Source organism: Bidens hawaiensis, unplaced genomic scaffold (genome assembly GCF_021521415.1).
Source record: "Bidens hawaiensis isolate Kalapana, Puna unplaced genomic scaffold, B.hawaiensis_p1.1 tig00014352_1, whole genome shotgun sequence".
NCBI classification, from domain to species: domain Eukaryota; kingdom Viridiplantae; phylum Streptophyta; class Magnoliopsida; order Asterales; family Asteraceae; genus Bidens; species Bidens hawaiensis.
In genome coordinates this window covers 520,903-592,991 of record NW_027492240.1, presented here as the reverse complement: position 1 = coordinate 592,991, position 72,089 = coordinate 520,903, and the positions used below count along the sequence as shown (strand labels likewise).

General features: G+C 37.7%; 3 protein-coding genes and 1 pseudogene across 5 annotated transcripts; 2 read left to right on the top strand and 2 right to left on the bottom strand.

Moving 5' to 3' along the window:
- Positions 1-16,314: 16,314 nt before the first annotated feature.
- On the bottom strand, positions 16,315-20,972 carry LOC143546459 (zinc finger transcription factor YY1-like). Of its 2 annotated transcripts, none has more exons than XM_077038127.1 (6): positions 20,731-20,972; positions 19,132-19,190; positions 18,120-18,325; positions 17,928-18,017; positions 17,626-17,769; positions 16,315-16,883 (listed from the first exon to the last, which is right to left on the bottom strand). In XM_077038127.1, exons 1-6 carry the CDS (start codon positions 20,814-20,816, stop codon positions 16,317-16,319), a joined length of 1,152 nt encoding a protein of 383 aa, XP_076894242.1. In that variant the 5' UTR covers positions 20,817-20,972; the 3' UTR covers positions 16,315-16,316. The 2 variants fall into 2 exon arrangements, with proteins under 2 accessions (XP_076894242.1, XP_076894243.1); XM_077038128.1 differs by having other exon boundaries at positions 16,315-16,880.
- A 4,125-nt stretch (positions 20,973-25,097) lies between these two features.
- LOC143546476 (DNA-directed RNA polymerases II and IV subunit 5A pseudogene) lies at positions 25,098-27,681 on the top strand (annotated as a pseudogene). The gene is made up of 3 exons (XR_013137593.1): positions 25,098-25,297; positions 26,411-26,590; positions 27,466-27,681. The product of XR_013137593.1 is annotated as a DNA-directed RNA polymerases II and IV subunit 5A pseudogene (transcript).
- Positions 27,682-27,874: 193 nt separating this feature from the next.
- Positions 27,875-33,291, top strand: LOC143546458 (uncharacterized). The gene is made up of 3 exons (XM_077038126.1): positions 27,875-28,734; positions 32,568-32,735; positions 32,837-33,291. Exons 1-3 carry the CDS (start codon positions 27,894-27,896, stop codon positions 33,058-33,060), a joined length of 1,233 nt encoding a protein of 410 aa, XP_076894241.1. The 5' UTR covers positions 27,875-27,893; the 3' UTR covers positions 33,061-33,291.
- Positions 33,292-34,552: 1,261 nt separating this feature from the next.
- LOC143546487 (chaperone protein dnaJ 16-like) lies at positions 34,553-42,131 on the bottom strand. The gene is made up of 11 exons (XM_077038150.1): positions 41,848-42,131; positions 39,959-40,082; positions 39,761-39,843; positions 39,227-39,338; positions 38,226-38,330; positions 37,427-37,477; positions 36,845-36,934; positions 36,635-36,743; positions 36,308-36,456; positions 36,162-36,215; positions 34,553-35,109 (listed from the first exon to the last, which is right to left on the bottom strand). The coding sequence occupies exons 1-11, from the start codon at positions 41,997-41,999 to the stop codon at positions 34,861-34,863; spliced, it is 1,278 nt and encodes a 425-aa protein (XP_076894265.1). The 5' UTR covers positions 42,000-42,131; the 3' UTR covers positions 34,553-34,860.
- Between the last annotated feature and the right edge of the window lie 29,958 nt (positions 42,132-72,089).

Genomic DNA, 72,089 nt, shown 5'->3' with positions numbered 1-72,089 from the left:
ACAAAGTAAAAAAGTGAAAAAGTAACTAAATAACTAGAACTATAAAAACCTATCTTATTATTAGAAAAGGAAACACTTTATTAATCAATTACACGGTTCAGAATATTTATAATTATCGAAACAAATCAAAATAATATATGTATCAGAACACACTACAACAACAAAAAGTCACATTGCTTAACTTTATTATAAACATTTGATTTTTCATTTAATTTGCTAGTTATTCTCTATCTTTTATGTCTGTATAATTTTTGCGTAATTGAAAAACTATGAAACTCTTAAACTGGTTCCTAAGTCTCATTTAACAAGGCAAATGAGAAGAAAAAGAGAGGAAAATATGAAAAAATCATGTTCCAGAGATATGGTCGCCCAAGATTCAACAAACTTCTTTTTATCATCAAACCATTTATAATAACTGCAAAAGATCATTCAAACTCAGTTACAATTGGCGGCATTAGAACAACCTTAGTAAGTCGTATGCGTCTAGTGTGCATAATAGAACCCTACAAAAATGCAAAGACACCTATTCATGACAATCAACCATCATAAGATGACTTGGTGATAAGTCACCTGAATGATATTCAAAAGGTTTCAATCAAACTTCATTAAGTGAATATATCTTGGATGACCATCACCGTAAAAAACAAACTATTGACTCTAATAAGCTGCTCTTAGATGAATACTCTTACAGTTTTATTAGCGGAGTCTAAAATTTTATGAAATCTTGTCAGTCCTAAAAGAAATATGTTGTAGTTTCGACCCAGCCCATATTGTACTCTTTTCATAAACTTCTAGATCCGTAATTATTTTCGTAAATAATATTACTAATGCATATAACATGTGTTATTTGGCTTGAACAAGAACAGCAAGTCAGCAAGTGAGGGTCACCATGGTATTAGGTATATATGAGTGGGGATCGAGCAGGCCTTAAAGGAATAATAGAGGAGGATATAGATTTATATAAAGTATTGAATTAAAAATACGAAAGAATAAAAATATTAAAATATGTCAAACTAATATACCGTCTTCTTTATTTTCCTTGTGTAATGACGGAACATATTCTACTCTGTATGCATTTTGTGATCGTGGTTCACTTAATAAGAGCACACGAAGTGCATTCGAGAAAAGGGATATGGGGGATAATGGGAGTTGAGGTAGAGGTGGAAGGTGACGATTGACGCGAGGGGGGGGGGGTAGATGGTGTAAGGTGTAAGTGAAGAAAACCAGGGAGTATTCATCGAAATTCACCGAAATGCAAGAACAAAATATTGGATATGGGGGAAAGCTGAGTTGGACACGGGGAATGGAGAATTTTTGTGACTAGTCCGTGTGCTCTAAGATTTGGGATTTGTTAAAAGGTGGCTCGATACAAAATTACATGTTTTAAGATTTGCTTTTGATTTAAGAAATCAACTTGATAATTCTTCGTAAAGTGTGGCTAAGAAAGGATTGTTGGTGTGGTTATTTATGCTATTTGGTGGGCTATATGGAGGCTTCAGAATGATACGACTATTTTTTTAAAGAGTCGGTCAACCGCACACTATCCTCAAAACATAGATAAGGCATTGAATATTGGCTTCTAAAACCATGAATCGAGCTAAATTTTAACAAACTTAAGCCTAAATTGAAGAAGCCCTTCGCACCTCCAAAGCACCCTCTTGAAATGGCGTTCGACGCTTAATCATGCTAATAATTCGTGGTGTGCGACCATACCTATCCTCAAAACATAGGTAAGCTACTTGATATTGGCTTCTAAAAGCATTAATCAAGCTGAATTTTAACGAACTTAAGCCTAAACTGAATTAGCCCTTCACACCTCCAAAACGCCCTATTGAATGGCGTTTAACGCTTAGGATGCTTTAGAAGAATATTAAAGGGTTTATTGGATTTTAATAATCCAAACTTTGGTCTATTGGCCGATATTAATCCCAACTTAAGAAATTCCTTAGAATAATCCCAACTTTCACTCTATTGGCCTCCACTGAGTCTTTTCTTAACAGGAACTAACCCAGTTAGTTTTAGGGCAAAATATGTCATTTCTACAAATTGAGGGGGACAAACGAAAAATGTAAATTAACTTAATAACTCAATGACACAGGCGCCACCACCACCGCGGTCGCCGCCACCGACACCACGACCCTCGACACCGCCACCACCACCACCACCACCACCACGACCGCCGCCGTCGACACCAACATTACCACCGCGACCTCCGCCATTGCCTCCACCGCCACCACCGGTGGCGGAGGCCGCAATGGTGGTGGTGACGATGTCGACGACGGCGGTCGTGGTGGTGGTGGCAGTGTCGAGGGTCGCGGTGTTGGTGGCGGCGACCGCGGTGGTGGTTGTGCCCATTTCGTTGAGTTTTTAAGTTAATTTATATTTTTCGTTTGTCCCCCTAAATTTGTAGAAATGACATATTTTGCCTTAAAACTAGCTGGGTTAGTTCCTGTTAAGAAAAGGCTCAGTGGAGGCCAACAGAGTGAAAGCTGAGATTATTCTAGGGAATTTCTTAAATTGAGATTAATATCGGCCAATAGGCCAAAGTTTGGATTATTAAAATCCAATAAACCATATTAAAGTGGATATTATTGGGTATTATAATTCTTTGAAAAAAACATATAAGTGGCAACCAAAACAATGATTTTTTTTAACGGCTAACAAACATATTAGGTACTCGGTCGTTGAGAGCCTTTAAGCGCATTAAAGTTATCTCTAGTTCCGATAAAAAACCATCTATCCGAAGACCCACTAGTGATAAAATTCGAATCTCCTCAAGATCAAACCGAAGATAACAAAGCTCCCGATCTGCCTTCAAAAAGTCATTCATGTTTTTCCTATCACTACATCACATTAGAAACGAACAAACTGAAACAATGATAAGTATATATATGGATAGATTTTTTTTATTAGAAAATTGGTAAAAAAAATATAACTGAAGATAAAAAATGATGTTTAATATGGAGTCCGTCAGTCGGCCCGTGTTGGTTTAATCTATGTGGTCTTTCACATTTATCGATTTCGTTGCTGGATCCACACCACAATGTCAGTTTTGACCGGTCAGTTTGTCAGTTAAATAACAATCAATTTCCCATTATATATATACATAAAAAATAAAGTAACAATGAATACATAAGTTTTATTTTCTTATTGTTTATGTATTATTTGTTTATTATTATGTAACATTTGTTAAAAGACTTCAATCGTATAACTAAAACCCCTTAACATAGCTTTAAAAATTTAAAAATCATTAGAGTTGAATGTGAAGTGAAATGAGTAAAAAGATAAGTTGGTATGGTACCGATTAATCTCAGATTAACAATATTTGGTTTCGTTAATTTTATGGTATCGTACAAAACCGACAAAATCAATACGATATTCAGTTTTAATATTTTTAGCTCCTATCTCATCCCTACGAGTAAGGATCTTTTGTATGTAAGTGTTAATGTCGTATAAGGGTTTTCTAATATCTTTTTTGGTCATAACGTACAAAATTTTATATTATTTGATTTACGCATCATCAAAGTTTCCATTAAATGTAAGAGGTGACAAACTTTATATTTCTGTTTATACGCAAGCTTCATGTCGAGTGTCTGTTATTCTTTGCATCCACTTTATAAAAAAGTAATATGTAAATGTTGTTAAAATTATGAAATTTTTAAAAATACCAAACTATGGAAGTGTAATTTAATACTTTTAAATTTTCAATGAGGTAACATTTAAACACATAAGATCGTAAACAAGTATACCTGTGAACTTGATAACTAATTTGTGACAGGTACTGAAATGTACAGAGGTAGATATAAAATATATCACTCAAATTTTATACAATAAGATATTAATAATAATTTATTCACATGTGAGTATTATATACACGTAAGGCAGCTCCCAAAATAAACCTTTGTTATATATTACCAAAACGAAATTGAATCTTGAGAAAGCCTTTAATTTGTCTATACAAACTGTTGAGAACGATTTTAAATCTGGTCCAAGACGGTTCTAAAATGACCTTTGCCTCGTGGTAATCGACTTTTAAGACATGTAAGGTAGTGTGACAAATAAAATATTCAAGATATGTTTACAAATGTTTTTTAAAAAATATATATAAAGAGAAATAATGAAAACATTTAAACTTATGGCATGGTAGGATCAACCTCATGTGGTGCCCTTCCTACCAACAAATAAATGGACCATACAAAATGACCAATCCTTGGGAACGACACCTAGATCATTGTCCCACTTTCTTATTTCACCATTAATTAATAAATATAACTTAAATTTTTCATTGTTGTTGTTCAAAATATCATGAACTTTAAATGTAAAAGTTGAGGGTACACATTTTTTTCATGTAAAGAAACTTATGAATAAGTTAGTATGTGTTATCTAATATCTCTACTAAGTTAGGGTGAGACAACCATTAACTTGATTTAGTGACAAATATATATACCCTATAATTAAAAATTTATAGGTTCTATCAATGTTGCAAAAGTCGCTAGGCGGTCCCTAGGCGGCCGACCCTCTTGGAGGGAGTACTCGGAGTACTTGGGGAGTACTCGGACATGGTAAATATAAAGAAAATTAATATTTGGTTATTATATATATGTCAAATATCATAAGTTTACTAATATTTATAGCAAAATAGGTGAATATCAATATAAATAAAAGAAATACATTTTTAAATATAAAATATTCTCAAAATTACTAATAATTAATTAAAAAAATGATATTTGTTCTTTAATATTATTGAAATAACAATTATGTTTTATTTTTTTAGTCAAAATCGGTCCAAGTTCCCCAATAAGATGTGATTCTGGCTGAGGTTGACCACATTTGACCGCTTTTTAGTAACTAGGCGGATTTACAGAAACTCGCTTCGGTGACATACCTTGTAGCGAGTACTCGGAGTGTACTCGGCCTTGTAATCCTACTTTTACAACATTGGGTTCTATTCTCACTTCAACATTAGGTGAAATAGGTGAAAAAAACTATAAGTTAGGGTGAGTGGGGGGAATCCTTCAAGTTCCTCTCGGGTTTTATCGGCTTCCACCCCCAACAAATTAGGTTTATGCTTTAGGTATGGAATTCGGTTTCATAAAACCAATTTGGTTTGAATGTTGTGTTTGTTGTGATTGATTGTTTTTTTTTTAAATATCCATAAGCTCACAAATGTACAGTTCCTAAGAAATCTTCATATACCCTTAAGACTATGTTTAGTGGAGGAGCTACAAAATATGACGTTTTGTGCCATGTGGTGTCTAGTCATCAAATTATGGGTTTTTGTTTTAGGTGTGTAGTGTTCTTGTAGCCCAATATATATATACCACACACAACAATATAATAACAATAATATTCTTCAAAAGATCTAACGACAAAAAAACTCGCCCCCTCCCTATCGCCCCATTTATCGCCCGGGGGGGCGGTGCTCAAACACAAAATCATCAATTTGTGGGCATTTGTCGCCCCACTACGGATTCCCTAACAACGCTCTATGAATCTCCATATAATTTTAGATATGATGTGGCAGTCCCTCATTGGTTGGTTCATTTTTTATAATCTCATGTATTATACAGATACAAATGTAATATTATATACGTAGTATAAAACAGTAGCTAACGACATGGATGAAGTCGGAACACTTGGAGAATGTCAAATAGCACATGACTAACAATGCTAATGAATATATTTCCGTACAAGGAGAAACTTTTATATGTATTTTACGTTCATGTCAGACCGTGTTGGTTGAGCTACACAACGATCAATCATCTCACGACACACAATTAAATTACATCGTACAACTTAGGTAGATTTTGAAGTCATCATGTACTTGTTGTCATTGCATTAGGTATCTCAAGTGAGAGTTTATACATTCACGTTTTTGTAGACCATGATAATAACTTATATTTCTAAACACATTAAATAAATTGACGCTTATAACTTCCTTAATTCGCGTTATTAGATCTTAGAAGTGAGAGTTTATATACTGACGCTTGACTATGTTATTCGACTAAGAGAGAGCGGCTACATCTAGATGTAGCGCATAATATAAGATGTTACAAACGTGACATAAAATACAAGGATAGTCATAGTTAATTTGTTATACACGGCCCCTCCTCCACGCAAAATAATTAAAAGAATGCCCTCGTATACAAGGAACACACAAAATTTGATGGACGAACATTAACAACATTGATGTGGACACCAAATTTCCAATCGAACTTAAAACTGAGATACTCATAAATTAGTTACGTAATAATATTGATACTGTTAGGGGTGTTCATCGGATCGGATAACGAATATTCGGTTTATTCTGATTTGAAAATATTTGGACCCTATCCGAAATCCGATCTGATCCGAATTAGGAATATTCCTATCCGATCCGAATCTATCTGAATTCAATTCGGATTGGATTCGGATAATATCTGAATAATCTATCCGAATAGTCCGAAATAAACCTAAAATTTTTTCCTAATTTATTGTTCATAACATTTAATAGTTTAGATCACAATAAACATACAAACCGGAAAATACGAGTTACTCTTAACACAAATTTAAAGTTCAAACTTCAAATAAAAGTCTAATAAATATACAAAACCAGAAAATACCACTAAAAACATGTTTTTTATTCGGATTAAACGGATATCCGAATACTCCGAACAATCAGAATTTTTTAAAATTCCATATCCGAATCCAATCTGAATCCGATTTAGTTATTCGAATATACGGATTAATCTAATCCGAATAAGAATTCGGATCGGTTTATTTGGGTTTCGGTTTCGGTTCGGATTTCGGATTTGTTGAATACCCCTAGATACTGTTCTAACGCATAAATACAAAACTTCTATTTAATACCATAAAATAGAAGATAACGTAACTCCTTTAAAATGTTGTATTTATCAAGTATTCACATATAAGTTTTCTTATTGTAATATAGCATAGTAGCCAATGACAGTCCAAATGTGAGCTGTGATGGGCAGTTGGTCCAGTTGGATATGTCCCTCTCATTTGAAACCATGAAACAACACTAATTTTTCAACTTGTACACCATTATATAAATATGTATGTTAGGTCAACTTTTGTATACCTTATTCACATTAATCCATTCAAGTGAAACATTCTACATTATTCTGGATTGATAATATATGGATATAAGGTAGATCACTCTAAGAAAGCAATGTATTTATGCAAATTAGAACACCGTTAGCACAGTGGCAGACCCATAAATTATTTTAATAGAGGGTGACGTCGGGACTTAACACTAATTTTAAGATGGTCAATCAGTTTTTTTACATACAAACAACACTAAAAAAATGTTAAGGTGGGCGGTCGTTCCCATTCCCAAAGCCTAGGTCTGCCTCTGCGTTAGCATCATCATAGTGAGAGAACCCCCCCCCCCCCCCGCCAACATTTAGCGTGGACATAAGTATTCATTTGTGGGTATATGTAAAAGTGGGTCGAGACATTCTAACCCGTTTTCCTTAGAATTGATGGGTATTGTACTTATTTATTGGTATGAGATTCGTGTAACGCCGAGACATCACATAGTGCTGCATAATGTCGTCAGTGGGTGACCTTTACCTACACCAATATGAAATTTCTTATATCATTTAATGATCAGTGATATTTGTGCTCATTAGTTTAACTTTTAAGTGCCGTGTTTAATATTTTAAAATTACCTATAAGCATTGCCTTGAGAAGTAATTCGATTGAAATTGTTGGTGTTGGCTGTTCAACTATTTATAATCGGTGTTGTTAGTCATTTACAACATTAATGACCGACTTGGTGAAAACAAGTCATAATCGATGAAATTTAAAGAGGAACCATCGACGTATGTCTAATACTTTCGTTGGCCAACTCGTTTTCAAGACCAGACTGATCGATAGTCGATAGAATCGGTGGACTTTCATGCATTGAGATGTTATCAATTTGCTTGCATCTTCTATAATATCAACGGGGCCAATTATTTATACCCAAAAAGGTATTATATTTATACAATTATTTCCCCTAAATGACTAAATTTCACTCTTTAGTCTTGTATGATGTGACAATCATTAACAGGGGTCATTAATGGTGTCTTCTTGTGCCTATTTTTCTACTTACTGATAGGCATTTAATTCTACCCTCTCTTTTTTTCTTTGAAAAATATTAAAAGAGGTGGTGAATTGACAACCCTCTTGATGGTGAGACTGAGTGTGGTCGTTTAATAAAGAAATTTGGCATGCCATTACATTTTTAAATTTATTTATAATCGTATAAAATTATACTTGTATGCTAGAAGAGTTAGAGTGGTGTTGTAAAAATCGATAATCGCTAAAAAGACATTGAGATGAAGACTATCGATTAATCAAGATTAATCGGGGATTAATTGAAATTTATTAAGACTAATCAAGATTAATCAGGATTAATCGACACCTAATTGGGATCTTTACAACACTAAATGGAGGGAGTGGTTTAATTTTTATTTTTGATGTATGGTTTGTAATTTTAGTTTTAAACTAATAACAAACTGTATGTTTTATAATTTAATGTAGTAGTTAGTAATAACTTATAATTGTTTTTAACATAAAAAAATAGATATTTTTAATTCTATTAGAATATTAGATATCGGAAGAATTAATCCATTACTTTGTGGTCTAGTGATAGAAAAGTTTGGGTTCTTCAGTGAAGATTCAAGTTTGATTCTCAATTTGTGTCATTTTTAATGGATTATGACAGTGAAAGATTTGAGCTAAGCCTTTCGAGGTTGACAATTCGAATCCCGAACCCAACTGGGTTTTCGTCCCACCGTGACGCCAAAAAATCCTGCTCTTCTGGTAGCCCAACGACTGTCAAGTGACAATCGGCGGTAAGGTTTTCCGGAGGAACAACCAAGCCAAACTCTGAAGCTTGTGTGAGACCGGTTAGTAAAATATAGTATGGTCAGAATGAGACAACGAGACTCTTCAAATTTGAAGAGTGCGGTGGTTAACACACAAAAAAGTCACTGTTCCAATAAAAGATATATCATAAGAATTTTAAATCATGATAAACCGTAAATATATTATTAATGTACCATTTTTTAAGTTAAATGGTTGGGCCCATATCCATAAGCCCATCAAACAAGTAAAAAACTACCTAAACATTACATTAGTTGTCACATACTCACATACATCCTTAAGCTTTTAATGACAAGCATTTTGGATGTTCTAAAAATATATAATTAAAGTGAAACCCCAACGAAGAAGAATTTCTCAGTTAAACGTGCTTAAACGAAAGTAATACTAGAATGACCTTCAAGAAATCTTCACCCGGGCAAAAGAAACAAATATTTTGGATGATATAACACAAAATATCTCCTATAAATCTTTCTAAATACATTATATAGTTTTCTTGAATATATGATAGTCAAAAGATAAAGAGTAAAGCTATAAAATACCTATACAACACTAGTGGGATCATTTGCATTTCCTTTAGTTTGGTAACCATCTTGTCACTATTGAAAATGATATTAATATTCAAATGATGTCTACTTGAACTATAGCTTAGTAACTAAATCACTTGTAACCATATGTGACTGTTTAAATAAATGTGTATGATACCTTAATGATATTAAAGCAAGTTTTTGTCCATATTGTTGTTTAGCATGTACATTAGACTAAATTAACATTAACCAATTTAAATTTAGTTATAAATTTAACAAGTCCACTTTTTATATTATTTTTATTATTTTATCTATAGTGTCTTTGGCTTCTTCGATAATATGCACATCACATGGATCTTTTTTATAACTTGAATGACTAAATGTGCTATAATTATCCATTAAAAAGGTACTTTTTTTATTTACATAACATTAATGTATGATGTATTATTTGGTGAAAACAAAACAACAAGAATCACTGCTTTTAAAAAGAATTACTTATCATATATTCGAATCAACACATATACAAAAACGACAATATGCACTTACATACCTTTTGATGCAACTTCATAATAAAATTTATCAAAGTAGTATTTGTAATAAGGGAAATCAAATTATGTGTTTTTGTGATGTAGATTACGGTTCATGTATCATCAAAACAACTGAAATGTGTTGAAGCGAGTCGGTTTGAAGTGTATATGGTTTAATTTATAGTTTGGTTTTGTTGGCAAGATGGTTTGTAGGGTATAAAACTTATTTTTCATTTTAGAAAGATGCAACATGAATATATATGATGTTCATAAACTATTTTTATTATATTTTGCAAATAATACAATATTACGCTTTTGAAAAAAGAAAGATAAATCAATATTTGACAAAAACCGCTAACCGAAACCAACCCCTCCGAATTGATTTGTTGTTTTTCAAAATCGTAGCTAGCGATTTTTGCAAAACAACCAAATGAAACAGCGAACACCACCGTACAACTTATTTTGCTTAGTCAATAATTTAGTTACTATTTTTCTTATGGTTTATAGACTTTTCTTTAAACATTTGATATACCAATATTCTAATGCTCTAATGTTAGACTTTGCATTAAACATGTTTTGTTAAGAACTTAAGACAATAATTAGTTACTATATTTCTTATGGTTTATAGGGTTTGCTTTAATTTATAGACTTTGCTTTAAACATTTGATATACCAATATTCTAATGTTAAAATCACAATGGTAGGTTAAGTATCATCGAAGAGGATGAGTTCCGAGGATGGATATTTACAACATCTTAAGCAAATCCTACATCGTTATGTTTTTTTTGTCCACATAAGATATATTGAGCCATAGGCAATGCCTCGTCTTAATATCACGAATAGGGTTGGGCACATCACTACATCAGTCGTGGATGCATGAGATGAGAACTCCATATATATAGTTAATTGTACTTGTTTGGGGGGGGGGGCATAGATGTGTGACCTTGACAATTAACAACAAATCCATAAACGTCTCGTCTCTGAAACGAGCAGTATCGGTTGATACGAGTGGCCTGATTATTTGTAGGTTGATGGGGTTGAATCGAATCTATTTGGTTTGTTACATGAACTTATTTTGGGTTTGATTATAAGATGGTTAAAAATGAAATATGTATTTGTAAACTCACCACTTTTGATACTTGATAGGAATTGATAAGCAATTGCTATAGATGCAAATGTTTGGTATCAATCTTAATCTTGTTGATTAATTATCTATTGAAAAATTTATATATTAATCAACTAGTCATGGAATTTTCATAACTCTATTATTTGCATTAAATTATTATTTTTCTCAACTAATATGTTTATTTTATGTATGACAAAAACTTACAATAGGTCTACTAATTAAATCTTGGTTTGTTGACTAAGGTTTGGTGTCAAAAGAAGGGCATGTTATAGTCTTTTTTGGTATGCAATATTATCTAATTGCTGGAGTCTTAAAATACATATACTAATATATAGGGTTTGGATTATATACATATGAAATTAACGTGTTAAACGTGAGACTCAAGTAAAGTAATTATATATACAGGTAAAGTAATTATATATACAGGTAAAGTAATTTTACCTGTATATATAATTACTTTACTTGTATAGATAATTACTTTACTTGATTAATTACTTTACATGTATATAAAATTACTTTACCTGATTCTCATGTTTAGCACGTTAATTTCATTTGCACGTCAACCTTCCCCCTAATATATAAAACATATTTTCACTTTGAATTTTTAATGTCTTCATAAGTAGAGAAATAATGTCTTCATAAGTAAAGATAAAAACAGTTGAGAGTGAAACAAGTTTTAGAAATTAAATAACATGAGTACATAACATACGATAAATTTGTGAATGCGCATAATTATTATATTATAGTAAAATGACAGGATGATATATACGTACAAGATTTGTGACATGTTTCTTTGTCTAGTGGTTTGACTTGTTAATAAAGTATAAACAAATTAAAGCATTAGCTATATTGATAGAAGAGAAGAAGATATATACACACCTACGTTGGACGTATTTAAGTTACAAATTTAAACTTTTATAGATGTCATCATGCTTAGTTATTCATACATTCGAGGGTTTTTTTTAAGTCGATCCGCGTCATAAATATTATCCAAATTTTTAATAAAAATGTCCACTTTAGAGTTAAAAATACCACACAACTACACGACTGTAATTACATCGTTTTCTAATTAGCTTATCAGGCCATCATTTGAAAATATGCGATGTCACTAAAGTGCCGGACACAATAATAATGCATTAATGCATATTTTTTTACCATCGTTACTTTCAATTTAAATTTGATTGTGAGCAAAAACAAAATTAAGTTATAGATCGAAGTTTTCAGACATAAATGCACATTATATGTATTTTCATGTAAGAAATCATGATCTTAAATACCGGCTTTGAGTTGACACGACATGCTTGTTCTCTAATATAAGTTCTATAATACAGCCTAAAGAACATATTTTTTAGAACGTTTAAAGAACATACAGTCTAAATGTTGATATTAGAGACAAAGAGGTTTGTATAGGGTTGACTCTCCTCCCATTGGAAGAATAATTATATAATTTTATACAAGTCAATATATTGTTTTCTAACTAGGTGTTTACATCATCGATGTATCTTATCATGTCTTATTAAACCAACCTAATTTGGCTTCATTAGTTTTCTAAACCGCATGCATTAGTGTTTATAATTACGGTTTAAATGTCATTGTTGTTTAAATATGAATTATACTTTATAACATACACAAATTAAAATACATACACATCTTGTTATTTTTTACATAAAATACAAAAGTAAAATATATATGGTCTAAGATACTATAAACTTTAAAGTAAATTATTTTGATAACGCCTTATTTTGTAGTTAAGGTGAAAGGGAAGAGGGGGGGGGGGGGGGGGGGGTTGTCACGTAGACAAAGGGACGTAAACCATCATTACAACAATAAGGGTGATGCCCTCATTGTGCCGGAGATTTTCGCAAGGTTTGAAGCAACATTATGCATTTATAAGTGATTAATTGATAAACAAACTAATCATTTTGTTTCATCTTACCATTTTGTTTGCCAATTTAGTATTACTCATCCAATCACATTTCAATCCACAACACACCTTAGCGAATTACTTTTACCAAATCATGATTAACCATAAAGTTATCATCTTAATCAAAATTAGTGCATCTAAACACGTTGATGGTATTAAGTAATTGAGTTGAAACATTTACATTGATAGTATATGAGGTGAAACATTCCTTACGTCCAAACGTCTTTCACGTGAAGAGGAATGAAATGATAGCTGATTAGTGTCACAATATGGGATTACATTTATAAAACATGACATTTTTTAAAACAAAACCTGAATTTGTTTGTCTAATTTTTTTTTCAGAAAAGATACAAATAATATTATTGTAATGATTTATCAAACATTACTTTTAAATCATTGACGTTATACAAACATTTTAGTCAAATAATGTTTCTTAAATTCCAATCTCAATCACCCTAGTATTATTATTATTATTATTATTTTTATTATTAAATTATCATTATTTAAAAGTAGTGATCCGTATTTTATATTTTTATATATTTTGTAATAAATCTAACAGAGTTTATTCATGTAGGTGGGTCCCACCTTTCCATATCCTGGCATGCCAAGTGTCCACTCTTCGTAGTGCACCAAGTGTGTGCTAAATAAACCATGTAAATAAAATGACATAGTATAATGCATTCGAAAAATTAAAAAATAAAATAAAAGTAATAAATACGTCACACAAACATTATTGCGAAAACGAAAACCAACAAAATTGAGTCGTTAACTTTATTTATAAATAGTTTTTTTTTAAAAAAAACTTTGTATCTCTCACGTATAAATGCGTATATTTATGTACATAAAAAGTCAAGTGAGTTTTCATATTTTTTAATTATTTTTCGTTTATCAACATGCTTACGTGATATAACTTACACATGACTTACATATTTATGAATTATTTACATAAACAAAGTTTGTTTGTATTATTGTTTGAATTTCAAGAGAGACAAATAAACATTGCATTTTTATCATAATTTTTGTATTTTATATTTATTTAAAGTTGGAAAATTAAGGATTTATTTTGTAATATGCATTTTCACATAATTTAAACACGCACACACAAACAAAATGTTTTTATTACAAACCAAAATTTAAATAGAAAAGTATGAGAACCTCATAAAGCATTTGTTGTTAAGTAGTGAACAAAAGATAATTATACATACCGGAATAGGTTAACAAAAGCGATTTAAAACCGTGTTACACGTCACTTTGAAACAATAAATAAAAGTATATGTGTGGTTCTCGCACCTGCCTATAATTATTACTTTTAGATTACACGCACCCATGTATATCTATATACCGCTATACACACACACAATGACATAGACACTTATGTTTATGATATAAAGAGGAAATAAAGTATACATATATATATTATATATATCGCAAAGTTTTCGGAACATATAGTACCATGACTTTAGTGTCATAGATAGAAAACAATGAATAAAATTTCAAAGTATTGGTTGAGTGTTGTTGGGTTGGCCATGTGCAATAATAATACCACATGAATTCTGAGATGTGCTTATAGTCTTGACAAATTGGCTACAAAACACAACACACTTGGGTCCATATATATGAACCTGGTTAATATGGCTCATGAACCATGGTCCATGGGTCCCAAATCAATCACTAGAATAGACCTGCCAGGCTACCCTAACCCAAACCAATGAACCATCACCCTGACCCAACCTAACCAACTGACCCATTTGTGTTTCTTATATATATGTGTGAATTGTCATGACTAAAACATTATTTTTGGACCAGTCTGGTCTATACCCAGCCCAAAAAAATAATGGGTCGGTAAAAACCCCGGTGGTGATAAACCCTAACGTTGTCAGTTATGGGTGTTGAGGCGGTAAATCGACACAATGTCATCGGTTTTGGTTACTTGAATTCGACACAAATTTAGACAATTATCGGTTACGCTCGTTACGGTATAGACACCGTTGGTAAAGCCTGAACGTTAAACCCTGAAAACTAAATTCGTCAAATTAGCATATAAAAAAATTAAATTATTCGAAGTTTATTTAGTCGATAAACCCGCGTGGTGGTAAAAGCCAAGTGTTGTCGGTCCCGGACATTGAGACGGTAACTCGACACGAGTTCGGACATCGTTTTTGGTTACTTTCGTTATAGCTCTGGATGTTAAAAACGGAAAAAAATATAAAAAATTTGAGGTGGACCAATGGGGTGGTGTCGGTTGGTAAAACCGGGCTTTGATAAAACTCGAGTGTCGTCGGTCGAAGACGTTGAGGCTGTGAGTCTACGTGTATTCGGTCGTTTCCGCTATGTTCGTTACGATACCGAAATTAAAAAAAGACAAAAAAGAAAACAAAACATAATGTCAAGAACCAATTTGGTGTTGCCAAAGTGCCAAGTGGCCCAATCGGCACCAAACTTGTTAAATGTTATATACGATAATAATATGTAGGAACGCTAGTCACCGAACTAATTTTAAGTAGATAACCACGAGAACAATAAAAAGTTGTACATAGTGATGAATTGATGATGGGGCGTAGGAGAGAAAAAGGGGGCGGTTTGGTGAATAATTGAATACAGAAATTGCTACTATATCACATTTAAATCACTACTCACTAGATACAAGTCTTTATGCAATTCTCGCAATCTCTACTTAAAACTGGTTCCATATTGAGCGTCCCGTTTTATACGTTGAAGGAGGAGCATGTTACAACAAAACGAACCTTAAGTAGATAACCATGATAACCCCGTAATAAGTTTGTCAAGATAGACCGTTTTAACAAAGTAACAATTTGGTTTGATTGTAATGGATTTTGACCAAGGTGGACCTATCATATTTAGCAGTGGGCAAATAAACCGTTTAACTGGACCGATTTGAAACCAAATATGTAGAAACCGGTTTAAAACATAAGTTCGGAACCAGTTTGCAAATTTCTCCACCAAAACCGGTTAACCGAACCGAAACTAGCCAAAACCGGGAAAAAACTGGTCAAAACCAGAACCAAAACCGAGTATAAATCGATTTTGACTTTTGTTGACCAAACCGAACTGGTTTTGAGTTTTAAACCGGTTTACGCACCTCTACTCATATTGACCGATAGTTTAATTTGTGTTAAGACTCAAATGAGAAATAGTTAAATATGCTATAAAAACTAGAGGTTCAGATCAATGTAATACTATCCGCAATCGATCAGATAAGCTAGTTGTCTTTAACTAGACAACTTATTAAGAGTACTAAACAAACTTAAAATCAACATTCCGCAAACATAATCGGTTCACTCTATATTCTAAATATAAAAACTCAACAAACCGACGGTGATCCTAATCCTCATACTCGGTATCTTCATCGTCGTCATCTTCATCATTATTAATATTTCTATACCCCCATCGATCTTCACCACCGTTATCGCGCTCTTCTTCAGTTTCTTCACTGTCTTCTTCCTCGTACAACTCTTTACCCGCTGCCCACGGTTGCTTGTTAACTACACTTGGTAAACCATGATTAACAAGCGGGCCCTTTTGTTTCATAACTTTAGCTGGTGGTAGTTTTATATCCGGTTTGGGTCGGGTTTGTTTGTGTGATTTAAGGTTGGCTCGTTTTGCCACCTGCCCGTCATGATCACTGCCCGCGTCCATTTCGTATACGAGGGCGTTTTTGGTATTTTCTTCTGGGAAGTGGCCCGGATGTTCTCTTTTTAAATGAAGATTTAGTTTGTATTCATGAATGTACGCTTTCACACACCCTTCGTATGGACATGCGTATGGGCGATCGGGTGATGGTGCGTAAGATGTGGTCACGGCTTTTGTTGACTTTTGAGGCCGTTTTTCTACGGGTTGAATGTGGATATACTTGACGGGTGCTTCGACCATCATGTTATTGTTGTTCTGCTGAAATATTTACAAATATTAAGATCATGGGTGTATACCATATTACCATATCATGAAACATATGAATAAAGTTTGACTAGAGGTGATAAAGGTTCGTAATGGGTCGAAATGGGTCGGGCCAGCTTGTAACACTGTTTTATTTACAGTTAGTGTGCCATCTGTGGTTACAAAAGTTATATTATGCAAATAATAATCTAAAATTTTCAAAGAAAATGATCTATAGAAGGTTTTACATGTTAAATATACACCATGGGTAACATTTGACCCGTTTTACCCATTTGCTTGTTTCTTTTAGCTACTTTTTAATTTAATTCATTTGAGAAAAAAAAAACATAACCCTAATCAACTCATATATAAGTACTTTCTACTTATTTTTACTTTTAAGTCAAACAGACCGATTCTCTGTTTAAAAACTAATACAAATTGCCGGAAGCTTTCATAAAAGAACACCTAATATGAAAGTCAAGCTTGTATTTCAAAACAGATAAAGTGAGTGAACCTGTTTTATCTTAGAAAGCATTTATACAGTTTGACTATCAAGGTCAAACTGACCAAGGTTTTATTCCAAAGTTGACATAATTAAAAGAGTTTCAAGAAATTTCAATACCTACATTACAACTAATAAATTTCAACAGACATAAAACAAAGAGAGTGGTGTCACTTTGTCACATATCGCTCTTTAATGCAATTTTGAAAAGTCAAACGTTGACCTAAAGTCAAAATGTAATCCTGAAAAACTGACCTTTTCATGGTGAGAAACAATGTGATTCTTTAGCTTGTATTCATGAGCAAATCTCTTTCCACATCCAGGATAGTGACAGATATGATAATTTTCTTGAGAATGAGTTTTCATGTGTGACCGTAAATTGAAATCCAACGAGAATGCCTGCATTATTGTCATACAGGAATCATAGATTATAAGATTAGTTAATTTAAGCATTCTGCATTCCTAATATTAGATATAATAATATAAACTTAAAGATATAGTAACATAGCATGCTGCTAGAGACTAGAGAGTATGGAGTGAAAGTTATCAGTTATCACCTTACCACAACCTTCATGAGGACAAACAAAATCTCTCGCGCCCGTATGAATAAGAAAATGCCTCTTTAACTTTGAGCTATCCAGAAATTTCTACAAGATAAGCAAATGAATTTTGATAGTATCAATTATCTATAATCTAATAACAATACAATTAAATTTAAATGTTTTCACTTTATTAGATAAAAGTGTTACCTTTCCACAATTTTCATAATGGCACACATACTGTCTATCTCCATGAATGTGAGAATGCTTTCTTAACGCCCCAGCATCAATAAACGTTTTTCCACATCCTTCATAGCTACAAAGGAAAAGAACTTCGGTTGTTGGTTCAGGTTCGGGTTCGGCCAATACCGGGCTGACCTCTTTTGCCTTTTCTCTTATGGCTTTCAATTGAGCCTCTGTGGTTGTAAAAGACGAAAACATTAATCTTAAACACAATAAATCATACGATAAGAGCATAGAAGTGCTAAATTGGAGTGAATAATCCGTTAGGATTGCTTATTTAAACAGCTGATGGTTAAGAAGATAATTAGCTTCATGATAACAACTTATTTTACAAAGGGTAAATTTGCAGTTTTGAATCAGCAAAAAATAATTGAAATAGGCAATCTAAAACTGGTTAATGAAAACAGCTAATGTTACCCTAATATAAGCGTATAAGCATTAAAATGTTTGAATGTTTGGATATCTCATTATTTAAGAAATTAATAGATAAATGACCAAAAATGGAGTCTTTTTTTGTGAAAAAAGTGGCACATTCTATAAAATATATAAATTCTCAGCTTAGGTCATTTTTTTATATAAAGCAAATTACACGCACCTAAAATAACCAAAAACAAAATATGTTTATCCAAACATTAAAAACTAATCACCGTGACATACAAACCACATTAATCAAATTATCATGTCCAAAATGCAAATTCCAAACACGAAAACACCCCCTAAAACTTGTTTGTTATCTTGGTCACCAATGTCATGTGAAGTGTGAACACTATAGTTGAACAATGAAAATAGATGGCGAGTGCCCGATCGAATTGATCGGGTCATGTAGGAACAAGGTTCAAGTCTACCGGTCTGTTAGGATGCCTCAGCTGCATACATCACTGTCAGTTTGGTACCATTGAGCTTAAAGTGAACATAGTTGTGACTGTAACTCCGTTGAGAGTTGAGACACATATGTGAACAAACATTTAATAATACTAACCTGTGACCCATTTCAAAACTAAGCACTTGCCGCCTGTTGTCACTACATCCTGTGGCACCCTGCACAAACATTGATCAGGTTAGCAACCGGGCTTTACAAAACTCATGAGAATGTACATTAAAATGCACACAAGCAGCTACAAATAGTAGTATAAAACCCTAAAACCAAGCAGTTTCCACACTCCATTCTATAAATTATATTCAATATGCAGATATTTAGAGCTCAGATACTGAAGTGAAGGAGGGAAATCGTTAAGGAAACGTGCTTGTTATCAGGGCTGTCCAAACCGCTCGATGCTCGCCCAAAAAGTGCTCGTTCGATTTCGGCTCGGTTTGTAAATGAGACATCGGCTCGGTTCGGTGTGTAAGCGAGCCAAGCACAAGAAAAGGGGCACTCGGTTTAATTCGGCTGGCTCGAACTAATTTATATATATACACACATTGGCACATAAAATTTTTTAAACCCTTTCAAAATTTCTTTCATAGACTCATTCATTCGTTTCAAGTTGTCAGGCTACTAGAACTCTAGAAGTTTGTTTCCATGTAAGTTATACCTTCAAACTTCTTTCTTATAAAAAGTAGACTGAAAAATGTTTCCGTGCGTTGCAGCGGGAATCTTGATACACATTAGTCTACGTGTTGCAATGAGAACGTTGATAAAACACAAAGTTAATAAAGATTGTCCACACGTTACAGTGGCTCGATTTTAATAAATTTATATTGAAACGTATGTAGAGATAAGGTTGTCTTTGTAAAAACTAAGTTGTCGTGGAGAAGCTAATACAAACTTCTCTAAAAGCTACTAATTTGTTTTCAGGTACATTATATTTAACTTCAAACTTGTTTCTTAAAGAAACACTCAAAGTTAAATAAAAAAATAAGTAATGCTCGGAAACTCGCTCAACGCTCACTTAATCAAAAAATGCGAAGAAAATGCTCGTTTCGATTTTGGCTCGGTTTGTAAACAATCCAAACACAAGTAAGCCCTCGGTTCGGCCCGTGAACAGCCCTACTTGTAATCAATTAAAAATAACATTGACCTTTTATCAACACTTGGTGTGCATATCAAAATCTAGATACAGTCATACAGACCAACCCTCACATACAAACATAATTACATATGCAACTAATGTTCGAAAACAAATGAATTTAGTTAGTATTCGCCATTCTTTAAACCACTTAACCTTATAGGATTTAGGTTTCATAGTTTCATAGTTTCGTTTGCCCGTTTCAAGTTCTCACGCTACTAGAAGTTTGTTTTCAACTTTTCATGTATATTATAGAAATTCGACTACAAGTTTGTCTAAAAGCTACTAATTTGTTTTCCGGTACATACATTATCTCTAACTAATTCCTTCATCGCTCGATCAAAAAACGCTAAAAAAAATACTACTTTCGATTTTGGTTCAGTTTGTAAACGAACCGATAAACAAGCCCTAGCTGGGTTATCGATAAAAACTAACCTTGGCATTTTATCAAACACTTGGTGTGCATACCAAAAACCCTAAATACAAACCAACCCACACATACAAACATAATTACATACATAATTACACATGTAATTAAAGCTCTAAACCATATGAATTTAGCTATTACTCACCATTCTTTGAACCACTTGACCGTAAGAGACTTAGGGTTGGTGAATTTGGGTCGTTCGAAGAGATTAGGAGATGAATGATGCTCCATAATAGGCTAATTACACTCGGTGGATTTGATTCTGGTAATTGATATGAATCGAATAGGTTAATTGTGTACGGAATTAGAAATTAGGGTTTCGATAGATTGAATGTGTTGAGGAGAATTGGGGATTTTGTAATTGTCGGTGATTGGTGAGAGTGAAGATGACGGGAGATTGAAGAGGAGCATGAAGACATTAATGGTAATTCTTTTTTTATTATTATTATTAGTTGACTCCGGCCCGGTTTTATACCAGTATCGAAAGTATCTATTCTAGATATTATCAAAAATGAGTATCGGTATCGGTATTGAAAATGTTTGGTGCGGTACTCTACTGGTATGGTACGGTATATGAAGGCAGACGATCGTTAAAATACCGATACTAGAATTGTACCAAACCCAAAACCTTAAAAGATGGGTACCGAAAATGAACGGTATCATTTGGGCGTCCCTAGTTTATTCGGATCCATGTTTGGATTTGGTATGGAGTAGTGGGATAGATGAGTTGATGGAATGAATCATTATTATTTAATTTTTTGGTTTAGGTTAACATATAGGCAATGTTGTTAAAATCGGTCTAGGTGGCGAGTACGGGTACTTGAGCGAGTTATATACGGGTACTCCTTGGCTATGCCGAGTACTCGTATCTCCCCAGTCATCTGACCTGAAAGTGTCTAGCTACTTCAGCAACCATGCCTATGGTAATGAAACTAATCTTTAGTTTGTGGTGGTGGCGGCGATGATGATGGTGTCGAGAAAGTAAGAGAAAGAGAAATCGAATGAAAAGGAAAAATAGGGCTGCGGATGAATAATTTCAATGTATTTCTTTTGTGTAATTGGTGATTTAATTTCACTGACTAACTAAGCCGTCGTTTTTCACTCTCTCTCACTATTGTCAATTTAATTGTGTTTGTCATTCTTGCACACCGAACACTATTTATCATTTTAATGTGTAGATGGTACCATAACCTTGGATTGAGTCTAGTAAGCTTAGGTTTTTATCGACTGACTCATTAAGATCTAAGACCGGCTATAAGCCTATAACAACTAAATGTCAGAAGCAAGACTTAATGGTAGTTGTCTATCTATGCATGCTAGTGTCTATATTGACTATGCATACCAACTTGATCGACAGAATGTTAAGCAGGGATCCAACCTCATATACTTTCTAACAGGTTATTTTCACAATGTTACAAGTCTAATTAACGATAGCTCTCTTCACGTTGATGCTCAAGTCATGACATCAAATATGTGGGGCTTTTAGTGACGTGAAACAAAAATTTGATTACTTTCTACATATTTAGTTACAAATTTATACATTATACTATTTTATATAATAAAAACATATGCATATAAAAAGTACACTTGAAGGTTACTTCATCAAGTATATATTTATATAATTACAAATTTGGAAGGAGTTGGCATTGAAGGTTTGCACATTGAGCTTCTTAGTTTGTATTTAATTTTATCTAATTTTCTTCTTCTTCTTTTTTTTTTGTTTTATATTTTTGGCACCAACAATTTCCATAGTTTATAAATATGTCATAAATTTGTTTTTGGTTTTAACCCTTAACATCTTTCCACTTTCAACTTTGGTCTCCTATACCTGTGATTTTTTACAATTTTTTTGTTTAACATTTCGGTCTAAATTTAACGAGTTAACACGCTGCAACGCGTGTGTGTGGTTCATCGTTTTTATGCCCATTTTTCCCGTTTAACGGCTCTGTCGCAACACGTAAATGTTAAGTTGACTTGGTTATTTTTTTTCTATATATTACGCTTCGGTCTAATTTTCGCGTGTTAACACGACGCAACAAACGCGTGCGCTTCAACATTTTTTGCGTCTACTTTTTGTTCGGTTTTCATAATGATTAATGAAAGTTACTTGATGCTGGTGAGGGGAAGGTGACCGAAGGCAGTGATGGTGGTAACTTAATGCTTTCGAGTTGAACGGATGTGTAAATACATAGTTTTACACCCCGCGTTGCCACTAGTTATGTTTAAAAATAGAAAAAAAATTCTGTGGACTTATTTTAAAAATTTTCAAAGAGAAAACACTATATATACAATACACATTCTAAAACTATGTAAGATAATTTTTATTAAATTATATTTGATCAATCGTCTAATTTTCGATACTATTGTTGAGTGCTAACTAACTAGAGGTGTGAATCGAATCTGGTTACAAACATGTATAGAAGAAACGATTACAAAAATACATGCGAATTTATTTTAAATCTTTTTAAAGAAAAACACTATCTACGGTAAAGTTGTGTCATAATTTTTCTTAAATCTTATTCTTTTAATCGTCAAATTTTTGATACCATTGTTTTGTGCTAGCTAACTAGAGGCGTTAATCGAATCTGGTTACAAACATGTATATGAGAAATTGGTTACTAAAATACATGTGAACTTATTTTAAATTTTTTTAAAGAGAAACACAATCTACGTGCAATAACTTTTCTTGAATCTTATTTTTATAATCGTCAAATTTCGATACCATTGTCGAGTGCTGACTAACTAGAGGTGTAAGTCGAATCTGGTTAACTGAATTGTAACCGAAACAGGCTAACAAACCCATGGGCTAAGATTAGTGGCCCCGTCCCTGTATTTTTGCTCAGCAGTGTAAATTTACCCTTTTTCTTTCGAAAAGTCAAACACCCCCCCCCCCCCACACCCACACACCCACCCACCACACACACACACTCATTCAAGCTTCGCCAGTTAACAAACCAGTATAGGAGAAACCGATTACAAAACTGTTAACCTGTATTTGCACCTATAGTGTTTAACATCTTCACAACTAATTAACTGGGCTTTGAACAGTCCAATCCGCTTCAAAATATGCCTTCATTGGGCCAAAACAGATTCATTCAAACGTTTTTAGCTATAAATAAGCACAAATCATATCGGTCATCAACAAGTTGTTACGTACGGGCAGCTGATTAACACTTCATCACCATCTCCACGGTACGTCTCTCATTATCGTTTATTATTATTATTATTATTATTATTATTATTATTATTATTATTATTATTATTATTACTCTATCGATTTCAACAATCAAATCGTAGTCTGATTATTATTATTACATGAAACGATTATTTCATCCGCATTCATTATAATTAGTATGTAATGTGTGATCCGTACGTACGATCATTTGAATTTTTGAATAAATAAATTTTGGTTGCATGATATATTGTTACGTGTTGCAAATTAACCCTAGCTACGTACCTAAATAAATAAGATATGATATGAGAATGTAACGGTAACATAACGTAATCGTAATTTATATAGTTGTAAACATAATTAGTTTTCTTATTTTCACACACGTAAAAAGTAAAAAGTACGTATGTGATTACTTTCACAATGTTGTTAGTTAGTCGTAAGCAGAGGCCGAGCTTGACTAGGCTTGAGCTCAGCTCATTTTCACTTACTAGAGCTCTTTTAAAGCTCGAGTTTGGCTCTGGCTCGGCTACTTGCTATTTGTTAATTAATTTATCTATGTTTTATACATTTCGAGAAATACCTTTAATAAGCTTGTGTAGTACCTTAAATGAGCCAAAAGAGGTAAAACTTAATCGTAATTTGTATATATAGTCGCGTGTAATCGTAATTTGTAGGAGTGGAAACGAGCTGAGTCTGAGCTTGACTAGGCTCGAGCTCTTTCTCTAAAGCTCGAACTTGGCTTGCGATTAGTTTTTTCAAGCTAAGACTCAGCTCATTATTTATTATTATTTAATTAGTTAATTTAACAACATTTTTTATTAGTTTTATTTATTTTGAGAAAATATGTTAATTGGCTCAAGCTCGTGTAGTTTTTAGACGAGCCAAAATGAGCTTCCCATACAAGGCTTGGGTTCTGGCTCGATAACTATGCAAGTTTTATCTGAGACTCGGGCTTGGCTTAAGCTCAAAATGCTTGGCTCGCTTCGAGCTTTTTATCAATTTGACCTCAAGTAGCTCGTGAGCGGGCAGCGGCTCGGCCTGTTTGCACCACTAGTAATTTGTATAGTCATAAACTCTAGCAATGTCCTCAAGATGTTGCTAGCTTTCTTAACTTTTCATACACATAAACGTATGTATGCTAATTGTATGATCTTACAGATAATTGTTTTAAGTTTAAATCTTATGGATCGAATGCATAATCTATGAGCTCACAGATAGTTTTCTTAATATCATTCACATAAAAGTAATTATGTGAAATATGTGTGATCTTACTGTTTTTTTTTTTCAAATTTTTGATTGTTTAACTTAGCTAGCTTGTGTGGTATAAAGACTATACGAGGATGGCGTTATCAGAAGAAGAAATCAGGCGATTATTTAGGATCAGGGAACTGTGATGCAGATGCTGAGAGACAGAGGTTATTTGGTTGGAGAGTTTGAGATCAATATGGACATGAATGATTTGTTGAGGAAATATGGTGAGAATATGAAAAGAGAAGATCTCCTTATCAGTAAGGCTAAAGCTAATGACAGCTCTGATCAGGTGAAAAATAATATGCTTTATTTATTCAGCACTTCAGTTCTTTGTTGAGTTTGATGATTATTTCATGTAATAATAATAATAATAATAATAATAATAATAATATAACATAAAAGAGTTCAAGGGGTCGTGCACAGTAACTTGTCGACGCCAAAGAGCTATAACTTTGTTTTCAGTTTGATCGGGTTTGCCATTCAAAAGGGGGTGGTGGTGCAGCTTGTTGCCCGCTTATCCACCTCTCTATTGTAATTGGATCCTTTTATTTAATATATGAAGATTATTTATAAAAATAAAAAAAACCTTATTGTTCCTACTTTCTTGCCATGTTCAAAAATCCATTTTTATGGAAATATAGCTGATTAACGCAACTAAAAGAATTACTGAAATAAATTCAAACGGAAGAAAAATGAATCCCAAACTCTCATTTGTTGGAGTGGAGTATAGTGCGCTTTAGGCACCAAGCGAGAAGGGTATCATCTTAGTTCTGGTTTATTCATTGATCTCAAACTTAGAACTTGTTTTCTTATTGATTCGACGGGCGGGCATTTTTGGATAAAGTCTATTCGAACCAAACACTTCAATTCTAATTCCTGTATACAGTTTTTAGTTGTGAAAGAAAATTTGCCTCAAGTAGCAGTCAAATCTTGTTATTTACTTTGCTAGAATTTTTTTAATTTATAAAAAAAGTTTCACGGGCCCCTGTTTTATTCTCGTCCCTGGGCCCTAGGATTTTCGAGGATTCTCAGGGACGACCTTATGTAGACGTGCAACATAAATATTTAAAAGAAATTTGGTGCTTTTTAAATAATGGTTTATTGCCAGTTACTGCATGAAATCCTGAATTATCATGATATTTTTTCCTCATGTTCATCTTTCTATCCATTGAAAAGTGGCTAATGTTAAGATGCCTACTTAATAAAGACTAATATATATATATATATATATATATATTAACATTTTTCATCTTAATGGTTTTTAGTGCTGAACTTTGTAACTACAAGTCATTTCTGTGCACACACTATTAATGTTTAGAGGCATTTGATGCCTGTTTTATCTGTTGAATATATAGTCTTTAATTCAACTTAATTTTTAACTTTTTACTGTTTTATTAATCAGATCTATGTCTTCTTTCCTGAGGAACCAAAGGTTGGTGTTAAAACCTTGAAGACTTACACCGAACGAATGAAATCAGAAAACGTTTTTCGAGCAGTTTTGGTTGTTCGAGAAAATTTGACGCCTTTTGCCCGAACCTGCATGAGTGAGATCGCTACAAAATTCCATTTGGAAGTTTTTCAGGTAATCGCTGCTTTCACTATGCTTAGTTTGCATATTATGTAATTTATTAGTGTTAGCAAATATTTAATATGGTAAAGTAATAACTAAACAGCTTTAGCTTATGTCTATAAAGTTATAAGCAGATTCTGATAATCAGTTTATTGAAAGCGGTTTAAACTTTAAATCGCCCTAAGAGTAAACTTTATTATTTTGAATCCACCAAGAGTAATAGTTTGAAGTAAGTAATCTCAAACTGCGTATTAAATCAACATATTTCTACATCCAAACAGGCGAACACTTAAAATTATTTATCTGCTTATGGAATATACAAAGAAAATAAGCGGTTTAAATACGCAACAATCCCAAACACCCTGTAAGATGCTCATATTTTAAAATGTATTTGATAAAATTTAATAAACTTTGCATCTCTTTTGTCTGTATGAACCTTTTTGTTTTTAATTTGGGCCTCATCATTGCAGTCTCCTTTATAACCTTTTTCGCTAGTACCCGGGCCGGGCCGGGCCTTTTGGCCAACAGCTGATTTCATATAAAGCTCTTAGTTTAGATAACAAGTATAACAATTACAAAAACCTCCAAAAACATGATTTAAAATTTTAAATTATAATTAATAATTACTACATATAACAATGACAGGTTCATTTATATCAGAATAAAAGGCAAAACTTGCATCTGTTTGTATTTCACATGTTTAAGAACTTCAATAATAAAAATCTGGTTAGCGGACTTTTTCGTGAAAAGAAACCAAGTATGTCGTTTTTATATTCTCTTACATAATTACCCTTACAAAAATTAACATGTTGATCGATAAATAAGCTGCAAATGCTAATTATGCTACTGCTTCTAGTGGTATTTATATAATTTTGTTTTAAGTACAGGAAGCAGAGTTACTGGTGAATGTTAAAGATCATGTTTTAGTTCCCGAGCATCAACTACTCACAACCGAAGAAAAGAAAACTTTGCTCGAAAGATACACCGTCAAAGAAACACAGGTTAACCGGTTAATCCCATGTTTTCTATATCATAATGCAACCACTGATTTAACACACACAATAATAATATTCGTATTATTACGTAAGCAAGTGGTCCGGTAACCGTTTGATCCACAAGCACTTTAATCCAACGGTTGAAAACGCACTATACGTTTCTCGAACAACGGACGCATAACACACTCGATCGTTTCCGTTTCTCGTGCTTGGAGGCCACGTAACCTTCATTTCATCAATCTGTACAATTAATTATTTCTATTCTATTCTATTCATCAATTGATTCTGTTAATTGAGTAAATGTGATTGAATTAACAGTTATGATGCGCATTATTAAGCTAAGGAACTGTTCACCGACGGTTTTAAGGCGATTTGTTGCGTCGTCGTTGATGAAATGTGATGTAGTCAGTTCCGGTTGTGTTTCCGGCGAGTTAACGGCGACATGGTTGAATTTAAGGCGTTTTGTTGCGTCAGCATCGGCGAAATGTGATGTAATCAGCTCCGGTTGTGTTTCCGGTGAATTAGCGGCGGATGATGTATGTTTTAACGATGCGATGAGCTCCGGTCTTGTTTCCGGCGAATTAGCTCCGAGACGGTTAAATTTACGGCGTTTTGTTACGTCATCACCGGCGAAATGTGACGTAATCAGTTCCGATTGTGTTTCCGGTGAATCGACGGCGAGACGGTTGGTTTTACGGCGTTTTGCTGCGTCATCACCGGATAAATGTGACATAATCAGCTCCGGTTGTGTTTCCGGTGAATTAGCTGCGAAACGGACGATTTTCCGAGGTTTTGTGACGTCATCACCGGCGAAATGTGACGTAATCAGTTCCGGTTGTGTTTCCGGCGAGTTATCAGCGCGACGGTTGACTTTACGGCGTGTTGTTACGTCATCACCGGAGAAATGTGACGTAATCAGTTCCGGTTATGTTTCCTGCGAGTTAGGGGCGAGACGGTTGAATTTACGGCGTTTTGTTACGTCATCGTCGGAGAAATGTGACGCGATGAGTTCCGGTCGTGTTTCGGTCGAATTAGCGGCGGAGGATGTGTGTTTTAATGATGAAGCTGTAGCATCTACAGCTGTGAAGTCTAGTGTGCTACCGACTCTTCTACAGCCACGAGTTGTGATATACGACGGCGTTTGTCATCTGTGTCACCGAGGTGAATATTCTCAATTTGTTTTGTAATTATGAATTTGTTTGTGTGCAGTTTGTAATGTTTCTATACGATTTTAGTTTGAAAAATTTTGTTGTTTGTGAAATTGATCAGTGAGTTGCTGCTACATTTGACTAAGTAATGCTTAAATTTTTAGTGTTATTGAATATTAGATATGTTGGTTCTAGTTAGGAGTGTTAGAATATCTGAACATGTTGAATTTGAACTGAGTTTATAATAATCTACAAATTATATAAACTGTTTGTGAAATTGATCAAATAATGTTTGGATTATGACTGCTGATGTTGAAGGTTAGAGATTATAGTTCTAGTTTGCTGAGTGTAGCCAGTTGATTTTCTATAAATTGCTGGTACACTTGATTACGTAGTGCTCAAATTTAGTGTTATTTATTCTCAATTCATTCTATCGTGTTATGATTTTGCTTGCGTGCTCGGTACAATATGTAATCTTCCGATTAAAGTTTGATCTGATTTTAGTTTGCTTTTGAACTGTTTGTGAAATTGATTAAATAGTGCTCGGATTTAGGGTTATTGACGGTTAGATATCCGAGCCCTTACTTGCTTAATGAGATCTGTGTAGTATAGTTGCTAAGGGTGCAAACTCAGTCAAGCTACTCAAGATTGGATTGAAAAAAAGCTCGAAATGAACTGAGATTTTCGAGCTGAAGCCGAGCCTGAGCCTAAAATAAAGCTCGTTGAGCTATCGAGCCCGGGCTCCAGTCTTGTCTGAGAAGCTTGTTTAGGCTCGTCGAGTCTCAACGAGCCTTGTGAATTTTTAAGTTTGATTTTTGAACATCCATTGATTTCACACTGCACAACTGAGCTCGAGCCGAGCATTGGCTCATTTAAGGTACTTCACAAGCTCAAGCTGAGCTTAGGCTCGTTTAAGGTTTTTCCCAAATTATATAAACTATTTAAACACGTATATAAATTAATTAATAAATATTAAACGAACCGAGCTCAAGCTTGAAAAGAGAATCACGAGCCAGGCTCAAGCTCTCGTAAGTCAAAACTGTTAGGAACAAAGCGGCGCGCGGAAGCGAAACAGCACACACATGCACAACGATAAACACGCATAAACGAAAATATAAACGACACAAGAATTTAACGTGGTTCGGTCCCCGCGAGGGGACCTACGTCCACGGGCTGCAACTAGGTTTTCTTATTAGCTCAGAACAAAGATTACAATTACATGATGGGATATATATAATAAACAATATTAGGGTTAAACATAATTAGAAACCAAAACTGGGCCTCCTAATAAAACCGGCCCAAAGGCCTTCATAACCCAACAATCTCCCACTTGAAGGCCTTGCGATAAATTCCAGCCTGCCATCCAAGTAAATATAACAATCTCATTCATCCAGTAACTCTAGTAATCTTCAGTAATAGAAATCTACCAAGCCTCCAGTTCCAAGAACAAGCTAAAACTTCAACAAAAGAAGTTCTCCAAGCCTCCAGTTCTCTAGGAACAAACTAAGATTTCTACCAATCCACACCCTGGTTGCATCCGCCCTTCTCATCAGTTACCTGAAAGGCCTATTGAAGCTCCCGAGAACTCCAATCCGGTCATCCCAGACCCAGCCATGACAAAACTCGCCAATGACTCATCCTCAATCTTAACCGACCCTCACTTACTCACACAACCGGCTTCAAAGACTTCCAGAGGATAAACACTCTCCAAATCAGCAGACTATACTAGGAGAGATTTTCACATTCGGATTCCTGGTCCTCCGAACCCAACGTCCCTTTGGAAACAAACCTAGAACACACCTGCGTGCTCCCACTGTTACCAAAACCCCGAACATGTTCAGACCTCTGAATACGCTCAAGCTGACATCCTCGTGGCTCTAGGCTTCATGTCTGCAAACTGAAACCCCTTAGCTCTACCCGATTCAGCGAGCCAAGACCTTATAACTCGGAAGTTGGTTCACTTCTTCCGACGATACAAAAAAAAAACTCGTATCTTCCAAAAGTCTTTAATTAAAAGATTCAACAATGCTTCATTGAAGTGAGTAACAAATAAAGCATACCATAATCTTGAACCCAAGAGTCGTCACCGCCTTCACTGAGTCCCAATGCATCAACCTCAGATACATTCTCAAAAGCAGAATTCCAAACCTTTCGACATCGACTCTTAAAATGTCTCACCTCTACGCAACCTATCAAGTCGACTATGCCCAACTCCCACTGTTTCTGTTATCCCAACCCATGCCACACCAACACTCCATGAGATGAACCCCACTCGTACTATCCCGGCAAATAACTTTACCCAACACGAGATTATGAACCTCTCAAATGGTGTACCACTGATCACCACCAAACAAGATATAACTTCACAATTCCAAACGAACAAGAAGTAATAATCACAGTTTCGAACCAGCTAACAGGCAAACAGCTATAACAACAGTAGAACTTTCATGAAATCAAGCGGTACCAAGGGTTCTATGACCGTACACACGATCAGTTAACTCAAACCCTAACCGAAAGATCATCCAAACGAGCAATAGTTTACATGACTTGCCACTAACCTCATTTTTTTTTTCACTTATGCCGTCACCAGCACACCCGCTGGTTCCATTTTCTCCAAGTTTATCCATCACCAGTACTATATCCAAGTTCACATGACAAACCAATCAACCAAAATCCATAACCGTCAACATTCCGATCATAACCACCTCGTCTTCAGTTATAACAATAACAAACGAGAACAAATCGAAAACAGTGAACAGACACAACAAGGGCACGGGCCTAAACTTGACGATTGTTCAACAGAACACTGCCAAATAAACCGATTTGCTCTTGCAATAACCGATAAATCAACTAACTGTAAATAAACTATATAAAGTTACCTCAGACTAATCTCTTGCAAACAAATCTGAACCCGAACCTAAATGGTCTTCACAAAACCCGGTTCCCTAATTTACGGTTGATAATAAATAGTCAAACCCTAACTCAGCCTGACAGCCACCAATCTTGACTGTCGATCACTGATGAACACGAACCAGAAATTAACCCTGCGATCTCCAAGAGTTATTCACGGTGACGGACCTACCCAACCCTAATCACCAAAAAACAGATTCGAACCAAAACCTTCTGCGAAATCGTTACCAGTGCAACGAACCGTGTGTCCAACAAGCCAAAGCTCTGATGCCACTTGTTAGGAACAAAGCGGCGCGCGGAAGCGAAACAGCACACACATGCACAACGATAAACACGCATAAACGAAAATATAAACGACACAAGAATTTAACGTGGTTCGGTCCCCGCGAGGGGACCTACGTCCACGGGCTGCAACTAGGTTTTCTTATTAGCTCAGAACAAAGATTACAATTACATGATGGGATATATATAATAAACAATATTAGGGTTAAACATAATTAGAAACCAAAACTGGGCCTCCTAATAAAACCGGCCCAAAGGCCTTCATAACCCAACAAAAACAAGCCGAGCTCGGGCTTGGATCAGCTCGTTCACACCCCTAGTAGCTGCTAAGTTCAAAATAACCAGAAGGAAGAGTAACAATTCAAACACAATTTCTTTGTATTTTTGAAAAATTTTTTTACCTGAATTGTTGATACATTTGATTGAGTAATGTTTGAAGTCAGTGTTATTGATTACTATAGCTCATAGTTTTAGTTAGGAGCGTTAAAAACCGTTGAATTTGACCTAAGTTCATAATAGCCTACAATTTGTGAACAATGATCTTTAGCTTGTTAGGTGATTGATTACTAATGAACTAGAAGAATAGGCTACAATGCATACTCAGTTTATTCATTCACAAGAAACTTATGTGCCATCTTTATTTTGTTTATGCAGGGGTGAAGTTAGTGATTAATGCAGACAAACACAGGAAAATAAAGTTCTGCTGTCTTCAATCCAAGGCTGCTGAACCGTACTTGAGGATATGTGGTGTGGATCGTGAGGATGTTCTTCGTCGGTTTTTGTTTATTGAAGGACCCTATGAATACCACCAAGGATCTACTGGTTAGCAATGCTATTATTTGTAATTATTATTCTATCTTTCTACAGACTATTGCTAATGTTATATTGTTACATGTAACATTCGGAATCATCTTCTTTTTCAGCTGCACTGAAAGTGTTATCTTACTTGCCATTGCCATACTCAGCTTTGAGCACACTCATGATCATACCAACTCCCATACGCGATCTTGCGTACGACTACATCGCTAAAAGACGTTATGACTGGTTTGGTAAAGACACAAATTGCTTAGTTTTGAAGGAGAAAGAATTGCTAGAACGGTTCATTGATAGGGACGAAATGGTCCAGAAAGAATGGTCAGACGAGTAACTCGTCTTTTGCAAAGTAAGGTCTTTTAATCGATGTTTACAGTATTTTACAAGAAGCTTAGATATGAGTTTAGTAAATGATTACTTGATTAGCGAGTATTAGTTGAAAGAAATTGTGGTTTAGTCTGTTAATGAAGTAAAGAGTAGAAGTTTAAACGCGTTGTAGCTTAAGATGTCTTCTGTGTCTCTTAACTCTACATGAAGCTAATGCCATGGTATATTAAGTTATTAAAAATCTATAAATCTTTGTTATTGATGATTACTTGAATAGTGTTCCGTCACACACACAAAATCATTTGTTCAATCTCGGGTTGTATACTTGTATAACCCGTTTTAACAACCCGAATTCAAAAAACAGAGGGTGGCGGTGGTGTTCTCGAATTACCTGAGGTACCCGCATGTGTTTACCCGAGACTACCCCCCGCCTCCCCTAGGTAGGGCCGTCCAAACCGCTCGTCGCTCGAACTCGTTCGCCGCTCGCTCGGAAATTGCTCGCTCGTTTTTTCGCTTGATTGTAAATGAGTTGCTCTGCTTGGTTTGGTTTGCAAACGAGCCAAGCAACGAGCAAAGGTCTGCTTGGTTCGGTTCGGCTCGAATATTTTTAATTTATTTTATATATAATTATATATGAACAAATATATAAATATATAGACAAAACACATAAATATAGGCTTACAATTTTTTAACCCCTTTAAATTTTTCCTATTCCGTCAATTTATAGTTTTATTTGTTCCCTTCAAGTCTTTAGAATATTATAAGTTTGTTTACATGATCATTTTATCTCACTTCAAACTTACTTTTAATAAAAATTTACAATCTATTACACGTTTGTTTAAAAACTACTAATTTATTTATAATATATATAATATACAACCTTTAAACTTGTTTCTTGTTGAAAATTTTAAAGTGAAAAAGAAATAAATAATGCTCGATGCTCGATCGAAAAATGCTCGATTCGATTTTGGTTCGTTTTGGTTTTCGCTTGGTTCGAATTTCCGCCGTTTAGTTTGGTTCAGTTGTAAACGAGCCAAGAAACGAGCAAGCCTTTGCTCGGTTCGTCTCAGCTTGTGAACAACCCTACCCTTAGGTAAACAAAGTTTGTTAAAATCATCATCATCATCATCGTACTCAGTATATCCCACCAATAGCAAAGCTATAGTAGGATCTGAGGAGGGTAAGATGTAGACAGCCTTACCTCTACCCCATAAGGATAGAGAGGCTGCTTCCGGTGAGACCCCCGGCTCGAAGGTAAACAAAGTTTGTTAAAAGTTGACCTTTTATTTTATTTATAGTTTTTTTAGTATTATGGATGACAATTTATTTAATTTATAGATTTATTAAAAGAAGATTGATTACTAGAAATTTGTTAAAATTCATTCAACAGTTTGTATTATAATCTAAACTTTTATTGGTTTAATTAACAAACTTTTATAATCTTTTGCTTAAGGTTTGAAATTACATATACCTAAATAACATGATCAACTAGTCGCTACCACACAATAGTGTCTTGTAATAAATGATACTTAAATTTACATAACATCTTGAAACTTAATAAGAAACAAAACTGAACTAAGTAACATATCAAGAACAAATTTACAAACAATGATCAAATACTCCTAGGGCCTACATAAAACTTTTTACTCGTTCACGAGCATAATGAACATAAATAACTTTTAAATCTGTATTCGAAACGAAGCAAAATGTACAACCAGAATGCAATGCAATAGATTGTTTTCTTTCCGACAATAGACTCTATTCCGCATTTTGTGATTCTGATGTCATATCAAAATGTCCAAATGTCTCAGCAAGGTTTCCTCTTGTCAACCTTTACATGAATATTGAACCATTTTTTCTTCTTTATCCTGTCCCCTGATGACTGCTTTTGGTGGCCATCTTCTTTTGACTGCTTCGACACACCGACATCTTCTTTTGACTGCTTTGACACACCTCGTCTCTTAATTCTATGACCGCTGCTACTGCTGCGCTTTGTTGGTGGGATCGTTGTGTACGAGGCGTGTATCTCGTTTCTTTGTTTAAGAAGGTCATCAATCTACAAAAGTCAAAAATATAAAAATTAGCAATAAGTTTAGCTTTTTTTGTTTTATTTGACAATACTACAACTTTGTTTGCAACACTATGTTGTATATGATTATGTTGTCATAGGCGGGCGCCTGGACGGACAGGTCGAAATTTTAAACTGGCAAACAGCTTAAAAATGTTTGAACTTTGTTTGACTTGACTGGTTTTTATAGTCATTTTACTTAGTATTTAATTATCAATGTTCTATGCTTATATAATTTTTGTTGCGCCTCGGCCGTGTCTTGTGCCTTTAGCTACTAAGGCATACACATAGGGGACAGGGGTTATAATTAAACTTTTGAGGTGTGTTGCAAATCAAGTTCAAGCTACTGTAGTAGTCTTGTGAGTCAAGCTCGAATATTAAATACTTGGCTCATAAAGCTCGCAACTGCTAGTTGTAAAATATTAACCTTGCTACAATTGAGCCGAATTAAAAAGTACTGGCTATATAATTGAGCTCAAGTTTGACAATGTAGGCTTTAAATTTTGAAAAACTAATAGTTTTATTTACATAATATTTCATGTAAAATGACTTAAACCATTTCTTTTCCTTTTGGATATTTTATAGGTTACTTAGTTGTAGGGATGAGATCGGTACATATTCGGTACCGGTGCAATGTTAGTCGTTACAAAATGTTCATCTCTACAGGGCATCGGTACCATACCAGTATTGTACTGAACATACTGATATTGAATTTCTGGAAAAGTAGGTAACAAATATCGGTACAGCACCAGTTTGGTATGATACGGGTGGACAATTACTCGTTACAAAATGTTTCTCTCAATATGATATTGGTTTCATACCAACACCAGTGCCGAAAATAGCGATACCGAATTTCTGGTAAAGTGGGTACCGAATACCGTACCAATTCTATAGGTACGGGACCGGTTCGGTATGGTATCGGTATCAAATGCTCATTCCTATTTCTCTGTTATCAATAGATGATGGGGTGTTTTAGTGTTTTATCAAGCAAATACAAACAACCCCTTAAGACTAAGATGTGATAATATTTAAAAACTTACCTCCTGCATTTCTTGAGCGTATCTACTGGTCATCTCCGTGAATTGCGCAAGAACCTGTAGATATATAACATTTAATTCAAATCAAAACAAAACATATTTTAATTTGTCAATTAAAAGACTAATAAAGCAAATCAAAATTAACCAACCTCTTTATATTCACTTTCAAACTTTGAAAGCTCAAATCGTTTTGACAAAATCTGACCTTCAACTTCCCGTAGACTTTCTTTCTGTTCCGTGAAAGAAGCTGTGCAGATCACTTCTATTGTGTAGCTTACACTTTTGAAAAAATTGTCACCTACAAAAGAAAACGGACAACTATATTAATAGCTTTATAATGATCAAAAGAACCCACGTGTTACCATATTAAATAGGTCTCTTCATAATTAAACGGGTCAAATTTACCGCTCTTTTATCAAAATATTTTGAGAGAAGTAAATCTTGCATTTAAACTGACAAATAGGCAGAAACCTAACCGTAAACAGCGAATGTGTGCACCCCGGCTTTTATTTCATTTATTTCACATGGTTGAAATCCATCTAGTTTTTTGAAGAAGGCAGCATCTGGATCCTTTGCAGATGCCACCTAGCGTCAGATGGACAGGAAGTTAAAGAGAATAAAGTTATGGAAATTAAGCACACGTTTAATCGTCACAATCACGTAGAGGATGATTAATATTTACTCACTGAATGAGATGGTCGATCCAGTCGATAGACTGGGAAACCAAGAAAATACATTCCCGCAGATGTCACCTTCCCTGTTTTTGCACTATCTTCCTGCAATAGTTTTAATTTTAAAAATTAGGACATTGTTAGAACTATAATATGAAGAAAAATCCAGCGGTTCTGTACAATAGCTGATTTTCTTATTTTTAAAATCTGTGACGTGGCATATTTGTCTGTCGTTTTAAAACATCTGATTTGATATATAATAATTATTGCTTAAACATAGTTTTGAAAAAAGTATCATTTCACAAGCATGTAAATAACAATAATTTTAGTTTTTTTAATCCTAAGAATTTTGTTACACATGTGGCATCTGATGTAGTAGTTAGCATGGCATCAACAAACGCCTCATCAGGTAAAAGCCGTCAAAAAGAGGTTCGTTGCAAAATTCTTTATAACTTAAGTTGCTTAAATAATGTGAAGTTCAATTCTTTTTCTTGTCCTTTGCCTCGCTAGCTAAAAACGATCTTTGAGCTTCTAAAGTTCGGTTGTTGCACGAAAAAAATCTAAGTAAATATCTTTATTGAGTAATGATCACTATACCTGTAGAGCGAGATTCAATCCACCATTTTCTTCCAGATCAAAATACAAAAGCTGCACAAAGTTAAAAGATTTTGAGTAAACACAAGACATTATGCTTATATCATCATCATCATCATCATCATCATCATCATCATCATCATCGTACTCAGTATATCCCACCAATAGCAATGCTATGGTAGGGTCTGAGGAGGGTAAGATGTAGACAGCCTTACCTCTATCCCATAGGGATATAGAGACTGCTTCCGGTGAGACCCCCGGCTCGATAGTAGTTTTGCATCAAGCCTTGGACATAAGGCACATAGCACTCAATCATCGGGACACCGGCTGATTGGTGCATGTGCCCTTGTCTTTCGGCTATCAACGCCACCACATGATGCCTGATTAACCTTCCGCCACTTTTAACGTTATTTTCATGAGATTAGTAAAATAATGTCAAAATTAGTGCAATTTTACTTTTGCCCACCTGAGGGTTCACGCATATATACATTATATGCACGCACCGCAAGCAGGGCGTCGACATTATGCTTATATCAGACAGTTAAATGTACATACTAGTTTTGCAAGTAAAGAATTAAATGTACACTCTGAGAAACTTTTGACCCGTTAAAAGAAAAATATAACATGAGTCAACCGATATATAAGTGAATAGGTCAAAACGTTATCTATATGAATATGATATACAGTAGACTAGTAGAGTTTCAAAACTGGATCTTAACTGGTGAATTTGAAGTTTAAAATTAATCATAAATGTCAATCAATCTACATTATGAGTTTGTCGAGAAATAAATCGATTACTAACCTTAAACTTGCTCTTGTCTGATGATTGCACTCGGCAAACTAATCCAGCTTGCGCTTCTTGCTCTGTTATTTTGACTGAATAGAAATGAGCACATTGCTTCTCAACCTGCACCATTTGCAAAATATTCATATTAATATAATGTCACTTGCAAGAGTTCTTTCTATTTATTTTATAGCAACAGGCAACAGGTTTTAGCATTCAAACTTTCACATATCTTTCTAAATTTGATAAAATCATATCTAACCTTTTGGATAACGAAAAATATCATATTTACCAACTTAATAGTAAATAAAATGGATAAGGACACCCAATTTATGAAGTTTTTTCATTGACCCAGTATATGTATCTATTATCATTTATACCAAATTTGATAAAAATAAAACAAATTGGATGACGAATATAAAGTTATAATATAGTATAATAACTATTATGTAACTGAAAATTTAGCAAACGGCCAATAATGGAAGGACATTTTCGTCATGTAATACGTACAAATTATAACTTTATATTCGCCTTCTAATTTGGTTTTTGTCAGATTTGGTATTAACGAAATTTAAATTTTTGAATCACTAAAAATATCATATATTCCTACTTATAAAGTTTTTTCATATTTGAACTACTTTATAGACCCAATCAGTGTGTATCTAGTTTCGTTTATACCAGATTTGACAAGAAACCAAATTGGATGACGAATATAAAGTTATAATCTGTGGTGAACAAAAATAGCATTGATTACTTTTGACTATTATGTAATTGAAAATTTTATAAATGACCAATACTGGAAGGACATTTTGTCATGTAATATGTACAAGTTATAACTTTATATTCGCCATCTAATTTGTTTTTTTTTTGTCAGATTTGGTATAAAAGAGACTGGATACATGTTGACACTAAATAAAAGATAACCAATTACTTAAAACAATCTGTTTTCACTGAAAAGACAAAATGAATTCAAACCAAAAACTAGATAAAGAAACATTAGCGGTTACTGGTTAGCCTACCTTACGAGCAACAGGTTGCCCTAACGTAATTTGCTCAACAGTAACTGCACCATTTAGTGCCTCCTCCAACAAAGTGGCGGATACAGTAGTTTTTATGGGCACTCCAAGTTTGCTGCAATTATATGCATTTTATAAAAACCTTAAGGCAGCTGGAAGCATACAAATTAATAAACAAAAGTAGAGGTACAAGATGGATGAGTCGGGGAATTGGTCAAAACTGGTCATTTTTAGTATGGGTCGAACAACTTTTTTTGTCTGTTTAGGAATATAATTATGAAAAAAAAACAGTTTCAGTTATGAGTGCATTGCATGAAAACATAACTAATAAGTAGGTTAGCAATTATAACTTTTACAATCTTGGAACCATAAAAAAATTGGATGATTTACGCGTTATTAATAATATACGGGCGACTTTTGACCTGTTCTTGAGATAAAATACAACCCAAACCGTTCCATTTATAAGTAAATTGTCAGAAAGACCACCTCTAAGACAGAAAAAAAAAAGTTTTATGAGCGTTTTGTTGTAAAAAAAACCTGAATATTGCAGCGAACATTGTATTCATAGCACCCAAGCTTGAAAGATCTAGCTCCAAATCTTGGCCTTCTTTGTCAACAGCCTGCATCCATGACTAATGTGTCAACATAAAGTCATATACTAAAAAAATAAAAAGCAAACTGTAAATTGTTTAGATTTATTTGATGGCATATGCATGAATATATAGAGAACTTGACCTCAAAACCAGCAGTGTCGTATTGATGCCTTTTATCTGGATCGGATAATATGTTGTAGGAAAATGTTATCTCGTTAAACATGTCACTTGCTTTAGGATCATTTGCATTCTTGTCAGGATGGTACCTATGATACAGTATCAACATAAATTCATCGCCAATAAATAAAGTAGTACATGAATTTATTGCAGACTAATATGATCTCAAAAAGCAAAAATAACTTATTAAAAAAATTGAGCACATTTATTAGATGTAACTCTTTCTAAAATACTAAATGAAACATATAATGGCAAAAATGAGGAGTGTGGTAATTTCTTATCCTTGGGTACATTCAAATACATAAGATGATACAAATACGGTCCTCTTAAGTTTAAGATAAAACTGTAAACGAAACACAAAACGATTATTTCGACAGAAAAATCCTTCATGCAACCAATTCACGTTCGCTGTTTGTAAGGTACTTGGTAAGCATAGCAAAGGTTGGTTATACAAAGAACTTTTGTTAGAAAATAACTACTATATTGTTGTCAATCATATCATAGGGTTGACAGTTTCTTAAGATTAAGCACCGAATAACAGCCTCAAAACACTTGTACAATATTCAATACAAAACCAGTTATGGCTTCAAACATCGGCTCGTTTAACTAGGCCGAGCAAACATCGGCTCGTTTAACTAGGCCGAGCAAACATCGGCTCGTTTAACTTCAAAATCATGCTCGAGCCTAGTTGAGCTGCCTCGTTTAATTTCGAGCTCGAGCTCGACATTACTTAGAAATGTTTATGCACTTTGGTTCTTAAAGGCACTCCATATCACCTATCCCTAAAATATCCCTAAAATAAGTATTCCTTAAACCATGTAATCACCTAACCGACAGGGAGCTTAACCCCGTGAAGGGACGAATCAGGGCTTTAATCCCGGGTTCAACCCGACAGGGGGCGAGGGTTTATGGATTCCGTTCAAATAAGAATGTAATCCCCTAACCCTTCCTCAAATTACTAATAATACAAACTACAATTAAAAAACCTAATGTGGTAATTACATAAATCCTTTTTCCTAGAACATAATTAATTCCTCAAATACCCAAATCCGAATTTTAACGAATGCATAATTTTACTCAAAATCTTAATTCGACATAATTTTTCTAACAAAATTATACCACTTCAAAATTGAAAGTTATACTTAAACTTCTAACAAAATTAACAGAAATCTAAAGTTAGATAACGTACTTTTAACCGAACCGACTTCAGTTATCAGTTTCAGTTATGGATTTTCCAAAAACCAAAAATCAGTTATTAGTTAGGCTATGTGTAGTAGAGGGGCTACAAAATGGGTGTTTTATGCCATGTGGCGCCCAGTCAGCAAATTGTGGGTTTTTGTTTTAGGGGTGTAATGGTGTTGTAGCTCAATATATATATATACATAAAAATATATCTCACACACACACACATTAAATAATAATAATAATAATAATAAAAGTGGGCGAGTAAAACTCACCCCCCCCCCCTTATCGCCCCATCTGTCGCCCGGTGGGGAGGGGGGGTGTTCCATATCAAAATCGCCCCCATCGCCCCACATTTCTCGGCCACTACGAACGGCCTTATAGGCAAGAACCAAACTGAATCGAACCGAACCGATGTTTGCTCAATCACTCCTAGCACCAAGAACCAATTAACCAAATGTAATAATAATAATTACATAAATCCTTTAGCCTAACAAAAACATAATTAATTAATGAATTACTCAAATCTGCATTTAACAAGTCATAAATCACTAATTTAACAAACACATAACCACATAAAATAACAGAAATCATACCTAATTGAGTAAATTGTAACAAAATTATTAACAGAAATCTAAAATGAGTTAGATAATAATAATAATAATAACTTACTTCAAGGCCAATTTCCGGTAAGCAGATTTAATTTCCTGATCTGTAGAGTTACGAGCTACACCAAGCACGTCGTACGGATCTCTCAACACCGACGAAGACTCTTTATTATTATTATTATTATTCTCCGATTTAGACGACTTATTCGGCGGCATATTTTGAAACAAAACCTAATAATAATAATAATAATAATAATGTTTATATTATATAAAGGTTGCGTGATTCGTGTTGTTGTGACGGAGAAGAAGAAGAAGAAGATGCTGTGTATGTAGAGAATCACAGCTCTTTTAGTTTTAGTTTTGAGAGTCTTGAAGAGAGAGTGTGTGATGCCGATAAAAGATTTGTCTTTGTTTGAAATGTTGCAAAAGGAAGGCCTCTACTTTTGGGTTTGTTAGACATTAGTCCTTGTGTGTTTGTAGATAAAAAACGTATCTGGAATATCCGAAAATTAGAATCCGAATTTCAATATTCGGATTAGGATACTGCTTTTAAAAATTTTCGGGGAAGATTTAGTGAATAATAAATATTATTTATAAATTTCGGATAAGTTTTAGATATTTTGGATAATTTTATGAAATTTCGGATAACTTTTCGAATATTTCGGATAATTTTCAGATATCATAAATATTTTTAAAATTAGATCTTTAAATAATTTTATAATTTATAATTATTTTATCAGATTTTCGGATATATGAAATTTTGGATTCGGATAGTGAAATTCACTATCCGAAAGGTCTGGATATTCGACTTTGAACACACCTAGTTACAACCTTACCGATATCTATAGTCTAGTAAATACAAAGATTTTTCCGATAATAAATTTCCGATAAATTTCGGATAATTTTTTAGAGATTTAGGATAATTTTTCAAATATTTCGGATATTTTTTTGGATTTTTCGGATATCTGAAATATTTCTAAAAATATATATTTTTTTAATTATTTTGTAATTTTTTTTTCCAGATTTTGGGATATCCGGCTTACCATCTGATCGGGTTTTCAAAGTTTCTGATAATGATACGGATTATGAAAACCACTAACCGAAAGGTCCGAATATCTTACTTTGGACACCTTTAGTTACAACCTTACTGATATCTACGATATGGGTAATGAAGGGTCATAATGAAAAATGCGTGTGCAGTTAATTTGGTTATTAGCATAAACTGGTTTGGTTTGGTTTGATTCGATTAGGGCTGTGCGTAGTTCGGTTTGGTTTGTTTCGTTAGTTGCATGTTTTGGGTTAGTATTGGTTAATAACCAAAATTAAACTTGGGCTAAACATATTGATTAGAAATACATGAAATGGATGTATAAAATGTGAATGTATTAAATGACTGTATAAAAGCTACAAATATATAAAATATGAACAGTTTGGTTCGGTTAGCTCTGGTTAACCGTGGGTAAAAAAAAGAGAGCCAATTTTCGTCAGTTTTCAGTGGTTAACGATTATTCAAGTACCTTCAGCCATCCTGTCTATAAATTCTCACCAACGAATCAACGGTGTTAGGAAAGATAAGACGACACTATCAATACAAGTATACAACACCAACCATAGTGTACACTTTCACGACCATATACGCGTAATGTTTTCAATGCTTAATAATCTATTACAATATTTATTCTCACGTGTGAGCCGGGAGCGAGAACTTAGACCGGTGGAGACTAATAATGATGTTTCCTTATATGTCGCCATAAGAGCACATTTCGACATGTACGGTTACCGCCCGATGTAGCAACAATTTATAATATTACAATTTCAACTAAAGTTGTGCTTTACTTGTTGTACATCATGCTTTATAAGTGTTTTATGCATTGTTGGCTATACAAAATAAAACAAGTGTTCTTTGATTATTACAATTTCAACTAAAGTTGTGCTTTACCTGTTGTACATCATGCTTTATAAGTGTTTTATGCATTGTTGGCTATACAAAATAAAACAAGTGTTCTTTGATTATAAACTTGCATGATCTGAAACACATGAGTAATTAATTTGTTTACTAGGGATGTAAAATGTAAAATTTTGAATGTTAAGGGGGTGAAGTGACATAGAAAATTAATTAAATAAGAACTCGTGTAAAACATAATTATTATTGGTATTATAGAAATTGAGAATATGCCATCATACTGTATCATTATTCAATTGAGTGTCCCATTATTATCAAAATACGCCATAATACCCATATCCCACTAAATAATTATGTGTTTTCTTTGGTGAAATGTTAAATGTACAAAGTATTTATACAAGTTTTATAAACTTAATGGTTATATATACAATTTTTGCATAGATCTATCTTTTTATTAAACAATTTTAAGATTCTTCCGGTTATATAGTGAAGAGGTAGGTCCCAGCAGAGCCCAGTTGGACCCGCAAGACTCACCTCAAAGAGAGACGTCTGCGCAGTTGAACCCGCAAGACTCACCTGCAACAGGGACGTCTGCGCAAAGGCTAAACTCGCAAAGACTCACCTTGAAGAGAGACGTATGCGCAGAAACCAACTGGATCCGCAGGACCCACCATGCTCAGAGACGTGACGTCCTTACGAGCAGTACGCAAGCTGTTCCCGCAGGAAAAGCCTCCCAATGGTCGACGTACTCCGCCTGTTCCCGCAGCAACGGATACTAGCCATCAGGGAAGGCTACCCGCGCAGCAAGGCTACACGCACAAGGCACTTAACTCTTAAATAATTCAGTAATGTCACCTGAAGAAGGAGTGAACAAGCCGGGAAAACTCCCGCCCAAATGAGCCAGTCCGTACGATACTGGAGGATCTTTTGTACTGTACCTGACGAGGTATGGACAAAAGATCTGACCAAAGATACGACAGCTCACTGACAACAGTATGACGAGCAACACGCTCTTGTACTGTATGTCACTATCAGCCGCTGCCTACTCACCAACCTGTCGGAGGACGTGCATAGCCTGCAGTTGGTGGAACAGGAATAGTACACAGCCGGCCTGGTCACTATCAGCCGCTGCCTACCCACCAACCACCAGCATGACACGTGCGTAGCCCACAGTTGGCAGAGCAAGAATACTATTAAGCCGGCTATACCTGCTTGGAAACCTACCTTCGGCTATAAATACTCCAACACCTTGGAACGGTATTATCATCTCATCTCATACCATCATATCTGCTCTAGTCATTTCTCTTAATATACACTTATATTCAAGAGCAATCTAGTCTGATTCTCACGCCGGAGGGTGGTCACAAGGAGGTACCCCCCCCTTCTCAGTGGCGAGCTAACGGTGTCTGTTTTGCAGGTCATCTGAAGAACCATCTTTGCCGGATCTAACCCCTCGTGGGAAACATCTATTTAACCCCCAGATTATCCGTAATCTGCCCGGGGTCAATTATTGTTTCTTCATTGGCGCCATCCGTGCATAAAAGCTAGAACTTATTCTTTTTCAGTTTTTTCAAACTTCTGGAAAGATGGTTAAAGTTACTCCGTTGCCAAGGCCAACGAGTGACCAAGAAACCCCGGTAACCACAACCCCAGCCACTGGGGGGAACACCGGCGAGTACACAGTATTTACGAACACTACCCCGGTTATCCAAGCCGAGGAAAGTGCAGTAAATTTTACGAACACTACCCCGGTTACCCAAGCCGGGGCAAGTGCAGTAAATAATCATCCCCTGGGATTCATTGATACCCAGGCGGAAAGACGACAGACGAGGTTCCCCCGCCAAACACTTGACCAAGTTAAAGCGTGGGCGGAAGCACGTCAGAAGGAATTCCAAACTGAGTTGGACGAACGCTTACGTTCACTCCAACAGGCTGACGAGTTCGGAAGCACTCGACAACAGCTCAACATGAGCAATGAGTGCGAGTACTCGGACGATGATCGAGAGTCCGACAGTGACGCAAACCCTCGCCATAGGGCGAAAGGGAAGCGTAACGAAACGGACTTCCAACCGAGAAGGAATTTTGGAGAAACCTTCAAACAAAGGAACGCGGGGGAAACCCACGTGACTTCTCCAAAACCTTCAGACCAACTGCTGCAAACGTGGGAACATCCAAGTTTGCAAGGGACATTGCGGAAGCAATCGCCCCGAAAAGTGCCAAGCAGATGCCCAGCATCGGCACTTATGATGGTATATCCGACCCAGATGATCACCTGAACAGATTAATAGCGGGGGCAACCGTCAGCAACTGGACGGAACCCACGTGGTGTTATATGTTCCAGATGACGCTGGTTGGAGCGGCTAGAGCGTGGTTTGACCGTCTACCGGTCCACCACATCTACGATTGGGCGGACTTCCAACACAAGTTCAGCCAACACTTCAGTCAACAGAGGAAATATACTGAAGAGCAGTGGACGATCCTCAACTGCGTTAGAGAGGAGGATGAATCTTTACTAGACTTCATCACTCGCTTCAACTCGAAAAGGCTGAGTCTGGGCGTTATAAGCGAAGATCTTGTTCGCGCCGCTTTCATTCAGGGCGCCGAATACCCAGAGCTGATCCGCACGTTGACGGGTAAAGACGGCATGCCATCCACATGGGATGCCATCATGACGGCGGCCAAGCGCTTTGCCGAAACAGAGAAGCAGCTGGGTGGGGATCTGCCCCAGGGTACAAGCCTCTACACGCAGAGGACTAGAGAACACAACGTCCGGACCGCCCGGCAAAACAAAAGGAGGAAGCGAGGCATTTGGCAGTCAAGGGTAAACTTTGACACCACATCCAGCTCTCGCTCTTTAGTAGGCGGAAAGGATAACACGCACCCGTCAAGCCGACACCCCCGGTGGACGCCGCTCACCAAAAGCGTCACGGAGATATTTGCCACTGAGAAACTACCATGGCCAAAAGCTCCAACGGTCCGGCACCGGCCTGACGCGGATCAGAGCAAATACTGTGACTTCCACGGGACAAAGGGTCACACCACTGAGAAGTGTTCATCCTTGAGGGATATTATTGAAACATTCGTCAAGGATGGAAAACTTACACACCTTGTGGCATCAATCAAGAATGGAAGGAAGAATGACAACTGATACAAAAGCAACGGACGAAAGCCCGTTGACATCAGCATCCACATGGTTCATAGTAACATCAGAGGAAGAAAAAGACGGATGACAGAACCATGCGCATGGAAGGAAGCTGAGGTGCGCTTCCCGCGAGTACCGGGAGGACCCAGCAAAGAAGGCCCTATCGTCATCAAAAGCCAGCTGGGGCACTACATCACTTCCCGCACTCTTGTTGACAACGGTGCCTCGTCAACGGTTATGTACAGGCAGTTCTTCGACAAGCTAGATGACGAAGACAAAGAACGCCTGGAAACGGTCTACGCCTCGATGGAAGGGTTTGACGGCAGCACAAACACCCCCCTGGGTATCCTATCCTTCCCCGTCATTCTCACAGACGGGAAACACTCCCGCACAGAAGACGTGGACTTTGTCGTAATGAGGAAGCCACACCACACATACGACATTCTCTTCGGGAGAGACGGGATGGCAAGATTCAATGCCGTGGTATCTTCAGTCCACGGCATGATGGGATGGCCAACAGCTGAGGGCGTGGCGATGGTCACCGGTATTCCCAAGGTATGCATCGCATCTGTCTCATCAACACCCAAACCAAAGATGGCTAAACCCACCATCACCGAACCAGAAGAATGGGCTTTCAATGGCAAATACCCCGACCAGGCGGTTACCATTGGCCCAACAATCACTGATCCTACACGCACCTTACTCAAACGCTTACTACAGAAAAACGCTGACATCTTCGCATGGAAACCAGCTGACATGACTGGTGTACCTCGAAGTAAGGCAGAGCATAAGCTCAAGTGTGACCCGGCTTTGACGCCGGTCATACAAAAGCGTAGAGTAATGGGGGCGGAACAAGCTAACGCGTGTAGAACCCAAGTCAAGGAACTCCTTGACGCGGGCATCGTACGCGTTAGCAGATATCAAACTTGGGTTGCAAATCCCGTTATGGTACCGAAGTCTAACAAGCAATGGCGCATGTGCATAGATTTCAAAGACTTGAACAAAGCATGCCCCAAAGATTGTTACCCGTTACCCGAAATTGATCTTAAGGTAGATTCGTTAGCACCGTTTCGCCTTAAATGCTTCCTTGATGCGTATAAAGGGTACCATCAAATCCACATGGCCGTTGACGATCAGGACAAAACCGCATTTCGGACGACCGATGGCACATTTTGTTATCAAATGATGCCATTCGGACTTAAGAATGCCGGGTCCACATACCAACGCCTGATGGACAAAGAGTTTCATGCCCAAATTGGGAGGAACTTGGAAGTATACATGGATGACCTGGTCATCAAAAGCCTTGACCCAGAAGCGATGTTGAAAGACATCGAAGAAACATTCAACACACTCAGAAGGATAAACATGAAGCTCAACCCGAGCAAGTGTTCCTTTGGGATGGAAGAAGGGAAGTTCTTAGGAGTCATTGTTACAAAAGATGGCTTCAGAGCGAACCCTGAAAAGGTCGAAGCCATTATCAAAATGGAATCACCTACTACCATCAAGCAAGCTCAGACACTGAATGGACGCCTAGTTGCACTTAACCGCTTCTTGGCAAATCATGCGGATAGGTCGTTCCCATTCGTGTCGACGCTGAGAAACTGTTTAAAAAAAACGCACTTCCGCTGGACACCAGAAGCGGAAGCAGCTTTTCAGGAAATTCGGTCACGCTTGATCGAACTCCCAACGCTCACAGCACCAGAAGCGGGAGAGGAATTAATCCTATACCTCTCCGCCACAGATAGAGCAACCGGGGCCGTCCTGCTAGTCGAGCGAAAAGGCATCCAGATGCCAATCTACTATGTTAGCCGTCTCCTAACAGACGTCGAAACCCGGTATTCTACCCTGGAAAAATTAGTCTTAGCACTTGTACAGGCTTCACGCAGGCTAAGACGATATTTCCAAGGTCACCCAATCACCATTCTCACCAACTTCAAACTTGCAAACGTTTTAGGCAAACCCGAACTGTCGGGACGCCTAGCCAAATGGTCAATAGAATTGGGAGAATACGCGATAAAGTACAAGCCAAGGCCAGCCATAAAAGGCCAGGTCTTGGCCGACTTTATTGCCGAAGTCCCCGCCTCGCGGGAGAAAGAGTGCCAGGACGAGGCTCAACCCTCTCCAGCACAGGACATCGATGATGTCTGGCGACTTTACACTGATGGAGCAGCCAACAACGAGGGCTCAGGCGCAGGGTTAAAACTAACCAACCCAGCAGGCCAAGAATACACTTACGCTATTCGACTAGATTTTCCAAGTACGAATAACGAGGCTGAGTATGAAGCATTCTTAGCCGGGTTAAGGATTGCGCGTAAGATGGGAGTGAAGAACTTGGAAGCCCATGTGGATTCCATGTTAGTAGCCAATCAGATAAATGGGACGTACACGGCCGTGAACGACACAATGGCCTTGTACCTCGCTCAAGCAAAAACTCTCATGCGCGATTTTAACGATTGTAAGGTCATACACGTCAAGCGTAGCGAAAACAAATCTGCGGATGCGTTAAGCAAGCTTGCGTCATTGGCTTTCACCCACTTGGGAAAGGACATCCGCATTGAACTCCTTGGAGCACCATCAGTCCCACACAAAGAAGTCTGTGTCATCCAAACCGGCACGGAAACGTGGATGACACCAATAATAAATTACCTTGCGGCGTGTATACTACCAGAGTCGAAAACACAGGCAAGAAAACTACGCTGTAAAGCACTGAACTATCAACTCATCGATGACATCCTTTACAGACGTAACTTTCTTGGCCCACTCCTCAGATGTGTTGACGACCAAGATGCCGACTACCTCCTAAGGGAAGTACACGAAGGCATCTGTGGGATACACGCAGGTCCACGCGCAGTTGTAGCTAAGCTAAACAACGCGGGATACTTTTGGCCGGGGATGCATACGGATCTTGCCAACTCTACGCACCTAACACGCATCGCCCGAAGAACGAACTTGTTCCAGTCACCTCTTCATGGCCATTTCAGAAGTGGGCCATTGATGTGATAGGCCCATTTCCCACAGCAGCAGGGAACGTTCAATATCTAGTGGTCGCCATCGACTACTTCACCAAGTGGATAGAAGCAAAACCCTTAGCCCAAACAACCGCAAAACATATCAAGAAATTTATTTGGGAATTTATTATTTGTCGTTTCGGGCTTCCACAGAATTTGGTGAGCGATAACGGCACCAACTTTGCTGACAAGAAGCTACAACAGTGGCTGAAAGAACTTCAAATCACCCACACCTTTACCTCAGTGGCGCACCCGCAGGGTAATGGTGAGGTGGAAAGAGCGAATAGGAGTATCGTCGATGGCATAAAGAAAAGACTATTGGAACACAGATCCGGCTGGGTGGACGAACTTCCACACGTCCTTTGGGCACACAGAACGATGAAAAAGGCAAGTACGGGAGAAACCCCGTTCAGCCTCACTTATGGCACTGAAGCCATGGTCCCGGTTGAAATTGGTTTACCCTCACCAAGGGTCTTGATTCAACCAGAGGACAATGACGCGGAAAGACGGTTAGACCTTATACTAACCGAGGAACGCAGAGACTTAGCCGCAGCGCGTGAAGAGAACTACAAACGACAAATGCAAAAGTACTATAACACGCAGGTAAAACTCTGCAGCTACAATGTTGGAGACTACATACTGCGTAACAACGAGGCTTCGAACCAAGAACGCCCAGGAAAGCTGGCCCCCGTCTGGGAAGGGCCATACATTATCAAAGAAGTTTTGGGAAAGGGCGCATACCGGCTCGAAAGGCTCGATGGCACCCCCATCCCAAGAACATGGAATGGAGCTCAATTACGCAAATGTTACATGTAGATCAATTCCAAACTTATAAAGAAACGGCCTGGGGCCACTTCTAATGGAAATGATTCTCCTTTATCACATTGTGTTGATCGCTTTACATTTACACTTATAAACTTTCCGGACGGTATGCCGGTATTCACCGCATAAATATGGAAAGAAGTCGTTGCGTGTGGACGGCGGCAAAACCCGCATAAACACAAAAAATGGCAAACCTTCACGCAGGTCAGTTATAGGTGAAGATTGGTCATCCCACTAAATGAAAGTGACGGTCCTACCCGCACAATCATAATAGAGGAAACTGCACTAACCTATTGACAACCGTGCGTCGAACGGTTAACTTATTCAGAACAATTGGAAAATTGCTAAATTAAACTAAAGTATGCGTGAGCAAGTCATACAACGTTTACAACGCAAGTCAAAAAGATTCAAAAGTAAGCGGGACTATACCCCTTACCTTGGCAACCAAGTAACTATAAGACAGGTGCGAGTACAGTGTTAAGGCAAAACCCTTCACATACTTAGCACCTGCAGGGAATTGAAGACAAGAATACCTCGGCAACCAAGTAACTATAAGACGGGTGCGTGTACAGTGTCAAGGCAAAACCCTTCACATACTTAGCACCCGCAGGGAATTGAAGCCAGGAATACCTTGGAAGTAAAGTAACTATAAGACGAGTGCGGGTACAGTGTCAAGGCAAAACCCTTCACATACCTAGCACTCCGCAGGGAATTGAAACCAAGAAGGATCTTCTGGGCCATGCTTGCGGAAACGGGAATAACATCCCCGCATAGCGGGAACGTCGAGAACTAGATTGTTTGAAGCTCCAAGATGGAATTGGTTGTTTAACATAATTGATCACTATGTTCAAAACAACCAAAACCTCATGGAGAATCTATACAAGTGGAACTCAACACTCCTGACTTGCGAGGAGGTTACAGACCTACCCGCATCATACCCAAAGATCAGGCAGAAAAGTCGGGAATTTCTGCACGTGACATTAGGACTTCCGCGGGAAGAATCCCCATGGAAAACCTTAAAACTTAACCCTTTTCAAAACCCTTTGCTTAAGTCCAAAAGTTCACCTCACTTATTAACAATTCATGAGAAGAACATTAGACTGGGGGGACTTGAAGAGGTAGGTCCCAGCAGAGCCCAGTTGGACCCGCAAGACTCACCTCAAAGAGAGACGTCTGCGCAGTTGAACCCGCAAGACTCACCTGCAACAGGGACGTCTGCGCAAAGGCTAAACTCGCAAAGACTCACCTTGAAGAGAGACGTATGCGCAGAAACCAACTGGATCCGCAGGACCCACCATGCTCAGAGACGTGACGTCCTTACGCGCAGTACGCAAGCTGTTCCCGCAGGAAAAGCCTCCCAATGGTCGACGTACTCCGCATGTTCCCGCAGCAACGGATACTAGCCATCAGGGAAGGCTACCCGCGCAGCAAGGCTACACGCACAAGGCACTTAACTCTTAAATAATTCAGTAATGTCACCTGAAGAAGGAGTGAGCAAGCCGGGAAAACTCCCGCCCAAATGAGCCAGTCCGTACGACACTGGAGGATCTTTTGTACTGTACCTGACGAGGTATGGACAAAAGATCTGACCAAAGATACGACAGCTCACTTACAACAGTATGACGAGCAGCACGCTCTTGTACTGTATGTCACTATCAGCCGCTGCCTACTCACCAACCTGTCGGAGGACGTGCATAGCCTGCAGCTGGTGGAACATGAATAGTACACAGCCGGCCTGGTCACTATCAGCCGCTGCCTACCCACCAACCACAAACATGGCACGTGCGTAGCCCACAGTTGGCAGAGCAGGAATACTATTCAGCCGGCTGTACCTGCTTGGAAACCTACATTCGGCTATAAATACTCCAACACCTTGGAACGGTATTATCATCTCATCTCATACCATCATATCTGCTATAGTCATTTCTCTTAATATACACTTATATTCAAGAGCAATCTAGTCTGATTCTCACGCCAGAGGGTGGTCACAAGGAGGTACCCCCCCTTCTCAGTGACGAGCTCACGGTGTCTGTTTTGCAGGTCATCTGAAGAACCATCTTTGCCGGATCTAACCCCTCGTGGGAAACATCTATTTAACCCCCAGATTATCCGTAATCTGCCCGGGGTCAATTAGTGTTTCTTCATATAGTCTTTCTAATTTGTTAGTTAAGTTGAAAGTTTCTAAGACAATTACACAATTACTTTATAATCAGGGAATGAAAACTAAATAAATGAATTTTTTATAAAAGTCAAAATATCAAAATTCCTCAACTAAATTTTCATAATATAACATAGATAGATACGGTTCGGTTTAAATGGTTCATTTAAAGATTCAAACTACAAACCAAATCGACAAATCGCACATGACAGTTTGTAAAACCTCAAAATGGTCGACCAACTTGTGAATCATCAACCTAGCCCAACCGATCAAATTTTGTTAGGCGTTTTATTTGATTTTAGTCAAGCTATACTAATAAAAATGATAAGTCGAAAACCGAACCACAACTATTTTATGGTCCTTAATTTTTTTATTTTATAATATTTTAGAATAACTCACAAACTCGTCTTAACCACTCCTAACTCTACTCCGCAATTCACAATAGTACTTGAACCCTTGACCTTTGAAAGATAGACACTATTTAACGCTCCAAAATGTCATTGGACGAAATGCCTAGTGGTTTATATACTCTTTAACAACTTGTCAACAATTCAACAAACAACTCACAAACTCGTTTTAACTACCATTTTGGTGCATGAGAATACGATATAAGAATATTTTAACAATACTTTTAATTAATATGTTTCTTCTTCTTGTTTTTTTTTTTTTGAATTTTTTTCATATAGAAAAAAGAAATTACGACGAATAACAAAGAAAATAATCAATGAACTCGTTATTATTATTTAAAACATAAGCAACATATAAAGGAGGTTGATTTGATACCTAAACGAAGATAGAGATATACCTCCTTAAATTGCTTTTCACTTACATGATGTCTCTAATAGTCAAAAGTCTCCAAAAGTCAAAGTCAACTTGACTATTATAAAAAAAAATCAACAAAAACATGCCCCCAAAAGCTATTCCATATCCATCACGACATTCTCTATGTAATCACGTTTCATATAATAATGTTTTCATACCATCAAGTCTAAAACCATGACGGATTAAAAACTAAAACCGCTCATTAAAAAAAAAGTTCAAAAGCAATCCTAGACCAATGTCTACCAAGCAATTAATGTTGTAAAAGTACGTTATAAGACCGGGTATTTTCCAAGTAATCGCTACAAGTATGGTGTCGAGACGACTTTCTTTAACCACGTCTAGTTACTAAGAGTCGATCAAAGGTGGAAAGCTAAGCCAAAAAATCAGATCCAGTCGGTCAGCTTGTGTCGATTTTTACTTCAAAGAATAAAAATAATTCATATTCCTATAAAATAAAGAATAAATATCGTTTTTTAATTAATGGTTAACAGTTTTTAAATTAATTTAGTATTTAAAAACTGTATGTATCTTATTTATACTGATAATCACCTATTTTGCTATTATTAATCAGCTTATGATATTTGACATATATAATATACAAAAGTTATAAGTTTCTATATTTACTATTTCTGAGTACTCCAAGTACACCCAACTTCTCAGTTTGTCGTCTAGGATCCGTATAACGAATTTTGCAACCTTGATACCGAGTATACATCAAGTCATTATGCCATTTTTATGACAATGAGTGGTGAAGATATTAATATATTATTATAATTAATATGAATGTTGATGGATTCGTCGGTGGGCATATTATTGTACATGGTTTTTGGTGAGGCAAATTGAAAGAAGCCCCACAAATAAAGCTCTCTTAGGTTTGTGATGGGTCAGTGTTTAACTCATTAGAAGACCATTAGAAGGTCTTGGTTGGACCACAATGATGAGAAGATAATGTACAAATTGATTAATATTAAAAACTAGTGGTACTTAACCCATTGCGTTGTGGCGAGATTTGGTGCTTGCTATAATGACGGTAAAAGAAAACCCAAAATAAATGAAGTTGTAATATGTTCAAAAAGATATCGACCGGTACATTTTTGATTCGTTGTTTTGTTAATTATTTAACCTTCAAAGATTTTTAATAATTTTTTTTGAAGTTACTAATATTATCAATTATATACTATATATATAATCGATTAAAAAAATAGTATATATAATATAATGGAAAAAAAATAAAAAATCAAATGAGGATTCATGGATCCAAATAATCAGTTAAAACTAGAGGTGCATATGTGCAAATCGGTATTTAAGCATATTACTATTTAAGCTAGGCCACATCAATCTAGTCCACCAGACTTAGCCCATTAGCAACATTAGCCCATTACTTCAACAAACTAAACTACTAAAGTACAAACATCAAGTCCAACAACTAAAGGTGCACAAATCGGGTATCAGAAAAGCTCGGATTCGGGTATGGAACCGGGTTCGGGTATGATCGGGTATTAGCAATACTGCTAATACCCGGGTCGGGTTCGGGTCCGGGTATTGCCTCTAAAAACCATACCCTATGTATGTTCGGGTCGGGTACAGAACCGGGTAATCTAAAACCGGGTATTTGAATACCCTATTTTCGGTTATTGAAAAAACCATATTTTCGGGTTTTTTTCCGGGTATAGATTAGAAATTTCTAGGGGTTGCACTTTTTAGAGGTATTTTTCGGGTATTTTTCAGTTATTTTTTTGGGTAATTTCGGGTATAGATCGGGTATTTAAAAAACCCGGTTCCGGGTATGAAACCGGTTCAGGTTTTCGGCTATTACCGGGTATAAATCGGGTACGGGTTTTAGTACTAAAATGCAACCCTATCCGTACCCTACGGATAGGGTCGGGTACGGGTTCGGGTATTAAAACCCGGGTATAAAAAAACTGGTTCTGGGTTCAGGTTTTTTTTCTCCTCTACCAACAACCATATTTCAAAACCCAATTCAAACTGAATGTAATTAAATATTCGGTTTCAATTAGTTATTTGGTATTAACAAGTTTAATTCGGTTAAACAAAGAAAAGTGAATTCATGTGTATTAGGGTATGGACTTTCCTATTCGTGTTACAAATAGATATAGCAATTCAAAACCTAATTATTTTCATGCCATGATCGTTACGTGCAAATACCACCTTGATGTCTTAATGATCGAAGCGGTTAAGCCCCTTAGAACCGTTTTCCATTGGAACGGCCGGACCGGTAAACTAAAGGAGAAGATTTCTAACTTTTGTTATTTATTTTGTTTTTGTTTTTCCTTTAGTACCTCATTTTCTGATTTGTTTAATCCCTAACTATTAACTTTTTATCACATAAACGTGTTAGATCTTCAACCATAGCTAAAGCATGTATATTTGAAATGATCTACCTAGTGCTACTTCTAAGGATATCGTGTTCATGTGTTACCCTCGTCAACGCCTTTTAGGAACGCACATATGATGTTTCCTTGTCAAATAAACGTTTTTAATTATGTCGTTGCTTCTTAAACCCAATCCGATTCATCAATGTACTCCCAAAAGAACACTACTTTCCATATGAATAATTAGATACCCTAGAATCAACCTCAGTATCTGAAGAGGTAGGTCCCAGCAGAGCCCAGTTGGACCCGCAAGACCCACCTTCAAAAGAGACGTCTGCGCAGAAACCAACTGGATATGCAGGACCCACCATGCTCAGAGACGTGACGTCCTTACGCGCAGTACGCAAGCTGTTCCCGCAGGAAATGCCTCCCAATTCTGAATTTCTCTGCCTGTTCCCGTAGCTGCGGATACAAGCCATCAGGGAAGGCCACCCGCGCAGCAAGGCTACACGCACAAGGCACTTAGCTCTCTAATTCAGTTGTCACCTGAAGGAATGAGCAAAGCCGGGAACAATCCCGCACAGAGGCGGGAGGGGGAATACTCCCGCCCAAATAAGCCAGTCCGTACGGTCGGGAAGACCTTCTGTACTGTACCTGACGAGGTATGGGCAAAAGATCTGACCAAAGATACGACAGCTCATTGACAACAGTATGGCGAGCAGCATGCTCCTGTACTGTATCACTATTAGCCGCTGCCTACTCACCAACTCCTGTCATACCACGTGCACAGCCGGCAGTTGGTGGAAAAGGAATAGTACACAGCAGGCCTGGTCACTGTCAGCCGCTGCCTACCCACCAACTACCAGCATGGCACGTGCGTAGGCCACAGTTGGTAGAACAGGAATACTATTCAGCCGGCTACACCTTCTTGGAAACCTACCTTCGGCTATAAATACCCCAAATGGTATGATTATCTCATCTTATCATCTGATCATCATATACTATCTCGTATTACATATTATACCTGATATCTGCTCTAGCAATCTCTTAATATACATTTATATTCAAGAGCAATCTAGTCTGATTCTCACGCCGGAGGGTGGTCACAAGGAGGAACCCCCCCCCCTTCTCAGTGACGAGCTCACGGTGTCTGTTTTGCAGGTTATCAGAAGAACCATCTTTGCCGGGTCCAACCCCTCGTGGGAAACATCTATCTAACCCCCAGGTTATCCGTAATCTGCCCGGGGTCCGGTTAGTGTTTCTTCATTGGCGCCATCCGTGCATAAAAGCTAGAACTTCATTTCTTTTCAGTTTTTTCAAACTTCTGGAAAGATGGTTAAAAAAACTCCGGTAACCACAACCCCAGCTACTGGGGGGAATACCGGCGACTACACAATTTTTACGAACACTACCCCGGTTACCCAAGCCGGGGCAAGTGCAGTAAATTTTACGAACACTACCCCAGTTACCCAAGCTGGGGCAAGTGCAGTAAATAATCGCTCACTGGGATTCACCGATACCCGGTTAGAGAGAGAACGAACGAGGCTCCCCCGCCAAACACTCGATGAAGTTAAAGCGTGGGCGGAGGCACGTCAAAAATAATTCCAAGCCGAGTTGGATGAACGCTTACGTTCACTCCAACAGCCTGAGGAATTCGGAGAGTACTGGGACAATGATCCGGAGGAATCCGATACCGACGCGAACCCTCGCCATAGGGCAAAAGGGAAGCGTAAGGAAACGGACTCCCAACCGAGAAGGTATTTTGGAGAAACCTTCAAACCAAAAAACGCGGGTGGAAACCCACGTGACTTCTCCAAAACATTCAGACCAACTGTGGCAAATGCGGGAACGTCCAAATTTGCAAGGGACATTGCGGAAGCAATCGCCCCGAAAAGTGCCAAACAGATGTCCAACATCGGCACTTACGATGGTATATCTGATCCAGACGATCATTTGAACAGGTTTATAGCGGGGGCAACCGTCAGTAGTTGGACGGAACCTACGTGGTGTTACATGTTCCAAATGACGCTTGTTGGGGCAGCTAGAGCGTGGTTCGATCGTCTACCGGTCAACCACATCTACGACTGGGCAGACTTCCAACAGAAGTTTAGACAACACTTCAGCCAACAAAGAAAGTATACCGAAGAGCAATGGACAATCCTCAAATGCATTCGAGAGGAAGATGAATCTTTGCTAGACTTCATCACTCGCTTCAACTCAAAGAAGCTAAGTTTGGGTAATATCAGCGAAGATCTTGTTCGCGCTGCTTTCATCCAGGGCGCAAACGACCCAGAGCTCATCCGCACCTTAACGGGTAAAGATGGCATGCCATCCACATGGGATGCCATCATGACAGCAGCAAAACGCTTTGCGGAAACGGAGAAGCAACTGGGTAGAGATCTCCCACAGAGCACAAACCTCTACACCCAGAAAACAAGAGAAGACAACGTCCTCACCGCCCGACTAAACAAAAAGCGGAAGCTAGGCATTTGGCAGTCAAGGGTAAACTTTGACACCTCATCCGGCTTGCACCATCGGTTAGGCGGAAGGGATAACGTACAGTCGAACCAGAACTCCAGATGGACGCCACTCACCAAAAGCGTCACCGAGATATTCGCCACTGAGGAGCTCCCATGGCCAAAGGCTCCAATTATCCGACAACGTCACAATGCTGATCGGAGCAAATACTGTGACTTTCACAGGACAAAAGGCCACAACACTGAAGAATGCACAGACGTTAAGGACATGGTCGAAGCATTTGTCAGAGATGGGACGCTCGCGCACCTCGTGGCGCAATGAACGCTGAGCAGGCTGATGCGTGTAGAACCCCAGTTGGGGAAAACACGAATAAAATTGCAGCTTCAATGTTGGAGACTACATACTGCGCAAACAACGAGATCCCGAACCAGGTGCATATCGGCTCGATGGCACTCCCATCCCAACAACATGGAAGGGAGCTCAATTACACAGTTTGCATGTAGATCAATTCCAAATTTGTAAAGAAAAGGCCCAGAGCCACTTCTAATGGAAATGATTCTCCTTAGAACATCGACGCTGATGATTTCACATTTATACTTTTATGAACTTTCAACACTGATGCCGGTTTTCACCGCATACATAAGTGTGAAAGTCGTTGCGTGGGGAAGGCGGCAAAACCCGCATAAACCCAAAAAACGGCAAACCTTCACGCAGGTCAGTTGAAGGGTAAAGTTCAGTCATCCCACTAAATGAAAGTGCCGGTCTATCCGCATGAATCATGATAGAGGAAACTGAACACTAACCTATTAACAACCGCGCGTCGAACGGTTAATTTATTCAACACGGATATGCCGGTTTTCACCGCATAATTACGTGGAAAGTCGTTGCGTGGGGAAGGCGGCAAAACCCGCATAAGCCCAAAAAACGGCAAACCTTCACGCAGGTCAGTTGAAGGGTAAAGTTCAGTCATCCCACTAAATGAAAGTGCCGGTCTATCCGCATGAATCATGATAGAGGAAACTGAACACTAACCTATTAACAACCGCGCGTCGAACGGTTAATTTATTCAACACGGATAATGCCGGTTTTCACCGCATAATTACGTGGAAAGTCGTTGCGTGGGGAAGGCGGCAAAACCCGCATAAACCCAAAAAACGGCAAACCTTCACGCAGGTCAGTCATAGGTAAACTTTGGTCAACTAAATGAAAGTGCCGGTCCTAACCGCACAAATCATGAGAGGAAACCGAACCTATTGACAACCGCGCGTCGAACGGTTAACTTATTCAAAACAAAGAATTTCTAACAAAAGGATGAGGAAAACCTACACGCAGGTTAGATGTAGGTAAAGTTTAGCCATCCTACTAAGTGCAAGTGACGGTCCTACCCGCACAATCACGAAAGAGGAAGCAAAACTGCAACCTATTATCTGCCACGTTCAAAGGTTAACTTATCCTAAACACTTAAGAAATTTCAAAAAAGATGAGGAAAACCTCCACGCAGGTCAGATGTAGGTAAAGTTTAGCCATCCTACTAAGTGCAAGTGACGGTCCTACCCGCACAATCACGAAAGAGGAAGCAAAACTTCAACCTATTATCTACCACGTTCAAAGGTTAACTTATTCTAAACACTTGGAAAATTGCTAATTTAAACTAAAGTATGCAAGTCATATAACGTTTATAAAGCAAGGAATCCAGTGAAAATAGCGGTCTTAACCGCACAAAGATTTATATTTCATAATATTCATTACAAGAATGGCCGGGTAACTACCCGCCTACAAGAATATAAATCTATACAAGCTAAATCTATCATAGCAGTGGGAAGGGATCTTCAGGATCAAGCTTCAGGGCCACTTCCACTTGGACCAGCACCATCAGTAGAGCGTGACAGTTCAAGGAAAGCTTTAAGGATAGCTAGCCCATCATCAGCAGCAGCAACTTCGTTTACCTTCTCCACCACCGGATGCGGGAAGGCGGCATACTGATTCACTGCTTGGTCGTATACAGCTTCAGTATCTACATCAAATAAAGGGAAGTTGGAAGGCGGGATGCCTTTCTCAACGAACCCTAGACCAAGCAGGAAACCGGCCTTTTCCCCATCCTCATGAGAAGCGTTGAGGGCTGCGCTCATAGCATCGTCATAAGACGTCTCCGTGAAGACTCGATGCACAACCTACAAAAAAGAAAATATACAAGTATCAGAACCTTTTCTATTTACAAAGAAAAGCGTGAAGACATGAAGCTAAACATACCTGAGACAACGCTTCTCGAAGAAGCCATTCCTTGGCAACCAGAGCTTCTTGGAGGGCGGCTTGAGCTTGGTTACAGGCGCGTTCGGCTTCACTTTTATTAAGGTTGGCAAGCAACACTTCCTTTGCAGCAGCCTCTTCGACGCCCTTTAGCTTCCGCTCAGTATGGTCAAGCACGCCCCTCTGGTCCAGGATCTCTTGGAGCTTCTTCGCGTCCTCCATCGCCAAGGCATCATGAGCCTGCTGGAGAGCCTCTAATTTGGCTTTAAGTTCCTCATTCTCCACGCGTAGAGGCTCAGCAACAGCTTCAGCCTTGGTGGCCCTTTCAGTTGCGTTCCTAGCAGTTTCCTTAGCCAGCCGAAGCTGTTCATTAACAGCTTGGGCAGCCTTGGAACGGGCCTCGAGACGGGCATGAACCTCAACTTCAAGGGCCTTGAACGCCCTCTCCTTCTCCGCAGCCGCGGCGGAGAGCCTCCTATTCTCCTCCCGGACAGCCCGCGCCTGAGCTACTTCTTGAATGCGAGCTGCTTTTAACTTGTCGTTTTCACGACAAAGCAGCTCGACGCGCGGCTGCATCCGGGCCAGGAGAACCCGAAGCTCATTGGTTAGCCTACCCTCCTGGTAGCTAGCCATGGCTTCCCCCAACGCACCACTGGGAGCTGCGTGACGAGCCCACTCCACGCACTCCACAGGTGTGCGAAGGGTTGTTCCTCGGCGGATGTTCCATCGTGGAACATACACTTCATTGGAATCCGACACTGCAAAAAACAAAAAGCAGTTAGGAAAAGATGATATATAAAAAAAAAAAAATAGGCCAAAAGAACCCTACGCACCTGTAGGGTCAATAACAGGCCGATAGCCGCCAAACCCATCACCTGAACCCAAGGGAAATCCGTCCAAGAGGTCAGGTAGATGGGAAGGAGGCAGAGGTTGGCGAGAAGACCCATGCATACCTGAAGGATCGGCCGTCGTTGCCGATGACGGAGGAGGCATGGTGAAGGCCGCCGCGGCCGCCGCGGTCGCCGCGGCCGCCGCGGTCGCCGCTGCGGAATCCGCAGCAAAAGTAACCGCCGGCTCAGTAAAAGATGCGGTAAAAATGGCACTGACAGCCGGCGGTGATGTCATCACAGCTGGAACAGTTGGCTCAATGGAATGAGCAACTGAACCACCGGAAGCAGGCGCAGCCGCCTGGGTCGTCGCCTCAGGAAGGCTGACCAAGCCTACCGTCATGGGCGGGGGGGTACTCTTCCCCGCTCCACCCTGGAATGCGTCAACATCCACGCCTGCACAAAGAAGATAAGTATTAATGATGGAAAGCTATGAAGTTAAAAATATAGTTTGTACTTACGGGTTTTCTTGAGCCTAAAAGTGCGGACAGGCGGGGATGAACCCGATGGAGCCGGCCTCTTCACGCCGGTCACCGTTGTCATCTTGGGCTCTCCGGAGGTGACAATCGTCGCAGCCTCCGGAGCAGTGGTCTTATCACCACCGGGGTTCCCCGCCACCTCCTCGCTCTCGGCCTCTGAGTCAGACCGAGGCACCGGATCGGCAGTGGAGGCTACCTTCTCCTTCCCCTTCCCGCCGGCGGCCTTCTTCTTCCGCACCAACGGAGGACCATCTGCGGATTCCTCATCAGAACATAAGATTAGAGGAATTCCAGCAGAGGTTTCAACATTGAGGGGTCGAGGGTTGAATAACGCCTTACCTGGCCGCCTGGCGCTCAGGATCTCGTGGCTTAGCGGGTAGACCTCCACGAACCGATCCGCCGTCTGTTCAATGATGGGCAACTCGTTCTCGTCTAGAGCGCGAGTACCCATCCGAGCGGGACTGTCAGCCTCCCGCGGATGCAGGAGCGACTGCAAGTCGTTCCCCTCTGAAATAAACAGGAAAAAAGTTAGAAGAGATTCTAAATCAACAAAAAGAAACAGAGCATACCGTAAGGAACAGAGTTCGAACCGTATTCAAGGACGATTGGGATCTTTTGCGCATCCGCATCCTTCCACACCCGGCTCATCCCGAGCATCACCATCCCGGACTCCGCAAACCGGTAAACCGGATATTGGACTCGGGATATCTTCGAGAACCATTCCGCCTCCTGGTAGTTAGAGGCGTGAAGGCTGGGAAGTGCTTGCCCATTCTTGAATTTCATGGCAAGGGGGATGGCGCGAGCGGAGATGTAGAAGAACTCCCGCTTCCACGAACGAAGACTGCGCTCGGTTGCGCAAATCTTCAAACCCTTGATCCGGGTTATCAGCGTATACCACCCCTGGATGCACCTCCAAGAGTAGAAGGTCATCAGGCGGTCGACATAGGGCTCAATGCCCAGAATCCGGCACACCCACTCGAAGTGGCGAATCTTCGCGATCGCCATCGGGTGCACCTCGGTCAGGTGCACACCGTGCCTCTCCAGGACACGGTACACAAACTTTGTCAAAGGGAACCTAAGATTCCCATAGACAAAGAATGCAGCATAAACCCCGATCTTGCCTCTGGGAGCATCATACACCGTCTGATGGGGTTCAGGAAACTCAGGCTCGAGAGACTCGAGCATGAACTTCCTGACGATGTACTGATACAGATCGACAGGCAGAGCACACTGGCACTCGCCAGCAGTACTCTTGTCATCGGCGAACACCCCAGCCTCCTGGGCTGTAGCTTCGAGATCGTGAGAAGACATCTTGCAGATAAAAGAAGAAAACGATTTCAAGAGAATGCTCGACTGAAAAGGTGAGTATTCGCCGGAAATCGATTTGAGGATGAAGAGAAAAGTGAAAGTGTGGATTACAAAGAACCCTCTCCCCCTTTATATACTAATCGCAATTAATGCGATGAATTTAATGCGGAAGAGAGAGAAATCGAAGGTGCAATGAAACTATGACACGTGGCAAAAAGCAAGCTGGCAACAGCTGTTGAAAGGACGCGTACCATTAATTTCGCGGCCACGTGCCCGAAAAATCGCGCCCACGCGCCTGAAAAAGCGTCTGGAATGACCTTGTACTGTCACGTCACCATAACTTCCTGCACGTCCTGACACAGTCAGAAGAAACCGTCGCACGACGTTTCAGAGGTTTGGACTGTTCTTATCCTTTCACCAACCCTTCGAATTTCAAAAATTCAAAAAGATTCAAAAGTAAGCGGGAAAATACCCCTTACCTTGGCAACCAAGTAACCATAAGACGGGTGCGGGTACAGTGTTAAGGCAAAACCCTTCACATACTTAGCACCTGCAGGGAATTGAAGCCAAGAATACCTCGGCAACCAAGTAACTATAAGACGGGTGCGGGTACAGTGTTAAGGCAAAACCCTTCACATACCTAGCACCCGCAGGGAATTGACGCCAGGAATACCTTGGAAGTAAAGTAACCGTAAGACGAGCGCGGGTACAGTGTCAAGGCAAAACCCTTCACATACCTAGCGCTCCGCAGGGAATTGAAACCAAGAAGGATCTTCTGGGCAATGCTTGCGGAAACGGAAATAACATCCCCGCATAGCGGGAACGTCGAGAACTACATTGTTTGAAGCTCCAGGATGGAATTGGTGGTTTTAACATAATTGATCACTATGTTCAAAACTACCAAAACCTCATGGAGAATCCACACAAGTGGGACTCAACGCTCCTGACTTGCGAGGAGGTTACAGACCTACCCGCATCATACCCAAAGATCAAGCAGGAAAGTCGGGAATTTCTGCAAGTGACAAGGACTTCCGCGGGAAGAATCCCCATGGAAAACCTTAAAAAACCCTTTTCAAAACCCTTTGCTTAAGTCCAAAAGTTCACCTCACTTTATTAAACATTCATGAGAAGAACATTGGACTGGGGGGACTTGAAGAGGTAGGTCCCAGCAGAGCCCAGTTGGACCCGCAAGACCCACCTTCAAAAGAGACGTCTGCGCAGAAACCAACTGGATACGCAGGACCCACCATGCTCAGAGACGTGACGTCCTTACGCGCAGTACGCAAGCTGTTCCCGCAGGAAATGCCTCCAAATTCTGAATTTCTCTGCCTGTTCCCGTAGCTGCGGATACAAGCCATCAGGGAAGGCCACCCGCGCAGCAAGGCTACACGCACAAGGCACTTAGCTCTCTAATTCAGTTGTCACCTGAAGGAATGAGCAAAGCCGGGAACAATCCCGCACAGAGGCGGGAGGGGGAATACTCCCGCCCAAATAAGCCAGTCCGTACGGTCGGGAAGACCTTCTGTACTGTACCTGACGAGGTATGGGCAAAAGATCTGACCAAAGATACGACAGCTCATTGACAACAGTATGGCGAGCAGCATGCTCCTGTACTGTATCACTATTAGCCGCTGCCTACTCACCAACTCCTGTCATACCACGTGCACAGCCGGCAGTTGGTGGAAAAGGAATAGTACACAGCAGGCCTGGTCACTGTCAGCCGCTGCCTACCCACCAACTACCAGCATGGCACGTGCGTAGGCCACAGTTGGTAGAACAGGAATACTATTCAGCCGGCTACACCTTCTTGGAAACCTACCTTCGGCTATAAATACCCCAAATGGTATGATTATCTCATCTTATCATCTGATCATCATATACTATCTCGTATTACATATTATACCTGATATCTGCTCTAGCAATATCTTAATATACATTTATATTCAAGAGCAATCTAGTCTGATTCTCACGCCGGAGGGTGGTCACAAGGAGGAACCCCCCCCCCTTCTCAGTGACGAGCTCACGGTGTTTGTTTTGCAGGTTATCAGAAGAACCATCTTTGCCGGGTCCAACCCCTCGTGGGAAACATCTATCTAACCCCCAGGTTATCCGTAATCTGCCCGGGGTCCGGTTAGTGTTTCTTCAGTATCTTAACATGATAATTGTTAGGATTAAACACGTACACACGAACACAACAAGAAAGCAATAAAGGAACATATAAATTTTACATGGTTCAGTTCTATCTATTTAAGCTAACCTACGTCCACGACTGCAAATGTGGTTTATTTTTATTTAAGGTGATCAAGAGAATTACAATTTACAATGGCATATCAGTAATATATATATAATATTCAGATTAGGGTTACAAAATTAATTAATAAGAAACATGTAAATTCGGCTACCTGCCAATTTACTCATAATTAAGTTGATTAAATAAGGGCCGGCTGCCCATAGGACCAAAGGCCTCCACTTACAATATTGGCGAAGTATGCTTATGGCTCGGGGTCCCCCCCCTAATACTGCATTTTTATCGAAGCTTCACCACTGCCTACTAACACAACAACATCGTACAACACTAAAGTAATTGAATGACCTCTACTGGCTACTTCCTCATTGGCTACCGAGTCAAACAATGAAGGAGAAAAATGATATGCAAGATGACGACTCAGTTTAACAAGTAAACATGAAAAGAGACCTAAATATAAAATGAAGCCCGTGCAACAGGGAAAATAAGCTAGTTGGAAACAGAAGTTTAACAAAGTTGACATCACATGTGATACTAAATATATGAAGCTCATAAAACATGTTTGGGATTGAGTATGAAAACACCTTATTGATTTATTAGTTTTCAAAAAGCCAATAAGTTAAAATGTGTTTGAAAATCATAAAAATCTCTTTTGCTTTAGCTTTTTGAAAGAGTTTAAAAACAGTTTTTTAAAAGCCTAAATTCCTGAATTTTCAAAAGGAAAATTGGATTTTAATAATCCCAACTTAACACAGTTGGCTGGTAATAATCCTAACTTTGAAGTAGCTATCACTGGTTCCAACTTTCACACTATTTATTTTCATTGGACATCCGTTAAAAAAAACTTAACGACGTTATGTTTTTTTTCCAAATTTCAAACTGATATTTTAGGGCTTTTGATCGGAATGCGAATACGAGTCGATTGATGTAAAACTTGCTTCCGAACGGTGGTCCAAACGACTAAAGGAAGCTTCAATTTCGGTGTTTTAACTTTTAATTAACAAAAATCAAGCTGTTTGAAGCGTCGTTTCAAGTTAAGTTTTACATCAATCGACTCGTATTCTCATTCCGATCAAAAGCCCTAAAATATCAGTTTGAAATTTAGAAAAAAACATAACGTCGTTAAGTTTTTTTAACGGAGGTCCAATGAAAATAAATAGTGTGAAAGTTGGGACCAGTGACAGCTACTTTCAAAGTTGGGATTATTATCAGCCAACTGCATTAAGTTGGGATTATTAAAATCCAATTTTCCTTTTCAAAATGACGACTTTTTTTAAAAGTCAATAAGTCAAAGCAATTTTCAAGCTAACCCAAACATGTTCTTAGCATGAGGTATTGCTTGAATTCATAACTATTAATAACTTTACCCTTAACAAGTTCCTGACATTTTTATTAACATTTGGAAACTCATATGAATATTTTGAAGTGGGGCGGTTCTTCGTGAACCAGACACAGCTTACCGACTCAGTTGCGACACGGATGGGAATACTTGCTACGAAAGATAGGGTCGAGTACATTTTTAATAACATCTGGAAACTCATATGAATCTTTTGAAGAGGGTATTATAGGCAACACAGTGAATATTTATGCATAGTAAAAAACTTAAACAACTAATTGACCAAAATTAAGAGACAAAGAGAAAAAGGGACAATCATTTGAAATAAGAATTATATACCCAAAAAAGCCAAACCTCATCATACCAAAAAAACATGGTTGGGTTTATCTCATCATTTCCAAGCCCCTTTATTTTTACTAGGGATGGCAAAAAAGCCCGAGCCCGACGGGTATATCCGAAACCCGAAATAAATGGGACGAGTATACCCAAGGCTCGATGGGTATGGGCCAGGTATGGGATTATGATTTAAAAATTTTTGCGGGTACGGGCCGGGTATGGGATTAGATGATACCCGGCTCGATTATCCGAATACACATACCCATTTACCTGAACCATATACCTGAATTATATACCCGAAAAGTTCTTTGTATTTCATAGATTGTGAACCATATATATAGAAAATTATATAAAAATTATAATGATATTATTTATTTATTGTCATTCTTTTATATATGTAGTGCATTATATTTAAATTTTGTAAGAATTGTTGTATAAATAAATGGTATAAAATAATTATAATGATTAAAAAAATGTACTTGAAAGTCCCAACGGGTATACCCGATACCCGCGGGTATGCCCGATACCCGACGGGTAATGGGCCGGGTATGGGACACGGTTTTACAAACGGGTAAGGAGATTACCAATACCCGGCCCGAACCCGACCCGTTGCCATCCCTAATTTTTACCATTGCAAAATTTCATAGTTAAGCAACAAACTTGTTAAATAATTATTTAAAAGAGTAAGAAAAAAAATACTTTTAATAATAACTATATTTGATTTTAAAGAATAGAGATTTAATAATGACAATATTGGTTTATAATTTCATTTTTTTCTATTCTTAAATATTGGTTTAATTATATTCAATTTTAAAGTTATCGGTTTAACTATATTTAATTTTAAAGTTATAAGCATAATAAAAATTATGAAAAAACAAAATAGCAAATTCTTGTGGTCTTTATCTAAGCAAAAAATTTATAACAATGGTGTTACAAGATAAAAAAAAATGTAGTAGCCTTAAAACTTTAGGTACTTGCTTTTCTGCGATTTAAATTACGTACTGATAACTTTTTATAACTTTTTTTTTTATAACTTCAGGTACTTTGATTTTTTATTAGTTTTGTTATTATTGCTAAACATAACTTTGTTATAACTTTGTTTTAAAGATTATTTTAAGGTACGTACAATCTTAAGTAAGAATGATAAAAGTGTTTATATCCGTTAAAAATTTAATTTAATACTGAAATTCACTTATGTAAGTTTATAAATCTTTTGTAGTCTAATGTGCAATTAGTAATCATTCAAGATGGTACGGGGAGTCTTTTCATAAATATAGAGATGATTAACGTATGTATTAAAAAGATAAATAAGAATGCTTTTAATGGATATCGAATTTCTTTTTCTATATAATTAATTAAAAATAAACAAGACTCAATAGTAACGCTCTTTTACATCATCATTATGCCAAGTGAGAATATATATATATATATATATATATATATATATATATGCTTCCCAATGAAAATGAAAAAGATGTCAATACCCTCCCTTTAATTAGTCCCTAATTTGACTTTTAAATTTTTACACAATCCAAATTCTAGAATAATAGTTTACCTGATTTTTTCTTGAATTTAATATTTTAATTAATACACGATTATTCATATGAAGCTCAGTCAAATTTTATGAGTTTGTGCATGTAGCTAGATGAAATTATTTCGATTAAATTTATATTTTTAACCTTTACATATTCGTATGGAATCCATTAATAAGAAGTTGTAAAACAATCAAAACGAAATGTCTTACAACAGAAAAGACATGATTACAAAAAAAAACTTGATATCCTGTTAAACTCTAAATCATTCCTAGCTACGTCCTTAACTAGATTCTCCGACAAAAGTTGTCGATCAGAACCACTTCATTAGTTCGATTAATACATAAGGTTTACCGGAAAATGTTCAAATTATATGTAAGAGATTTTCCGGCTAATTTTATATATATTAGACTAATTAATTCCAACAATTCTACAACTCTACAAGTTAACTGGATTATCATTATCGTGTAAAGATTATCAGTTAATACTATATATAAGTTTAACCAGAATAATTAACTTAGAAGGAAAACAATATAAATTAAGGGTATATATCTTATGAAGTTCAAATTATACTATGAAATGACCAAATTGATAATCGATCTCTATACATATATGTTTTTAGTGTATGTATATAGCTAGTTAGTTACTGAACATTTACATAATATTATGCATACGAACACATACACACACATATATGTGAGCATATACATATAACATCTAAATATTACATAAGTTTGTTTTTAGAGTTAATTGCCCGTTTGCCCCCTGTGGTTTGTCAAACTAGCACGTTTGCCCCCAGTGGTTCCGAAATAGCACCATTGCCCCCTGAGGTTGTTTTTTTAGTACCCGGGTGCCCCCAAACATGAACGTCCGTTAGTTTTCACCGTTTGGTGTCAGAAAGTTTAGGGTATTTTCGTCTTTTCACCGTTTATTATTATTATTATTATTATTATTATTATTATTATTATTATTATTATCCCTGCAACACTCTCCAGTGAACCAAACCCCCAAATGGTAACCTGCTGCATCATCAATTCAAACCACCAGCCATGGAACTCAATTCACCAAACCCTAATCCACATCCCAAATTGCAAAACCCAATTCGATATCAACCAAATCCACACTCGATTACTCACTACTGGCTTCATCAAAAGCCCTTCTTTAACCACCAAATTGATCCTCAATTTCGCCAATTCTCCACACAACCCGTTAATCCAATTCGCCCGATACGTATTCTTCGCCCATTTCGTTCCAAGAAAGCTATATACACAGGACCCATTTGTGTGGAATGCAGTAATCAAGAGCTTTTCACATGGGAATGACCCGAAACAAGCTGTGGTTGTTTTGGGTTTGATGCTCGAAAACCGTTGTTGTGTCGATAAGTTTACGGTTTCCTTGGTGTTGAAGGCGTGTTCGCGGTTGGGGTTGGTTAAAGAAGGGATGCAGGTTCATGGGTTGTTCAAAAAGACTGGAATTGGGAGTGATTTGTATTTACAGAATTGCTTGATTTGTTTATATGTGAAATGCGGGTGCGTTGAGCTTGCGCGCCAAGTGTTTGATAAAATGCCTGAGCGGGATTCGGTTAGTTTTAAACTCCTTACACACCTCCGCCAACTTCTCCCTCGCCTCCGCCATCATCTCCACCTCCACCGCACTCGGCTTCCTTCCGCCTCTCATCTTCCCAAGCGTCGCCAACACCAACACTATCTCCGCCACTCTCTTCACCTCACTCGTCATTTTCACATCCTCATTACCAGTTTTCACCTTCTTATTACTCAAATTTGGGTTTTGCAATTTGGGATGTGGATTAGGGTTTGGTTCACTGGAGAGTGTTGCAGGGATAATAATAATAATAATAATAATAATAATAATAATAATAATAATAATAAACGGTGAAAAGACGAAAATACCCTAAACTTTCTGACACCAAACGGTGAAAACTAACGGACGTTCATGTTTGGGGGCACCCGGGTACTAAAAAAACAACCTCAGGGGGCAATGGTGCTATTTCGGAACCACTGGGGGCAAACGTGCTAGTTTGACAAACCACAGGGGGCAAACGGGCAATTAACTCTTGTTTTTATGTTTAAATTATTATACAAAATAATCTCTAGCCATATAATTATTTATTTATTTTGAATTTAACTGGTTTCAATCACATATCATTTGGTAATATATATATATACATATATAAACAAAGAGATCATCAAAGCAAGTTTGAATTGAGATGTATGCTCAGTTTACATGCAATATTCTTCACAAAAACAAAATCACAATGATGAAAAAACAGTGAATAATAATAAATAATAATATGTCTTACATGTATATAGAAACTTCACACACCTCTACCTCTTTCTTTGTTCAACTTTCACAACAACAATCATGAACACATTTATTATAATACTCTTCACCAGTCAACAACATCCTTAAACATTAAACAAACATAAAAACAATAACAAAAACACAATCTTAAACTAGATCAAACAAGAACATGAGTACTAGGGTTTGTTTAATCTAAGCAAACAATATTAATAATAATAATATATATGATATATATATCGGACCATTATGCTTTCATTCCCCATGAGATCCAGATTCAGAAGAAAGTTAGAGAGAGAAAAGAGTTGACCTTTGATCTAGAATTAGGGTTTCTTTTTTCTTCTTCTTATTCTTCTTTAATGAACCCATATCTTTGTTTGGTTTTTTTCACTTGTTGAAATGAAAGACTTAATATATATCTTCTTTCTAACTCTCTTTAGTAATAATCTTTTTGATTTGGGTTTTGCGGTTTTGATCGATCTTTGAGGAACAACAAATGATGAGAGAGAGAGGTCAGCAGACATGATCATTGCTAAGAGAGAGAGAGAGAGAGAGTCAAATAATGAGAATTTGAATGATGTATACACCAAGGTATATATGATTTACTGTAGATGTACAAAGGTTTTTTTTTTTACTTTGTGACCCTTTTTCACATGACATCTAGGCGGTGTTTGAGATTTCTTATCTAATTAGACTTTTTATAACTTATTGTCATAAACCATAAGTTACAAAAGTGTATCTTATGATTTTGGTTTATTGCTCTCATAACATTGAATTTATCCAAACATCTTATGACTCATAAGGAGGCGGAAATAAGAAATCCCAAGCACTCCCCTAGTTGTGATGAAACCCACAAGACAAGTTAAACATCCCCTTTTCAACTAGGGGTTTAAACTAGCTCGAACTCGGCTCACTGTGACTTATGAGAGCTCGAGTTAATCAGCTAGGCTT

What these genes read in the sequence shown, in the direction of transcription:
- LOC143546487 (XM_077038150.1), bottom strand. Translation starts at nt 41,999, where the DNA reads ATGCCGCCGAATAAGTCGTCTAAATCGGAGAATAATAATAATAATAAT. An exon ending in ACGACACTGCTGGTTTTGAG is followed by an intron (nt 39,844 to 39,958) that starts GTCAAGTTCTCT and finishes TCATGGATGCAG; the next exon opens with GCTGTTGACAAAGAAGGCCA. An exon ending in TGGATCGACCATCTCATTCA is followed by an intron (nt 36,744 to 36,844) that starts GTGAGTAAATAT and finishes ATCTGACGCTAG; the next exon opens with GTGGCATCTGCAAAGGATCC.
- LOC143546459 (XM_077038127.1), bottom strand. Translation starts at nt 20,816, where the DNA reads ATGGAGCATCATTCATCTCCTAATCTCTTCGAACGACCCAAATTCACC. An exon ending in AGTTTTGAAATGGGTCACAG is followed by an intron (nt 18,326 to 19,131) that starts GTTAGTATTATT and finishes TTACAACCACAG; the next exon opens with AGGCTCAATTGAAAGCCATA. An exon ending in TTGTTTCTCACCATGAAAAG is followed by an intron (nt 16,884 to 17,625) that starts GTCAGTTTTTCA and finishes TAAATATTTCAG; the next exon opens with CAGAACAACAATAACATGAT.
- LOC143546458 (XM_077038126.1), top strand. Translation starts at nt 27,894, where the DNA reads ATGATGCGCATTATTAAGCTAAGGAACTGTTCACCGACGGTTTTAAGG. An exon ending in TTGTCATCTGTGTCACCGAG is followed by an intron (nt 28,735 to 32,567) that starts GTGAATATTCTC and finishes TTGTTTATGCAG; the next exon opens with GGGTGAAGTTAGTGATTAAT. An exon ending in ATACCACCAAGGATCTACTG is followed by an intron (nt 32,736 to 32,836) that starts GTTAGCAATGCT and finishes CTTCTTTTTCAG; the next exon opens with CTGCACTGAAAGTGTTATCT.